At 44.5% G+C, this 72,089-nt stretch overlaps 1 protein-coding gene across 1 annotated transcript; it reads left to right on the forward strand.

Moving 5' to 3' along the window:
• The first annotated feature begins 1,331 nt into the window (after positions 1–1,331).
• On the forward strand, positions 1,332–57,841 carry LOC144783927 (vomeronasal type-2 receptor 26-like). The gene is made up of 4 exons (XM_078662661.1): positions 1,332–1,484; positions 20,776–21,003; positions 50,045–50,168; positions 56,898–57,841. Exons 1-4 carry the CDS (start codon positions 1,332–1,334, stop codon positions 57,839–57,841), a joined length of 1,449 nt encoding a protein of 482 aa, XP_078518787.1.
• The last annotated feature ends 14,248 nt before the right edge of the window (positions 57,842–72,089 follow it).

The raw sequence follows: 72,089 nt of genomic DNA on the forward strand, positions 1-72,089 counted from the left end.
TGATTCACTACGGTAATCCGGCCGGACTACTCCTGTTATCGATTTCTCAAGAGAGCGCTGGAGCCCCAGCGACCCCCTTAACCCGTCCGGGCTAAAAGTCTCAGCAGACAAGGAAGGGACAACAACAAGGGTAAGGACCAAACAACTACAGGAACCAAACAGCAGGGAGAAAACGGGGACAGGATAGGAAAGGGCAAGAATATCCAAAGAGCCAGGAAAGGTGCTTAAATATGCTCACGAGCCTGTGAACATCAGCTACAGTACACCGAATCCATAACTGTCCCAAGCCCAAGACCAGAAACCACACGAAATAGATATTAGGGAAAGTGGGAAGGGAGAAGGCAGCTTATAACTCCCCCCAGCAGGTCACATGAGCACACGGACATGGTCACAAAAAGAGGACTACACTGATTCCTAACAGTATCCCCCCCCCCAACAACCCTCCCCACCGGGCGAGGCCTAGAAGGATGTTGGCGATGAAACAAACAAACCAACCGGGGAGCATGGACCCCCCCAGCAGGTTCCCATGTTCGATCTTCCTGGGCATAACCCTTCCAGTCAACCAGATAAAATAGGCGACCCCTCCTCTGTCTAGAATTCAAGATAGCCCGAACCTCAAATTCCTCCTGACCATCCACAACCAAAGGGGGAGGAGGGGGCAACACCTGAGTAGAGGGCACACAGGGCTTCAACAAAGACGTGTGAAACACAGGGTGAACCCGATATTCATTGGGCAGGTCAAGTTTCATAGCCACAGGATTAATAACCTCCACAATCGAGAAAGGACCCACATATCTAGGCTGTAATTTGCGGGACCCACCTAGTCTGAGGTTCCTAGTGGCCAACTAAACCTGCTCATCCACATGATAGGAAGGAGCAGGTGCCCTGTGTTTATCAGCCTGTTCTTTCATACTAGCCTTAGCCGCTAGCAACTGCACCCGGGCATCGTCCCAGATATCACTCAGCCGCTTACACACATCGTCTATGGCTGGCACTCGCCCCGTAGGTTGGATAACCAATGCCCTAGGATGGTAACCCAACGAGCAAAAGAAGGGAGTCATACCCAAAGCGGAATGCAAGCTATTGTTATACGCAAACTCCGCTATGGGCAGAGCCGTTACCCAATCACACGCCAGGGAAGTCACTAAACACCTGATATATTGCTCCATGGTCTGGTTAGTGCGTTCAGTCTGCCCATCAGATTGCGGATGATAAGCAGAAGACAATCTAGTCTCCACCTTAAGCACCGAGCACAACTCTGTCCAAAAGTGGGACACAAACTGTGCCCCCGGTCTGTCACCACCGCAGACGGCAGCCCATGAATCCGCACAATGGAGGACATGAACACCAAAGCCATTTCTCTGGCAGTAGGGATCTTGGATAGCGGGATGAAATGCGCCATTTTTGTAAAAAAATCAACTACCACAAAAATGGCAGTGAAACCGGAAACAGATGGAAGCTCAGTCACAAAATCCATACTGATGGTATGCCAAGGAGCAGGAGGGACCTCTAAAGGCTGCAACAGACCTGACGGCTTACAGTGAGTGGGCTTACTGGTGGCACAAACCGGGCAAGCTGCCACATAACCCTGAATGTCCTGTACTAACGTTTCCCACCAAAACCACCGTAAACACATCTCCTTCGTCTTTAGCATTCCAGGATGTGCAGCCAAAGCTGACGAATGACACCACTCCAAAACCATTTCTCTCAATGTAGGGGGAACAAACAACCTACCCTCATGATACAACAATCCATCCTGGACCAAAACATGGGGTAATGACAACCATGGGGCTAGATCCACCTGACGTAATCGATCTCTCACAAAGGAAGGGAAATCCTCCATAATTACTACCCCTATGATCCTATTACCAGCAATCATGGGTCTATCCTCCTTTCCTTGTCTCAAATTCCTAGGATCTACATGGATACGAGAGAGTGCATCTGACTTAATCTGCTGTGCTGCGGGCCTATACGTGATGACAAAATCAAATTCACAAAAAAAAAGAACCCAACACATCTGACGAGGTGTCAAAGCACGTGCTGAACGAAAAAACTCCAAGTTTTTGTGGTCCTTGTAAATCGTGATGGTATGCCGTGCTCCCCACAAATAATGCCTCCATTCCTCAAAAGATAACTTAACTGCCAACAACTCTCTTTCGGCCACTGTGTAATTTCGCTCCGCCGGCAGCAAGGTCTTAGAAAAAAAGGCAATGGGATGCATACAACCGGTCTCTACGTCCCTTTGGGACAACACCCCTCCTACAGCACACAACGAGGCATCCGTCTCTACAAAAAACGGCAGGGCAGGATCAGGATGTACCAATACAGGCGCCGAAGTAAATTTCCCCAACAACCGCTGAAAAGCGTCCTGAGCCTCAGAGGACCAAACAAAAGGAATCCCCTTCCTCAACAACTGGGTCAGGAGGGCCACAAAATCAGAAAAATGGGAAATAAAGCGCCGATAAAAATTGGCGAACCCCAAAAGAACCTGTATGTGTTTGACCGATGTTGGAATAGGCCAGGTGACAATGGCCTCGATCTTTCTAGGATCCATCTGAACTCCTCCTGCCGAGATGATAAACCCCAAGAACTCCACCTTAGGGGTGCTGAACTGACACTTCGTTAGCTTAGCAAACAGATGATGATCTTGCAATTTCTGTAGCACTTGTGTCACATGCTCTTGATGTTCAGCCCCGGTCTCTGAGAAGATTAAAATGTCATCTAGATATACGATGACACTCCTATCTAGATGCTCCCGGAGTACCTCGTTAATGAAGAACTGGAAGGCCGCCGGCGCATTGCATAATCCAAACGGCATTACACAATATTCGAACAGGCCATGTTTGGTCTTAAACGCCGTCTTCCACTCATCCCCGGGGCGGACACGTACAAGATGGTAGGCACCCCGCAAGTCCAGCTTAGTAAACACTGTTGCCTTGCGGAGTTGGTCTAACAACACGGGGATGAGCGGAAGCGGGTATTTGTTCTTCACTGTGGCTTTGTTCAATGCTCTATAGTCCACACATGCTCGCAATGTGCCCTCCTTTTTCGGAATGAAAAAGATTGCCGATGATACTGGCGAACAGGAGGGACGGATGAACCCTAACCTCAACATCTCATCAAGGTATTCCTTGAGATGTAACTCCTCGGGTTCCGAAAGAGCATACACCTGACTACATGGGAGTGGAGCACCTGGTATCAAATCAATCTTACAGTCAAAAGACCTGTGAGGGGGAAGAGCTTGCGCCTGGTCCACATCAAACACATCCTTGAATGCCATGTACTGTAACGGTACAAAACCCGCCTCAGTTACAGCACAAGACAATGGAAACGCCCGCTCACTTGCCTCTTGATAACAATGCTTCAAGCAATGGGGTGAATCCAGAGTCACTAATCTTTGTACCCAATCAATTTTGGGATTATGCTCCTGCAGCCATGGTACACCCAACACTAAACCAAAAGATGGGGCATTTATTAGATCAAAACACACCATCTCAGAGTGTCCATTTTCACACACCAGACACAATGGCACAGTCCGCCGTGTGATGGACCCTGACGTCAATTCCGTACCATCTATTGCCCTCACAGGCTCTGGCTGGTCCTTCACACAACAGGGAATCATCAATTTCTCTGCAAGCGTGATGTCAAGGAAATTCCCTGTAGCCCCGGAATCCAATAACACCGACACTGATACTCTATTACCACCGATAAGCAATAAATGGGCGGTAATGATAAAATGCCTCGGCACCCTGTCTATGGCTCCTAGTACCTCATACGTTCTCTGCATTCCCTCAAGATACATACATGCTATCTTCTTACTGTAAGAGGCACCAGAGGGCTTTACTGGACAATCCCCGGCAAAGTGTCCACCCTGGCCACAATACAAACACAGGTTCAGTTCTCTATATCGCTTCTTTTCATCAAAGGACAACGGACCTCTGACCCCACCAATTTCCATGGGTTCAGGCACAGTCCTAATGTCTACAGTAGTCTTACCATCCGGTTTCACATACCCTCTGGGACACCTGGAACCGGCTCTTTTCCCCACGTCTCTCAGATAGTCTATGATTTAATTTGACCACAAGGTCTATAAATGCAGCACAATCATCCGGGGGATCCACCACCTGCGACACCACATCCTTAAGATCCTCAGAAAGACCCTGATAGAACAAAGAGGTCCTCTTATTCACAGGCCAATGGGTTTCGGACACTAGACGATTAAATGTAGAAATATACGTCAGCAAATCCTGTCTGCCCTGCCATAACTTTAATAATTCCGCGTCACTAGCCTGCATAAATGCATGTTTTGCAAACAGTCCATGCATTAATTCCTTAAACGCAGGATAATTGTTCAATACCTGATTATCGCTCTCTACCAAAGTTATGGACCATTGGGCAGCAGTACCAGCCAAATACGAAATCGTAAAAGCTACCTTGGCCGAGTCATTGGGGAAAGCAGTAGGCTTACACATAAAATGTAATTGGCACTGATTCATAAAAGTACCAAACTTTTCCCTATCCCCTGTAAATCTCTCTGGAGGAGCTAAGGGCACAGGAACAGGTGTATTCATGGTAACCGCTAAAGGAACCCCACTACCAGAGCTCTGACCCGTCCCTCCTCCATATTGGAATGTTGCGGGCTGCAGAACAGGACCTTGAGCCCTATGCTGTCCTTTTTCTCTACTAATCATAGACCCAAATTCCTGTTTCAACTCTACATTTTCCTGCCTTAAATCATGGATTTGCTCTTGTAGGGCAGCTAAAGCGCCCATCACATCCTGTAAGGTAGGAACAACAGCAGTCCCACCTGCAGGCCCTGTTGGAACGTCCATTATCACTCAGGCAATGTAATATTTACGTGGGCTTGATATTCTGTTGGTTTCTGCCGACTATGCCCATACACTGCAGGAGCGATGAATGACCCGATCCACTACCCTTGCCCATAAGCGACTCACTGAAGGTGAAACAATGAGTCAGCAGAGGAGCAATGGACAGGGGGCGGGGAAAGAGAATAGACAAATAAGGGACCCCGGGAATTCTTCTATGGACTTCTGCAATGACCAGAGTGTTCTTGCCTCCACGTGACTGCACCTACAAAACAGGTAATGTATTACAGTCTAACACTTATATCACTACAAAACATAGTACCTCTCACTGTGACCATGCCCAGTAACACCCAGAAACCTCCTTACCCGCAGTAGCTGTGTCAGGAGTCTTGTGGAGGTATCCAAAGCTGAAGGGGTATCGATTGCAGATCATACAAATAGAGGGGTGGGTTAAACTAGGGAGGCTCTCTGTAACACGCAGAGCCAGTCAGTAAAGGAGGAAAAAAGTTGTTTTAACGACTAAAAAAACCTCCTTAAAATTCATAAAATACCCATACAAAGAACGGGGAAAAGAACAGGCAAAGACGCTGTACACTGCCGTCTTCCAACGCTGCTTCTGCTTGATCCGGAAGCGCCCGAACTCCACTCCACCCAACACAACGATGAGGATGGGGTAGTAAAGACGCGGAAGTGCGTCTATCGTAAATCCCACTGTTCTTTGATGATTCACTACGGTAATCCGGCCGGACTACTCCTGTTATCGATTTCTCAAGAGAGCGCTGGAGCCCCAGCGACCCCATTAACCCATCCGGGCTAAAAGTCTCAGCAGACAAGGAAGGGACAACAACAAGGGTAAGGACCAAACAACTACAGGAACCAAACAGCAGGGAAAAAACGGGGACAGTATAGGAAATGGCAAGAATATCCAAAGAGCCAGGAAAGGTGCTTAAATGTGCTCACGAGCCCGTGAACATCAGCTACAGTACACCGAATCCATAACTGTCCCAAGCCCAAGACCAGAAACCACACGAAATAGATATCAAGCAAAGTGGGAAGGGAGAAGGCAGCTTATAACTCCCCCCAGCAGGTCACATGAGCACACGGACATGGTCACAAAAAGAGGACTACACTGATTCCTAACACACCACCCGCTCATCTCAATTCATAGTATTCCTGCACAATCAAGCCCAGCCGTTGCTTGACACCTCTGTGCTCTAGATACAAGATTGTAGTCACTGAAATAGGGGTGCACCAGGTCATGAAGTCTAGTAGTCAACAGTAGTGGAAAAACAGTACATTATTACAAAAACATAAATTAACAACACAAAAACAATGAGTGACATTCCCAACGGGGAACATCATCAGGGCAACTTGTGGATTGAAATAACTGTAAATCGTCCTGGAAATCCCAATACCCCGTATTCAGAAACCTGTTGGCTAAATGAAGACAATGGTGAAGCGTTAGTATGGCCACAAAAGTAGTATTGTACAATGTATTGCACTTGGACAAACCGGAATGCTTACAGGGATGATCAATTCTGCACAAAATGACTGTAAGAGAAGTTCGTGTGGTCGTAACCTTCGTAGAAAAGAAAAGGAACGTTACAACCACAAAACTTCTGTTACCGTCTCATTATCCAGGATTTATCATACCCGCAAGCATCACGATTCGTTTCATCTGATACACCTGCATGTTCATTTCACCCACACTGCGCAGTAACAGTTGGGGACCAAGCAAGTTAACCACGCCATAGCAAGCTTCCTGCACGTTTTGGGGGCAACTGACTGCACACATGTACTACTTGTGCCCCCTGCCAACACTGCACACAATCCCCGCAATAGAAATCACACACATTCCAATGATGTGCTGGCAAAACTGGACCACCGTGGCCTGTACACTAATGTCATCGCAAACTTCTCAGGCAGTGTGCATGATTCCTACATCTTTTGCAAGCATCCCTGCCCTGGTCACCAGACCAGTCCACCTCCCAGCGATGACTGCCCGACCCTGCGCACCGAGACCTCAATGCTCACCTGCCGCCAACAGCGTGTCTCCAAGAGGGCCCACCGAGTGCCGGAGCAACCTCCTTAGCCATCGCTGGATTCCGCAGCACAGGCCCGCAGCAAATCCTGCTGCACCGCGCTGAGGAGTCAGGTCTGTACAGCCAGCTGCCTTTGGCGTACACACGGTCCAGCCAAGCTCACAATTAAAACCGGGATGGTGTATCGAGGCCTACGCCATTGCAGGTTGCAGACCACCTCAGCTCTGGTGGCACTAACTCAATGCCGCTCAAGTCATCGGCATGTGGTGGGAGGCCCATGTCGGCCAAAATGCCTCGGCTGCCACCAACTCTGTGCGCCTCAACTCATCGCCACGTGGCATAAGGCCAGTGTCAGGCAAAGTGCTTCTGCTGCAACCAACTCTGTGCACCTCAAGTCATCACCGCGTTGCGGGAGGCGCGTGTCGGCCAAAGTTCCTTGGCTGCCACCAAATCTGTACACCTCAAGTCATGGGCCCTTTATGATTGAATATCGTGGTGCGGACGTCATCATGTCACCTCCGGCAGTGGGGAATGAGATGTGGTAGGTCCCTAGGTCCTCATGCATACATAATAACCACACAGACACACCCAGAAAGAGAATGCACGTGCACCCGCCCCTTTTATTGGCAGGTTCACATGTCCTGTGACGCCTGTGCTGCATGGGTGTGGTGTGGGTATAAACCAGCCGTGAGGGAGTGGCTGTGGCATGCTGACAACTAGACCTGTGATCAGCAGCTCACTATAGGGAAGACCTGGGACATGTAGCATTGTCGTTCCCTCCCTGTAAGCGTAAGCAGAGTGGGCTGGCTGAAACACGCATCCTTCACGACTTTACCAACTATCCCAGCGCTCACGGTACACAACTCCACATTTATTTATTTATTTATTTATTTGCAAACTTATACCGCACTGGGAATCGACTCCCGAAGGAGTATCTCCGCGCCTCTGGCGTCATCTGTGAGCAAAGAGGACCCAATCATAAAAACATTCCTCCCTAGATAGATAGCCTAGTGCTGAAAGAGAAAAGTTTTTAGTTTTTTCCTGAAAGGAAGATGATCTCTGCATTGTCTGATTTCTATGGGGAGATTATTCCACAACTTTGGGCCAGCCACTGGCAAGGCCCTTCCCCCTTGTCTTGTCTTCTTAATCCTTGGGACACATAGCAATTCTCGATCTCCTGATCTAAGAGATCGGGAGGGGACATATAAATTAAACTTTTTAGTCAGGTAGTCGGGTCCTTTCCCTGTGAGGCACTTATGAATGACACAACATGTTTTAAACACCACCCTCTGTTTCACTGAAAGCCAGTGAAGTTTGGTTAACAGGGGTTTAGATGGAGTACGAGCAGGAGCATTAAGAACAAGGCGTGCAGCAGTGTTTTGCACAACCTGTAGTCTTGAAATAATCCCCTCGTTGGCAGCTAGCAGCAATCCATTGCAATAATCTAGTCTGCTCAACACGAGCGCCTGTACCAAAGTTCTTCTGGTGGTATCAGGGAGCAGGGGGAATACTTTCCGGAGAAGCCCAATGACATGGAAACAGGAGCCGACCACTTGGTTTCCATGTTGTTTCAAGGAGAGCTCCTGATCCAATTTTACTCCAAGATCTTTCACAACCTGTTTGGGCTCAGGGACTGGGCCCAGATCTTGAGGCCACCAGTCAGGAGTCCACAGGCGTTTAGCTTCTCCAAAGAGCATCACCTCCGTTTTGGAAACGTTGCACTGCAGAAAGTTTGATGCCATCCAGTGGGCCACCTCTTTCATCCCCCGGGCAAAGGAGTTTCGCACTTCAGATGTCAACGTTTTAAACGGAAAGAGGAGTTGAGTATCGTCCGCGTACGATACCGGGATGAAACCGTGGGATCTCATGATGTTAGCCAGGGGGGCCACGTAGATGTTAAATAATGTGGGGCTCAAACAAGAGCCCTGCGGCACCCCCTTTGAGATCTCCACCTCCTCCGACCGGTACGGACCCAAGATGACACTTTGGGTACGCTTTGTGAGAAAACTCCTTAGCCAGGCCAGCGCCTTGCCTTCCAGCCCGATGTCACTTAATCTGGAGGTCATGATGTCATGTGACACAGTGTCAAACGCCGCTGACAGATCGAAAAGCACCAGGATAACGGAAAAACCTCCATCCTGTAGCATATGAAGATCGTCAGCGACGGACAGCAAGGCGGTCTCGGTGCTGTGTCTCGGCCTGAACCCAGACTGGGAGGGGTCTAGCCCCCCAGCACTTTCGATATAATTCGACAAGTGCAGATTAACAAACTTCTCCGTAAGCTTCCCTAATAATGGAAGGAGTGAAATTGGTCTCAAGTTTGTCCATTCAGTCCAGGGGATGGTGTTGTTTTTCCTCAGTGGTCTCACCAGTGCACGCTTCCAATCCGGGGGAACTACCCCTGTGCTCAGGGACAGGTTAACTACGTGTCGAATTCCTGCACCCAGGTAATTAGCCAATAATGGCATGATGCGTGCCGGGATGATATCTGAGGGGCACCCACTCTTTATTTGAGTAGTTAAGGCAATTACCTCCTCCGTTGATATGGGAGGAAATTCTGCGAGCTTACTGACGCAGTTCATTTGTGCTCCAGTGGGTAACTGAACCATGTTGTCAGCTGTGGCCATGTTATTACTATTATCCTTAGAGGCTAAAATTTTATCATATATACCCTCAATCTTTCTGGTGAAAAACTGAGAGATATTGTCACAGAGTTCCTGGGATGCTATCTCCACGGTCTCACAAGCAGCGGGCTTAGTAAAGGTTTGTAGAACTTGATATAGAACTTTTACCTTTTTACCTGCCGCTGATAATTGGGCTGCTATATGATGTTTTCGTGCAGCCCTAATGGCTTTATGATAGCTTTTTAGAGAACTCCTGTGGTTCTCCTTATCCTCAGCCTTGCGTGTAACCCTCCATAGTTTTTCTAACATTCTCGTAGTTAGTTTTAACTGTCTCAGGTCATCCGTGAACCAAACTTCTTGTTTGGGAGCAGCTCGAGGTTTAAATGTTCTCAAAGGTACAACACCGTTTATAGCCACTGTCACTGCTTCCTCAAACTTACACAGTGCAGTGGTAACATTGCCCCCACATGGGGAGAGGTGTGGCGCCGCGGCCAGGGCGACTGACGCTGGAATCTGGGGATCATGTTTCGATCCCCGGGGCCGGCGGCAGATTATCCCAGCACCGTGTGACTCTGGGCAATAGCTTGCTTAATCTTCCCGACGGCCCCCAGCGCCTAGAGACCCTAACGGGTGATTGTGCGCTATACAAATGTGGATTATTATTATTATTATCACAACTGGGTTCAATGTATTTCCCCCTAAAACGCTCTGGTGTTAGTTTGTGCCAGGGTCTCCTGATGTCTGCCATCACCCTCTGTGTGGCCTTCAGTTTATAATTGGTGCGGGTGTAAAATCCAATGATGGAATGGTCTGTCCATTCCACTTGGGTGGGAGGCATACATTTTATGGTAGTTGAATTGGACAACACTAAGTCCAGTGTGTGGCCTGCCGAGTGTGTAGGCCCCTGATTTATCTTTTTGAGCCCCAATGTGCCCAGGTCGGTTAATAGAGTCTTGACCTCAGCACAGTTAGCAATTTCACTGTGGACGTTAAAATCCCCTACCAGAAGGAAATCCGAATTCTCCTGCACATGGGGTGCCAAAGCTTCAACAAGTTGAATAGAAAAATTCTCACTCGGACCTGGGGGGCGGTAGACTAAAGCTCCCTTCCTAGTTTCCCTTGAGCTGGGATTCATTCTAAAGATCAGGAGCTCCATCTGGGGAGTACACACTGTCTCAGTAATGATGACATCCATCTCCTGTTTGAACACAATGGCTATCCCCCCACCTGTTTTAATTGGGCGGTCCAGCCTCACCATTTTATACCCTAGCGGTACCCCCAGTGTTATGGCCGGGATAGTATGTGGCTTCAGCCATGTCTCAGTAAGGAAACATAAATGTGGTCTCTCAGATGTTATGAGATCCCATACCTGGGTTGCATGTTTAACTAGGGAGCGGATACTGCATAATAAGCTCTTACAGTCTAGAGTTGAGCCCTTAGGAGGAGTATCATTCAGCCCTGCATGGTGTATATTAGGGACTGGTAACCGAAACCGTGACTGACTTGGTCCGGTTTCAGCGCAGATGGAAAATTGCTCATGACACCCCCAACAAGAGAAAGGCCCCTCTAGATTGGTTCCCACCCTGTGGGTGCATAGTATAGGAGCGTACCTATCAATATCCAGTAATGTCTGTCTGGTATATGTATGCCTGCTGCTAGAGGGTATCTCATGACGAAAGATGCAGTCCGCCATAGCCCCCTGCCCCTGGTCTCGTCCTGTCGCGGACGGGCGCAGACGGGCTAGTCTTCGGCTCGTCTTATGCGCAGGAGTAGGCGCCACACTGCGCGTCAACACTGCGCGTTGTAGCTGACAAGTTGCTTTATATCCCTCGAGTAGGGGAGAGCTAGAGCGCTAACCGCTCGCCCCCCTGAATGTGCCTGCCTCTGCCCCGCCTTCCGCACCCGTGATTGGGTAGAGGGTCGGACCGGGCGTGCAGGCACAGGTCGAGCTACCGTAGGAGCTGGTCCCTCAAATGCGTGTGAGTATGCGGTATTTTGAACAGCGTGCCACTAATAAGTTCAGTTTCAATCCAATTTAAAAATAAATGCAACTTTTAAACATAAAATTTCCATAAGCTCACGGAGCCGATTTAGATAGTAAAACACTGAAAGAGCAACTATGCTCAGAGTATGGCGCCAAGCGGAGTCGGGAAGAAGCTGCCACCGTCCCCCTTACCCTTATGGTGGTTAGGAGATTTCTTCATTTACAGATTGATTACTGTTTCACGTTGACCCATCCATCTGTACATCTATGTGAAATTAAAACTGTAGGCATATCCCTTCCGGAATCGATTAGCAAGAAATGGTAAAAGGCTGGGTACTGGGTTTTGGGTCACTCCTTTTGAGAGGGCACATTAAAAAATGTTCACAGATATTTGAGGACAGGAACAAAGGTACACCAGAGCTGTCATTCTCCTTCCTCCAAATCTATGAGCATCTTTGGACATATGTACTGGTAGCGGATACCGTCAATGAAGGGAGATTTATTTGACCCGGTGAAGCGCCGTGTTCTAGTGCTTACACGGGGCCTGTGGGGGGGGGCACGCATCGAACCACCACGCACCTCGCCTACCTCTGCCCGTGATGTTCTTCTGCTCCTGCATACAGTCCAGTGTGAGGCGCAGAATTCAATCTGGGGGTTAAGGATTCGTGAACTGCCAGGTGCTAGCGGCGGTGGGGGTGTCGCTTGTGCCCCCCCAGCTCGACTGAAGTGGTTGGCCTGCGCTTTCCTGCCATCTCTTGCGAGCCATAGTAGATTGGGACCCTACAGGGAGAGCTGCCGGTGCTGCGTGGAGCAGCGGGAATGAGTGCCTCACAGATTGAGTGAAGCAGTGGGGGTCCATCTTGCAGTGAAGTAGGCTCCAATCACTAGCCTGTCTCTACAACGGCGCCGTGTCTGGAACCTGATATAATCAGAGACTGCCTCCCTGCAATGTTGTTCTGCTCAAGGGGTTCTCTGATCTGATTATGAGCCCCTATGCTAAGCCATACCCCGCTGCTCTGCTTAAACCCTCCCAAATAAGTACTAGATAAAGGATTCCTATCCCATCACCCAGCTCACCGCACCTGACCCCAAATGGCGGATGAAAGCAAGATTTAGGACAGTGATTCTCATGCTCCTCTTATCCTGAGCCCACTTTTGCTGCTCCAGCATCACCTTCGGCCCTAAGAAGCAGTGTTTGAGCCCGGTAATTGCTGAGCGCCACGGGTGGGCAGAAAGGATCTCACTCTCTTCAGCGCAGCAAGTACTCTGCTGATACATCATTTAGGCCTTTTCACCTGCGCAGCAAGTAGTGCCTGCTGTATCGCTTAGGCCCTCCACAGCTGCGCAGCAAGTAGTGCCAGCTGCACCGTTTAGGCCTTCTACAGCTGCGCAGCAAGTAGTGCCAGCTGCATCGTTTAGGTCTTTTTACAGCTGCGCAGCAAGTAGTGCCAGCTGCACCGTTTAGGCCTTTTTACAGCTGCGCAGCAAGTAGTGCCAGCTGCACCGTTTAGGCCTTCTACAGCTGTGCAGCAAGCAGTGCCAGCTGCACCGCTTATGACACCTTTATCCGTGGGGACATTTCTGATTGAGTCAGGACTCTCGCTGCATTGGTAGCAACCTTGTCATTATGGTTTCTGATTAGGGTCCAATAGTGGTCGGCTGAGATTATGGGCGTACAATGCGGTTGGTGCCGAATGTACCTATGTGTCAGGCTGATGCTAAGTTCAGTGACCACCAATAGTCACTGGGTGTTCGTTTGTGATCTGCTTTACTTTGACTAATTGTGTTCGTTTGTGATCTGCTTTACTTTGACTAATTGTTCATTGTGATGGATTTGACAGTGATCCAGTTGGTACTACCATATGTAATAATTTCCCTTGTAAATATTATCTTGTGCCAGTTGGTTTCATATACACCTAGATGAAGGGCCCAACAAATACCCACCTCCCTGCCCGGACAACACATTAGTTTAGTTTTCCACTCCCGACGCCTGGAATATGTGCCCTCTGTTAGTCCTTATACTTCTCATCACCACCGCTCTCCTAGGAACACCCGTCTCATACCCCCCGTACTCTTTCTCACGTCCCCAACATGGCCACCTCTCACGTAAAGGATGGAATTAACTGCTACAAAATCATCTTTCCTCCTGGCCAAACCAAAGGTTCAGTTAAACAATTGAAGCATAAGACTATTGAACGTTTCCCTGATTCCCTTTTTGTTGACCAATTTTACAATTATCGTTCTGGGAGGCGCAAAAATGATTTCATTTTCTTCACTCACGACACCCACTCTTGATCCTCCAGCTTATCCAATTCCCTTAACGTCACCTCCTCCTCCTCTATCCCTCATTGGAAACAACTAAAGATTTCCCCCTCTGCGTATTTCAACGGCTCCCTCACCATCTCAATCTATAACAACGGTACTGTCTTGATCCAAGGCAAAGACACCTGTCTCTCTCTCTTTGACCACCTCTTCCCCTCCCTACTCCCCTCCCCTGCGACCAGGCTTTCTCCTGACTCCCCATCTAACTCCACCCTTTACTCCCTTTCTCCTCCCTTGACCCCCCTGCACTCCAACAGACTGCACCCTCGGGAGGCTCAGGTCAGCCCTCTTCCCTCCCCCTCCCTTGTGCCCTCCTCTCCCTTTCCTCCCACTTCACAGTTTACTCCCCCTTTCGTCACGTCAGCCTTACCACCAGGCAATACGCTCCTCGTCCAATCTGCACTGTCCCGGTACCCCAATCTCTTCTCGTCCCCCCTATTTCTATCTGCTACTCCCTTTTTTAGTCCACCCCTCCACCAACCTCCTCCCCCACCTAACTTTCCTTATGCTCCCCCCTTTCATCCCTTTCCCCCTCTTCTCTACCCCCTCCTTCCCTCACCTCTTTCCCCGATTTCTTCACAATCCCATTGCATCTCTCTCCTTTCCCCCTCTCCGCTAGCAATGCTGTGCTGCCCCCTTTACCCCCCTGGTAACACATTCCATCTCCCCCCATCAGGCCCAACAGAACCTCTCCCTGTCCTCAACTTCCCCTTCTCCCAACCCCCCCACTCTACCAGATACCGGTTCCCTCACAACCACCTCTCCTAGCCAACAGGACCTCTCCAACCACCGCCCCTCTTTTCCTCCCAAACCTCCTACACTCCTATGTCACCTCTCAGTCCTCCCCTCTCCTTCCCCACCGTCTTGTTCCGCACCCATCTCCCCCTAAACATGTCCTAAATTCCTTTCCTTCGTGCAACGCCAACAAAGACAACTCTCCCCTCACCTCTGATACACCAACCCCCGCTCTCAACCTCCCCCTTTCCCCACCTATGAACCCTTTACCACAACTCTCCTCCTGTCCTCCCACCTCTCCCTGCCTCCCACCACCTATATCACCCCCTCCTTTTGCCGTCGAGACACCCAACCTTCCGTGCTCTGCCCTACTCTCTCTTGAAAATAAGCTATGCTCTCTTATCACCTCCATCTCCCAGCTGGTAGCTTCAATTTCACTTTTAAGCTCTAAGATTTCAACTTCCCCATTCACCTCAACTCCTCTGGATAACTCTCACCTCCCCACGAAATGCACCTCGCCCCCTCACCCCATTATAGTCAAGCACAACCTGCCATCTGCAAACAGCGCTCATTCACACAAGCCCTTGAACGCCACCCTTCTTCAACCAGCTTCTCCGAGTAACCCAACGACCTACTCTATTCCAACCATCACCTCTGTCAGAACCAAGCATCCACCTAAACCCTTCCGTGCACCCCCATATAGGTATAATATCCCTATGACCCTTCTTAGCCCAAGTGCCCCCGTCACCAAAATAGTCTCGACAGAACTGCGATGTCTGCTCCACAACTGCAGATCCGCAATTAAACAAACTCGAAATCTCTGATACCATCACCCTTCACAATATTGACCTGTTGTTCCTAACAGAGACCTGGTTCAACGATACCTCTCACACTATGTTTGATCTCCTGCTACCCACAGGATATTCTATTTTCAGGAATGACAGACCTATTAAAGTTGGGGGAGGTGTTGCAGTCATCTTTAGAAACTCCCTTCAACTCAAGGCCTTTCCCATTAGCACCTTCCACACTTTTGAGTGTCTATCTCTTGAGCTTCAAGTACACCACCGCTCACCCCTCAGATTCCATGTCATATACCGCCCTCCTGGCAGCAGCCCTTCGTTTATGGAGGAACTCACTGACTTCATCAGCGACCAATACGCACAAAGTGACAATCAGACCTTCGTGGGGGACTTTAATCTCCACTGGGGCTCCCTGCAAGACTCTTCCGCGAACTTGCTGGCCACCTTCCTCTCTACAAACGATCTTATCCAGCACTGCACAGAATCAACACACTCTAAGGGCTCCATCCTGGACCTTGTTATTTCTAAAGCAGGCATGCTGTCTATCGCTACCCCTATTCACGTAGACTGGTCTGACCACCTCCTCATTCCATTCTCTCTTCACCTAGCGCACTCTATAACTCTTGGCCAACCTAAGAGGGCTCCCTCCTGGTTCCGTGACGCTATAAACATTGACACTGTTTCCCTCTGTGAATCAGCTTTGCTGTCACTTCCAAGGTTAGACCTGAACCTAGATGTTGATGATCTCACCTCACAATGCCTCTCAGTCCTTGCAGTCGAAATCAATAGCGTCGCTCCTCTCCAAAGCAAAAAGAAAAGGCCCATTCCCTCAGCACCCTGGTTCAACAAATCCCTATATGAAGAAAGGAAGCACCTAAGACTTCTGGAGAAACAATGGAGGCAACCACCCTCCACCGATAATTTGGCTACCTTTCGTTAAGCAAGATCCAAGTACCACAAGCACTTCTTCCTTGGGAAAGCGTCACACTTCAGAACCCTCCTTGACTCAGCCAAAAATAGACCCAAAAAGCTATTTGACCTCATCAAGAATACTAACTACTCTCCCCCAACCTCCAAATTGGAGGATTCTTCTAAGAAAGCTGCTGATTTCGCTGTATTCTTTGACGGAAAAGTGAAATCACTTGGGGTTCAGGTTGCTCATTCTACCCCTCCAGAGGAGCGCAAATCTCTAGCCATTTGGCAGAACTTCGACCCCATCTCTGAAGAGGTCCTCCTCAAGTGCATCCTCGAAACAAAGCCCTCCAACCACTCGCTCGACCCCATCCCTAGTGCCATTGCCATTGACTTCTATACCCATTCTCGTCCCTATTGGACCACTCTGGTCAACCTCTCCCTCTGTCAAGGCTCCCTTCCTGTTCCCTTCAAAACTGGGCAGGTCACCCCCCTGCTTAAAAAACCCACTGCTGCTGCCAATGACTTCAACAACTTCCGCCCCATCACTAACCTACCCTTTCTTGCGAAGATCACAGAAAGATGTGTTGCGAAACAACTCTCTCGTCATATCAAGGACAATGATCTTCTTGACAATCTTCAGTCCGACTTCATCCAAAACTGCAGCACTGAAACTGCCCTGCTGCAAGTGATCGATGACGCGCTGCAAATACTAGACTCGGGGGGATCTTGTCTTCTAATTCTCCTTGACCTTTCGGCAGCCTTTGACACTGTCAATCACAACACTCTCTTCAACACTCTTCAACAGAGAATGGGCATGGAGGGCACTGTACTTAAATGGTTTGCTTCTTTCCTCTCTGATAGATCCCAAATGATCAAAAAAGCGGACTGTCTTTCATCTCCTCTGGCGGTGGGTCGAGGTGTTCCCCAAGGCTCTATTCTTGCACCCACATTGTTCAATCTCTATTTGGAACCTCTGGGAAATCTCCTAAGTAAATCTGGGGTCAACGATCATCTCTACGCAGACGACACTCAAATCTACCTCAAGGTTGCCTCCACTCACGATCTTTCCGTCCTAAGCCCTACCCTCGACTCCATTCAAAATTGGATGTCAACACATCAACTGATTCTGAATCCCTCCAAAACTGAATTCCTCCTCCTCTCCTCCTCTCTTTCTCCTCCCCCGGTTCAATCATGGATGGACCAGATGAATCTGCTGAACAACAAACCCATCATTGTCGACAGCGCAAAATCCCTCGGTGTCATACTCGACACAAAACTCAATCTACTCTCCCACATTAATTCAATTGCAAAGTCTGCCCGATACCAACTGCGCCTTCTATGGGGGATTCGTTGCTTCTTCCCGGAGCATGACCATAAAACCCTGGTCCAATCGCTGGTCCTCTCCAGACTGGACTACTGCAATTCTCTTCTGACTGGCCTCACCAAATCCCACCTATCCCCCCTTAAGTCTGTTCTCCACTCAGCAGCTCGTTTCATTTATGGGGCCAAAAGAAGTGACCACATTACTCCCATGTTATCCACCCTCCGCTGGCTTCCCATCGAGGCTAGAGCTATCTACAAGACTGCCTGCATCACCCACAAAGCCTTGCACTCCTCCTCTCTGTGCTACCTGGCGAATAAACTGAAACTCTCTGGAGGCTCTAGACCATCAAGAAATGCGGAAAATCTACTGCTGGAACCTCCCACTTTCAAGAAGGAAAGATCGATGGACCAATCCTTTTCAGGCAGTGCAGTGAGAGTCTGGAACTCACCTCTGCCTCAGCTCCGGACCACCACCTCCTCCCAGGCCTTCAAAACTGACCTCAAAGTTCTCCTCCTTCAAAGACACTTCCAAATGTAATCCATGCCCTCTCTTTTACCTATAGGAAGCCCTTTTAATTATTGAAAAATCTACTTTGCATGACTTTGGAAGTGTCCTCCCAGTGTGTTCTTGTGGTTTGAGAGTTTGCCATTTTTTGCAGTATTATCCTACCTGTGTTTGGGACTCATGTGTAACATGCACCCGTCACTTTCTCTTGTAACACACTGTTTTCTACCTCTTAAACTTGTTTGTTTTGATACCTGCACAAGTGCCACCAGTGCCTACGTAACGTTTGATCTTGTGCTTGAGTGTCCTCCATATATTACTGTATTTTACCTCTGTTTATTTTGTACGCTTTTGTAACCTGCACATGTCACTTTTTCCTCATGTAATGCACCGTTTGCTACCTCTTGTATTTTGTTGGCTCACGATTGTCACTTTTGTAATGCACAGTTTGTTACCTCTTGTATTTTGTTGGCTCACGATTGTCACTTTTGTAATGCACCGTTTGCTACCTCTTGTATTTTGTTGGCTCACGATTGTCATTTTTGCGTCATTTAATGTAACGTTTGCTTTTGTATTTTGCTCACTTGTAATGTTCTCATGTATCAGTTCTGTTCCTATTGTGAAGCGCTCTGACACCTTCGGGTAAAGTCCGCGCTATATAAAAACGCATAAATAAATGAATATACTAGCAGAGCACATTTCAGAATGAAACTTGTAGACGTAAGCAATTGGTATCAACTGCTACCTTCATACGTCTAGCCTTTTCCTTATTGTCATCACCTCTCGAAGGAAGGATGGATTATCTAAGTAGGCAGTGGTACAATCTCATGGCTTATAATGCCGTATGTGGATCCAATTAAAAACGCATGGCTTTCTTTTCAAAATGGGCTCTATATTATACCCTGAACCAGATCAGATAAATGCACTTATCTGCATTGGCTAACTGCTTTAGATGCAGGCATGTCTGTGAGGATTGGTTCCATAAAATATATCTCTGTCCAAAATTATTTTCTTTTTGGAGCAAGGTTATGGAGGGGCTAAGTCACAAACTTCAAGTATTAGGCAAACCCAATCTACAAATGGGACTATTTGGGATTCCCCAGGTTGAGTGCTCATTTAACATTACATTAACAACTTTTATATATCGGGTCACTAGCAGCAAATCATTGATCTTGCAGAGATGGAAATCAGTGCATGTACCAGGATTCGGGCTCTCGGTGGACAAAATGAAAGGCGTTAAGAAATATGAGAAACTTTACCCTCAAAGGATTGGCACAACCAAAAAAGCTGCAGAAATGTGGGCTCTGTTTTAGGGGGGGTTTGAATCTAATGGTGAGCACTAACAAGGTAGTGGTAGAGTAACGGTTTTAGATGTTTAGATTGTTTGTTTTTTGTTCGATCTATCATGCGTTTTTGTTGATGAACCAATATTGCTTGTACAAATGTATTTCTCTCATCTTAATTATTTAAAAGATTATAAAAAAAATTAAAATGAGATTTCTTGCCTGGTCAAAGATGGACCACATTTCATATAGATCTCTGTGTGTTATTGGATCTCACTCTACATGCATGAGTAACACCACCTGCCAACAAATCTTTTGCCATGGAAACATCATTGGTGGATAGGATGTTTCACAGAACCCTGCAGACAGGGACATTTCAGTTGCCACATTGAGTGGGAATTTCCCCTTCATGTCTATCTCCTTTGCACATTATGCAAATCCTCCTTTACTCCATTCATAAAACATGGCAAGGATCATTCATAAACCTATCATTGATTCTACAACCATTCTGAAAATCTATTCTCCTTCTTACCCTCCTTGATGTTCCAGTCAACAGCTACTGCATGATCATCTGTTTCACGGCTCTAGCCTTTGAGGATGCTTGTATTTTGCACTTGCTCCTGGGCTGTGGAAAGCTCTGCCCTGGACCCTCACCCTGCACCCCCTTGTTGCACCTTCAGAAAAAAAAACTGAAGACACATCATTTGTGCTCTGTTTAACATAGCTCTTCTGTCTGCAGCAGGTTCTCTCTTTCAGCATCACCAGACATTGGCGTGGTAGTCCACTTCACACACCCTTATAAAAGTACCAATAATATCAGACTTACTTATGCCAGACCCTTCAGTAGTTTAAGTGATCTTAAACTTGATGGAATTGGTTACACATTGTCACAATGAAAACACACATAATCGTTAATGAACTTTCCATAATTCATATATATACCAGTTACCGAATTATTACATCACGGTCTTCAGAAATTACAGAAAATGCACCTCCTCCCTCCATCACTAGACATGTAGAGCATGTCCTTTGTGGTTTGACCAGTCCTACCTAATTTGTCCCCTACGCTTCAATGATAATGAAATCAGCTTGTCACCTGTTTATGGAATGTATCTGGCACATTCTACTTATGTTATTTGCTGTGTTTGAAGCTTTTTCTATACAACACCAATTTTCCTCCCTGTAAAAATCTAAAATAGAATCTACCTAATTTATTACATCACATCATGGAAGCCACATACAATATGGCTGAATAACTGTGGTTATAATTTACATGGGAGTGTCCCTGACCTTATTTAGATGGCTGCTACATATTGATCCATATTCCTTAGCCAAAATTAGTTATGGTTACCTGCTACTATTGGGGGTTCTTTCTACTATTGGGGTATCCTATCCATAAATATATTGTGTCTGCAGATGTTGCACTATGTGAAGTCTGTCCGGAGAAGGAACTTTGATGGAAAAGACCCCTACTTTGATGCAAACGGAGACTCTCCGCCTTTCTTTGACTTGTTGTACTGGCACATGACATCCAGTAACACCAGCAGCTTGGAGAGAGTGGGCACTTACGATGCTAAAGCAGAAAGAAGCCATCAACTTATCATCAACCAAAGCATGATCTACTGGGGAGGTAAATTTACTCAGGTAAGACATTTGCTTAAGGTCTTTAGAGCAAGCCTCCAGAATTAGCTTGCAGTCTAAATGATGTCTAGATAAAATAAAGGGCCTGTTTTAGAGTTTTGTGTACTGGCAGACAATCCTCCATCAAAGGGTAATGCATCCATCCACCATGCAGACAGTATACTGTTTGCCATATCTAGAGTTTACTATTATTCTTTGTCAGTTTTCTCTGTAAGGGAAATTGCCATCTTTGGTTATTACTCAGTTAATATTGGTAAAGCCATATTTAGACTTGTAAACTGTCACATCAGCGCTGACAGTTTGTTTGACCAGCATGATGGAGGATGTTAAGGTATGAAGTGTGTGTATTTGTTATATTCTTCCGTCAAAATGGCGGACATGTTGATCACACTTCACTATGCGAACACCAATATGACATACCCCAATGTAATAAAACATACACACCTGTGTTAAATCAACTAAAACAAACAATATAAAAGGAAACCTTCGAACTAGAGTGTCCTTTCTTCTACACTCACATAACAGATTAATAACATTTATTTTATTTTTTACTTGTAGTTACTGATTAAGGTTTTATTTCTGGTCACAATGCCAGGTAGATGAGCGCCTGGTTTTTCTGAAAGAACTGACAAAAAAATGGAAGTTAAAATAGTGAGTGTGAGCCACAATCATTTGGATATTTCTTCACACTTAGCATTACAGCATGACAGTGCTAGAATAGACTGAAATAACAAAAATGTAAAATAATACATATCTAACACCTACACGTTTACCTTTCTATAAAAACCTTTGAGGAATTTGTAAATGTGTCATCTCCATTCACATAATGCTTGGTATGGAGGAGCAGCGGTTAAATCAGAAGACGACAGAACCTTCTATGTGGTACCTGTGAAGAGTAGAAGGATAGGCACGGCGCACTGCGTTTTCTAGAATACTGGGTGAGTACGATGTGGTGTTGTTTTACGGAGGTTAAAGGTGCTCCTACAGGTGACGCAACTGTCCTAATGCGTCCTAATGGTTGAAGAGTTGAGTGCGCTACATAGATGAACATTTGAAACTGTTTATTTAACATTGAGGAACTTATTGTGTTTTCCGCACAAAGACCCTTATAAGTGTGCCCAACATCAGGGATGTACCTGTGAAGAGAACATAAATGAGTAGACCTGTTTTCCTTCTGACCTTACACTAGAAAGTAACCTCAAGAGTCATTACACTGTCCTCCCTTTCTATGTAATAGGGTTTGAAAATCTACAGCACTCCATTCCTCAAACAGCCCAGCTCATGCTTATACCTCAAGATGTGAACAATTGCAGATTTCTCCTACTAACACGTGTTATCACAATTGTGACTATGCAATGCTTTTAAGAAGTGTCTCAACAGGATGGCATACTACCATCATGAAGCTAATTTTGACCTTACTTAAATATATTCCTTCATTGCATCTGCAACCATTATATATGTAGAGAAGGAATCCTTTTTGCCCTGATCACACCTATTTTTTGACTGATGCTGGTTGTTACTGACTGAAAGTTCCCTGGGCTCTGCTAACTAGGCCCAGGGCCAGTACTCTTTCCTCTAAAGGTATATGGTAACTATCATAATTCTTATTGGCAAAGACAACCTACCTGTAAGTCCCTAGTTTATGGTACGGCATGTCGGTTTTCAGACTCCAGTGGATTTAATGCACTTAACACCTTCGAGTCTCATGACAAGCTCAGCTCGTCATGAGTCATGGTGCTCGTGTGCTCATGACGAGCCTTAGAACACTCGCATGGTGGGCAAATTCCCCTGCTGTGCGAGTGTCCTAAAGGAACGGGTATGGTCATGACGGGCTCACCTCGTCATGAGCACACGACCACCGTGGCTCATGACGAGCTGAGCTCTGATGAGATGAGCACTGATGTGATGTATTTTTAAAGCCAGGCCTGTCTTGCAGGCTGGTTTTAGAATAAAACTATTGCCAAATAAAACTTTTGAATTAAAGGTATTTCTAAAGTCACAAACCACATTTTTTTAACTTATAAGGGAACCCCAAGGTCCGGGGAAGGTGCTGCAGGGCTAGGTGCATTGTTAAAAAAAGCAGGGACAATATAAGATATGCTTTCTATGCTCTGGTTAGGAAAAACAGCCAAAGTTGTTTTCCCTATTGTAATGCTGCTGGCCCCATATGCTAACACAGGAAGGCTTTAATACACTTCATAAAGTCTAACTTTTGATTGGAATAAGCTAGACATAACATTAAAAGTGTCAGAATGATGGTTACAATAAATCCAACAACCAGCTTATTATCCTTAAGTTACCTACAGCTGCCCTGTAGCGGCCTCTTCAGATTGGTCAGCCTTTTACTACTTGAGCCAAGCTTCTATCTACATAGGCGTGAGGAGGGCTGGGGCGGCAACAATACATTCATTTGGTGGGGGGAGATTTGCTTTCTGGAGAAGCCAGGGAGATGGAGAGTGTTGGGGAGATGAGCTGGAATTCAAAGACAGGAGAACAGATGTCAAAGGTACCAGGCCAACCCTCACTTCCTTGATCTCCAGCCAAATGGGAGCCCCCCTAATTAGATTATGAGAGGGCCCGGAAGGATAGTGTCGTCAGATGTTAGCCACACAAATACACATCAAGGGGAGAATTTCTCCATTTAGATTTTTGAAAGAACAGTGCATTCTGGGTAAAACATATGCCACTCTTTGAAGGAATGGATCATAGCAGAGGGAAGTAGTTTTAACCCTGTTGGTTCAGGTCTTCCCCCCATCCTGCCAGCCAAGAAGCTTCTCAGATCACTGCCTTGAACATCAGAAGAAGATGACTGCTCTGCTGGACCCTTAGACTGCCCCAAAGAAGGCTTACCTTCCAAAGGACTGTACCTGCTACACTCACAAGGGTCCATAAAGAACAGTTTATGCCTGATTCAAAGGAAGAAAGTGGACTCCCTGATCAGCAACAGGTACAACAGAGCTGGAAGAAGTCACCCACCAAGCCAAAGAGAGGACCACCACAGCTGACCAGTTACAACTAGATTTTTCCTGGACTGTGCAGGTGCATTGGAGGAAATAGAGACTTAGCCCCCAAGAGACAATCTAGAGTCCCTGAACCCTTGTCTGAAAATAATAACCCTTGGTTTCCCCAAAGAAACTCAGAACCAACAAGACCTCAAAGTTTGGATACTTTCTGAAAAGTTTTACAGAAGAGCTCCAGGAGGAGACCAGGTCAACGTTGAAAGTCAAGCCTCCGCCGTCGACTTGTGGATCAGCCTGACTGCGGTAGTTTGTCCTGCTGAAAGCTCTTCAACTCCTCGCTATCGATGTTGAGAACAAAGACTTCGAGACTCTCCAAGGCATAATGCTGCAGCAGTTCATATGTTGTTGAATCAAACTCCACAACCACGTAGTGCATTTCCAACTCCTTGACCAATGCCAGACTGGCTTTCTCCAAGGTCACAGCACAGAACCAGCATTCACACACAAAGTAGATGGTGTATTAAAAATACTGGATCAGGATAAATCATGCCTTCTTATCCACCGTGACCTATAATCGCCTTCATTGACAGCGTGAACACCACGTACATGTGCTTTTGTTTCCTTTCCTTGTAGGCACTAGGGTGCCTGGGAGTTGCCTGGCTCTTGACTGCAGCTGCCATCTTGGAAAGGCGGACTTTTGATTGTTTTATGCATTTCATGTTCACACAGTTATTTAACTTGATTTTAATTTTACAATAGCTACATCTCATAAGGGAGCTTGCAAGCGTAGCCAGGGTAGCTAGACCCCTGTTTAATTTTTATTTGCCCTCACCTTTCGCTTGCTCTTTCTGCTGCCCTTGCATGTAACCATGGCTGTGGCCACGCCCCCTCATATCCCTTGTTATGTATCATTTTAGATTCCGAATGGATTTTCCAGATTCATGCACTTAGATAGGTACAATTCGCGTTTCTTTATATAGGCATAGAAATCAAGCCCTTATTTAGGCAAAGCCCATGCTACCCTAATACAGGCATGGCTACTTCCATCTGTTCACCAAACGTCACAACGGTTTCTTGGAAAACCAGCTTAATCTGTTAGGGACTTCCCCTTGCTAGAATATCGATTTCTCCAAGAACTCAGTTAGTTTTACAATGAACAACTATTCCCCAGGAGTTCATTCATGACGTTCATATGCCTGACTTTACGTCAACTATGGCATTCCTAAACACCTTCAAGGTATAAATATACCTTAACTTGCTATGGCAAAGCACGGTGGTTCGGAGCAGTTTGACGACCTACTTGCCCGACGCAGCTCGCTACAGCAAGTGCCGAAGAAAGCCGACTCTCCAGCTGACGCACTGATGAGGAAGCTGCCCTCCTCTGCTGAGAAATCCAGCTCCAGTGTTTCTGACTCCCCTTGCGAGGTTATGGGAAATCGAGTCCCGAGACAGAGATACCAGACCTCCTTCATTGTAAGGTATAGAGCTGATTAGAACCTAGAGAAACCTTTGGTAGATTCTTGGCAAAACATAACCTTGCAAAAGACAATACTTACTTCTTCCCTCGTACTAGACTTAGGTTAGGTACATTGGGGTAGGCGTATTTTAGAAGCAACAGTTGAGTATTTTAGCCTGTGTATTTATGTATGTATTTAAATATGGCTTAGAAACCATACAATGCTCTTACAGCATTATTTTATAATACTATTCTCACTGTACGCATTATACTTTGCATTCTGTCTAACGATTGTAGCAGTTCACTTCTCTTGCATGAGAAAGAAGACTGTTCAATGAACCTTTTTATTGAAAACGCCAGTCTCACTATTTCTCTGAAAACTCTGAAGAAACGAAGCATGCACAATTAATTGACTGAGTGAAATACTTATCTATTGTTTCCACGACTCTGAACATACGTTTTATTCTTGGGGAAACAAAGTTATCATGTTTATGCGGTTGTCAGAAACTAATCCCTTCTTGTGAATTCGAGAAAGTTTTAGTGACCTCTGAGCTAGCTGGCACTGACAATTAAGTTTAGTATATTCGATAGAGACCTAGTTGACGTAAGTCCTATGTCAAATCTATAGGATATATTATTCCAATGCGCAGAGCCTAATGGGAATATAGGAACTACACAACATGGCGCCCAACATTGGGTAAGGCACTAATTTAACGCTGGATAATAAAGTAACTCAGTTGTGCTTTTTTCAGAGACCCCTTTTTTCCGTAATACTCCAATAGACGTCTGGACTGGGTAAAATGATAAAATATCCGCCATAGCTGAGTAGGACGAAAATTCTTGGTATTAGCTTTTTTGTTTACTCAACGTTGAAGGATACAGTATTCCAAAAATATTGTGTACCATATCTTTGTTTCCTTGAAACTTGCTCTGCAAAAGTTTCATTAAACAATGACCGAAAACGAGGACAACAACTCGACTGAGGGTAGAGGCGACAACGCCATACAAGCTTTAAACTTTACAGGCTTTAATGAAGCCGATGAAGATGCTATAAGCATTCCAGAAAATTTAAGAAAAGCCATTACTATAAAACTTAAACGAAATGGCCTATCATCAAGAGGTGGTAGGGTAGTTTTTGTGATAGAGACACATAAATATCACAAGACAGAGGTATTCTATTCATGGATAATCTTCCCTGAAGCAAATCCAGCAACTAAAGTGTTTCACATCTACAAAGAAGATGAACCACCTATGGAATACATTACTTTCGAGGATATTGAAATTCCAAAACATACCAAGAGCATGCGCTCTGGTTTAAAGGCGCCCTACAACACATAAATCACATTACCAGGGTCGGTCCAATAGGTAGACCAGGAGCAACATGGCTAGCTTTAGCCAGCTAAAGACCTGACCCTGATATTGAAGCAATGTCGGATGAACACTTACTTAGTAATATACAAAATCTAATAGAATTACACAGTTAAAGGTCTTTATTAAAAAAACACTCCTACTCTTCCAAAAAAGAAGTGGGAGAACACTAAACAAACTCCTAAAGAGAATCGTTCCCAATCCAGAGTCAGGTCTCCTCAAAAGGAGCCCTCTGAAAGGAGGTATAACCTTAGGAATAGGGATAATTTCAGAAAACCTGATAGATATCAAGATACTGATACAAGTTCCTCTCGTACCTTTCAGACTTCGTCTCAGAAATCCGAAAGAAGAGGATGGTCAGAACACAAGGAAGAATGCGTGAAGTCCAAAGATGATCAACACGTTCCAAAAAGCAAGAAAACTCAATTCACCAAAAAGAAGGTAGCAGGTCTAAAAATCAGACATGCGAGGATCTTGAGGACACAACTCAAGAACGGGGAGTGGGCTCAGATAATGTTGGACAGCGCAGCAGAAGTCTCCATAGCTCGCAAGAACTTGAAGGATCATCTGGAGACAGTGGACTTGAATGAACTCATTCAAGTTGAAACTGCAGATAACAGGGTAAGTTGTCCACATAAGTTATATGAAGTAACACTCTGGATGGAGGGAGATATAAAAAGAAAAGTGGGAGCACTCTTTTGAGAGCGACTCTCTCAAGTTTATGACATTCTTGTCGCTGAACAAGACTGGCCACCAGAATTTGTCAGGGGGTGCCCACATGGCAAAGACATCATTATGCCAGCCTTCTCCAACCACATCCCAATTCATTTAAAATATACCTATGCCAGGAAATGGGCAGTAGCCCAGGCTCCAGCATTATACACGAATCATGTAGGATGGGATGAGGATTCTCCTCACCATAAAATCCAATTGAAAACTCAATCAACCGCACAAAGGCAGTATCCAGTTAAACAGGAAGCTAAAAAACAGGTCAGGGAAATCTTAAATCAACTTGAATACTAAGAGGTGATTGAAACATGCACCTCGTTCATGAACAATCCTTTGTTTCCTGTCTCCAAAACAGACAATACATATCGTCTAGTTTTGGATTACAGACATTTAAACTCTTGTTGCAAAACATTTGAATGTACAAAATGCACACAGTGCAGCATTAATGAATAACATTGTGCGTAAAATATACCACATGAGATATCTCTAACGGTTTCTTCTGTCAAAACATTGCATCACTTCTGTCGTCTCCCTCAGGGATTCAAGAAAAGTCCTGGGTTATTTTCAGCGATAGTAACAGAGTTACTACAAAGGTATGATGACGAAGCTCTGTCATATGTAGATGACATCTATCTAACAGATGATGACTTGGACAGGCACTTGAATCGAGTGAACACCATTATATTGAGCTTCGCCTCTGAAGGGTATAAATTCAATTTTAAAAAATCGAGAATTTCCCATCTCAACGTCCTTTTTCTGGGATATGAGTTATCAAGTAAATGCAAAAACCTGGCAGCTAACTTTTTAGAAAAGTGTGCGCTGCTCCAACCTCCAAAAACACTGAAAAATGTACAGTTGTTAATAGGTTTCCTGAATTTCAGAAGAACATACATTCTAAATTATGCAGAAAGGGTTAAACCTCTCTACGAATTAATCAAACCTGATTTCAAAACAGTTAATTGGACACAAAAACAGACAGAAATTTTGCGTTCAGTCCAAACAGACATGATAGCAACTAAACATTTACAAACACGCGTAAATGTACGCAACCTAGTGATCTGAATCATTCCAGGACGATACGGATTCATGTACAAAGGGCCAGATGTAGGTAATTTTAAATTACCACCTCTTAAATACCGATTCATACCGAATCGATATTTAAGAGGTGGTAAAATAGAGGGGGGGAGATGTAGGTATTTCAGGTTCGGTAAATACCGAATCGTTAAGATTCGGTATTTACCGAATCTGTAAATACCGAATCGGTATTGACCATTGATTCCTACAGGCCTTGAAGCCCATAGGAATCATTGGGCAATACCGATTCTGTAATTACAGAATCGGTATATACCGAATTTTGCAAGGGTGCAGGGGGTGTCACTTTGACACCCTCTGGCACCCCTAAAATAGGCATGTGCGCCATGTGGCACACAGACATACCCTAAGGGCATGTCTGTCTGTCACATGGCTAGATGTGAATGCACACATGTGCATGCACACCTGAATTCGGTATTTTAACACCCAATTGGATTGGGTGTTAAAATACCGAATCTGAAAGGCCTGCGGCACTCAAAGATGTGCCACCTACATATGCTTTTACAGACTCGGTATTTTTACCGAGTCTGTATTTACAGATTCGGTAATTTTACCGAATCTGTAAATACAGATTCGGTAAAATACCGATTCTGTAAAGCATGCTCCTACATCTCAAAATCCAATTACCGGTCGGTAACGGCCAAATTCGGCCGTTACCGACCGTTAATTGGCCACCTACATCTGGCCCTTAACCTTTAACAAAGGAAAAAAGTACCAATAGCTTACAAATCACACTTGCACACACAAGCAGAAATGAAGTTCAATTCAACAGAAAAAATTCTGACAGCGGTTCAAACTGCAGTTGCAAAAGAGAGAGCCCTCACACAGGGTAAGAGCATAATGGTTGTTACACCTGTACCTGCCTTAGAGGCAGTGACGAAAGCGAGCATTCCGAATGCTAAGGCTTTACATCCAAGATGGATACAATGGGTTAAATCTCTTGCAGTGTCAGACATTGAATACGTTTTTGACCCATATCTGAAGACACAATTATTTCTACAATATGAACAAGAATGTCCTCTGCCCACTGAAATTCTGCCTCTAGAGAAGTATGAATGTATAATGTATACTGACGGATCAGCACAGCCCGCTACGGGGGGGAAACAAGCTTATAGTGCTGCATGTGCAATCGTTAAAGGTCGCTGGTGAGATGACAAATTCCGACCTATGGTGACTAAAACACAGGGGCATATTATCAAGGGGGTTTATCTCCGCTTTTTTGGCTTTAAAAGCCAAGAAAGCGGAGATAAATTCCCTATTACCTAGCTGTCGCTAACACCAGTTAGCGACAGCTAGTAGGAGATAGCGACCATCTTGGGCCCCACTTTGCATGTCAGTGATATTTATCACTAATGACATGCAAAGTGGGCGTGCCAAGATGTTAGCGACTGGAAATAGTCGCTAACATCGCTATCTCCTATTACCAACTTTTGGAGATATTTGCGCTAAGCGCGAATATCTCCAAAAGCTAACACCTGCCCTGAGAAGTTCTTAGCCATGTAATCCAATGGGAGGTGGATAACATGGCTAAGAGCATTAGCTCGGTAATGCATGAATATCGCTGACTTTTCAGCGATATTCATGCATTGCGGCCATTTTTTATCGCATTTGCGATAAACCTTGGTAATACCAAGGTTTATCTGCGATAAAAATCGCCGCAGCTCAGCGGTAACATTTTGTCTCTAATCAAGCAATAGCGATAATTATCGCTATTGCTTGGTAATATGCCCCACAATCTCTAGGAGATTGTACAGCTCAGTGAGCTGAACCACACGCATTCAAGATGGCGCTTGAAAATACTGATCGCGAATTCCCCACACTTATAGTTTGCGATTCGTATTACTGTGTTCAATCTTACAATGAATACTTGCAGAACTGGATTCAAAACGGTTTCAAAGATGCAAAAGTTGGCACAATCAAGAATAGGTTGCTTGGGGAACAAATAGTTCAGTTACAACAAGAACTACAAAACACTCACATGATACATATACTGAGTCACCAACGTGATGGCGTTCACGTTTCAGGGAATTCATTGGCTGGTTAAGCCGCCAAGGCAGCTGTGCAAATGGCTTCCGTAGCTGCAATCACTCATTCAAAAGCAAAAATATACGGCAAAATAAGGCAAGCTGTCATGCTTTGAGCAAAGACATTAGTAAAACATTACCAAAAGGCTTTCCACTCAAATACTCATACATAACTGATTTGAATAATGTTCCATTTGCTCGAATCCCTGGAGTGGGGATAGAGTAATTCCAAACATGGAACATAGATTAGGACTAATCTTAGCAGCACATGAAGGGCTTGCCTCTGCACACGTAGGTGTTATTGCCACAGTGTCATTATTAAAACAGAGATACGGATGGCCGCGCATGAGGAAACAAACCAGAAACTATGTTTTGGAATGTGAAATATGCCAAAAGATGAAAGTCTCTACTGTGAAACGTCCTGCGCAGACGGCCCTGTTAATTTCAGATAAACCATTAGCTTGCTTTTACCTGGACCACTACGGTCCCTTACAAAGGTATGGTAACTACAAATATATCATGGTCGCAGTGGATTCGTGCTCAAGATTCATTTGGATGTGGCCTCAGTGCTCGGCTGACGCTCGAACTGTTATAAAAGATTTGCGAGTCTTTATCGCCACATACGCAGTCGGCATGCTACATTCTGACCAGGGTCCTGCATTTAGCTCTCGAGCTTACAAGGAGGCCATGGCCAATCTGGGCGTTGCATTGCGGTACTCTAGTCCATTCTATCCTGAGGGAAATTCTGTAGTGGAGAGAAAAAACCGGGACATAAAGCAATCTATAACAGCTAGGGTATTAGGCTTGGGTGACGAGTGGGTAAAACATCTAATGTGTCCAACGTAGTCTTAACAATCTGCCAAGAAGTTCTCTAGGGGGTATCACTCCATATGAAGTCCTTTTTGGGACCAGAATGATATTATCGGACCTCGATTGTCAGACTTCAGTGGTAGAACAAAAAACCTTTGATATCAAAGATCGTTTGGCTGTTTTGAAGGACTTAAATGAAATAAGGCAAAGACAAAGGAACGTGCTCCTGAAGCCAACAACCACTGAAGAGAAATAGACCGTCCCAGCAAGGCCTGTCTGGATTGCAAAGATTGGGGATCTAGTCAGAGAAAAGATCGCGGACAAGAACGAATTTGGGCCTTCATACAGACAACCGGTAGCTGTCATAGCCATCCACAGATCAAGAACAGTATTACTGCCGCCCCTTGCTGGAAAGAAGGAGAACAGGTTTGTGTCAATCGACCTGGTAAAACCACATCATGTGTCCGATCATAAGCAGTAGGCCAAGTGGACTCCAACGATGTAGCAGACGCCCGAATCAGGCTACTATCCAAGAGGTTCAAACTGAGAGACTCATCGCCTTTGAAGAATCTGCAGTGCAAAATGAAGGACTATGCAACAAAGCTATGGAACTTGTACCTCTTGAAACCCAAATAACAGTTCGCCAAGAAACACCTGTCTACAATGAAATAACATCTGACTATACAAATGTAACAAGTGATCAAGTGGTTCCAGCGATTTCAAAAAATCCTGATGCAATCCCAACAATTGACAGAACTGCCTCTAGCTATTTCATTAACTTTGATACGTTTTCCGTGGATCCCAGTGAACCTGAAACAACGCCAGTAAAAAGAACTTTGAAAGAATAAGCAACAGAACTTTTTCCATCACCTGGAAAAGACGTATCTGGTTTCACCATGGATTGAACTTTGGATTGTGTTGGGTGTGCTTTTTCTTCTACTTTGTGTGACTCTGGTAATATTATTGGGAATGCTGATAAATGGAAGATATCTTAAAAAGGACACAGCAAGTAAGAACATCAACTTACTCCTCAAGCCACACAAATCATCTCTTCGTGAACAAAGAGACTTGTCATCAGTGAACATCACAGCCGTTCCTATACCAGATGGTATAGCTTGGGACAGAACTGATTATGACTTTTTGGGCCCGTCTGAGCTGTTGAAGATTCTACACCAGTTCAAGATTTCCTTGAATGACTTTGTTTCATCTAGTGCCTTTTCTGATGATTGGGACTTCGAGACAGTTAATAATATGATGTCAGACTTAGAAATGTCTGCTGTATTTACAAATCATGAATACTTAGAAGGTTCATCAGATTATGAACAAATGTATTGTTATAATCACGATGGTAAAAATTTCTTGCACAAATCTGCAAACCCTAGAAATTTATTAATGTATAACCAATGGGAACATTGTCCTACACCACCAAAGGGTAGCTCAAAAACATTTCATGGCAAATTTCCATACGTTTCAGGTTTTAATACTTCCAATTCAGAATCATTTTACTTTAAAAATGTTAATAAGACAGGAATGAAAAGTATGTTGACAAATACCAAGCAAATTTATTCTGCAGCCTTTTATACTCAGCTGTCTACATTAGGTTTCGACTTTTGGAAAGACAACATTGAGACGAAAACTGTCTGGGGCACAAAAGATTGGCATGTGCAGGGGATAGAAACTTTATTTAGAGCCTGCATCATCCCAGAGCAAATAATGTTTTTGAATGACACTGTCCAACAGACGTCTTGTCTTGGGTTAGCCAAGATAAAAGTTTTGAACAACCCGTCCATACCTACACCTACACCTTATAGTGATAACACTTAAGAGGGGGAGGTCGACGTGCATACTATTTTGCATCACAACAGAACAGATTAGAAAAAAATGGTTAATCTGGCCCACAGACACAACACCTGTCAAGATAGATTCCTGAATAAAATACAGGGGTTTAAATTCACTAGACCAGATCCAAGATATGTTCAGAGACAGCATCCAGGAATAGTAACAACATACAGTGTAGGGAAGCTATGCCTCTAATGGCTACATTGATCTACACTTAAGGATGTAAAACAACACTTATCTTTATTTAAAGATGGCGCTGATCCTAGAGAATTCTTGCTAGGACCAAGAACACCGCGTCATAACTGTTTTTTATACGCCGGTATCTATGCTATGTGAAGCATGGAAGATTACGCAAGCAGGAACTGCAGAACAAATACGAGAAACTGATTGTAATAACTTAGAGAAATCTCTCTCTGTAGTTGACAATGGGTTAACGACTCTGTCGTCCAGGATATATTCTTTGGACAGCATAGTATCCTCTGCCATAGACATCATGGAACAGGACTTGGTCATGTTGCAACATGGTCAGTTGCAATTACGTTCTATAATGCTATTAGGCTGGACGTTACAAAACCTACATTCAGGCTATGTGCCTTGGCGTCTAATGAACACCACGTCACTTTTTTCAGAATTTATTCTCACTGATAAACAGATCAAACTGGCATAGAGGGGAGCAGACTATATGGTGCTGAGCATTGAAAAACTGGAAAGATTGCCATTTAGTGTCGCTGAAAGACCAGCCACAGAATGGATTATACACGGAACAATCACTGTGCTTGTTTTCCATTTTCAGTATTGCTTAAAACATATACCAGCAGGCATATATGAAAGGTTGAGTAAAGAATACATCAAGACATCCTGGGAATTATCATACACACACAGATGTTGGAATGGGGGGAAAGAAGTGTTTCTTAATGGTAAAAATTGTGACAACGCACTAAGCGGTTCTCTCCTTTGTCAGGGTATTAATTTACACGGGCCTGCGATGGTTCCTCTAACAACTTATCCTGCCACCTGCAAGGTTCACTAGCTGCGGTGATTGATCCAATTTTTGGACAACTTTCTAATGGAAGTTACCTCATGTTGAATGATCACAGCTGCTGTGGCATGTTGCCAGGTTTACCCTATCTAGTAACTGTGTCAGCCAGGGTCGCTTGCTGTATGCAAGTATTGTTTCCTAAAACCAAAACAGACTGGGAGTCGCCACTTTGGCCTTTACTGAACATCTCATCCATACAAATTGATACTTTAAGCAGAATGAAAGCCATTCTTGTACAAAAAACTGTGCCACTGACCTCGGCCAAAGAGACGTATGATCTGCAAGCCGCAAGGTCTTCTGCAGAGATACATGCCCTTTTAACTACAAATTGTCCTATATATTTCTCGGAAAATGTTAAGTTGTATCTTAAACATGTTTGATGCGAGCAGTGACGGCTCATGCACTGTGTTGTCCCCATGGCTACCAATTCTGATGACGGCATTTGTTGAGATCTCACAGATGCAAAATGCTACTGTTGAGGTACGAGAAACGACAGGCACACAGGTTCCATCTAATATGAACATTGCTAATGCGACCAATGCTGATGGTGATGCTTCACATCTATGTGCGGTTGATCTTCTTAACAAGGTAATCCAACTTTCACCTACAATGGTAGATTACTTGTTGACAGACTTAGAAGATGTTTTGTTCTCTCCAAGCCCTGACACTGACTTTTGAAATTTGCACACAGTGTTCTGAGAGACTTTGAATTCGACCTTCATTTTTTCAAAACAACGTTCAACTTTGGAACTCTTTTTCCTATGATTCATTTTTGTTTTCCAAATTGGTATTTTTTGTTTTTGGCACAAAGTAATCTGCTTAAAGTAGAACTATTCATAGAGAACTAGAATTCTTTGAAAAACTTCCAGAGACAATATTTGACCGTATCAATACCAACAGTTATATTTACTATGACATGGAATGGTTTCGGCACTTTTTTCTTCTGTATTTACGAGCCATTTCATGAATGTATTTTTGTGATTCATTCAGACAGCATTTTCAAATGTCAAACTATATGCTTTGAATGACACATTGCTTTAAATGCGTACAGCACAAATGCTCTTTTCGTGTACAACCGGTACCAATGCATTTTTATGTATTTTGGGTGGTTTTTTTTTAACGCATCATGTTTAGATATATTTAACATGTTTAGAACTTAGTAGAAGTCGTACATAAGAAAGTGGAGTGGGTGTTGTGTATCATTTTAGATTCCGAATGGATTTTCCCGATTCATGCCCTTATATAGGTACAATTTGCGTTTCCCTTTTTATAAGCATAGAAATCAAGCCCTTATTTAGGCATAGCCCATGCTCCCCAAATACAGACATGGCTACTTCCATCCGTTCACCAAACGTCACAACGATTTCTTGGAAAACCAGCTTAAGCCGCTAGGTACTTCCCCTTGCTTGAATATTGATTTCTCCAAGAACTCAGTTAGTTTTACAATGAACAACTATTCCCCAGGGGTTCATTCATGACGTTCATTTGCCCGACTTTACGTCAACGATTGCATTCCTGAATACCTTCATGGTATAAATATACCCTTAACTTGCTATGGCAAAGCACGGTGGTTCGGAACAGTTTGACGACCTACTTGCCCGACGCAGCTCGCTACAGCAAGTGCTGAAAGAAGCCGACTCTCCAGCTGACACACTAATCAGGAAGCTGCCCTCCTCTGCTGAGAAATCCAGCTCCAGTGTTTCTGACTCCCCTTGCGGGGTGTTGGGAAATCGAGTCCCGAGACAGAGATAACAGACCTCCTTCATTCTAAGGTATGGAGCTGATTAGAACCTAGAGAAACCTTTGGTAGATTCTTGGCAAAACTAAACCTATGCAAAAGACAATACTTACTTCTTCCCTCGTATTAGACTTAGGTTATGTACTTTTGGGTAGGCGTATTTTAGAAGCACCAGTTGAGTATTTTAGCCTGTGTGTTTATGTATGTATTTTTATATGGCTTGGAAACCATACAATGCTCTTACATTATTATTTTATAATATTATTCTCGCTGTACGCATTATACTTTGCATTCTAACGATTGTAGCAGTTCACTTCTCTTGCATGAGAAAGAAGACTGTTCAATAAACATTTCTATTGAAAACGCCTGTCTCACTATTTCTCTGCAAACTCTGTAGAAACGAAGCATGCATGATTGACTGATTAAAAAACGTATCTATTGTTTCCACGACTCTGAAGATACGTTTTATTCTTGGAGAAACAAAGTTGTCATGTTTATGCGGTTGTCAGAAACTATTCCCTTCTTGTGAATTCGAGAAAGTTTCTAGTGACCTCTGAGCTAGCTGGCACTCACAATTAAGTTTAGTATATTCGATAGAGACCCAGTTTACCTAAGTCCTACGTCAAATCTGTAGGATATATTATTCCAATGCGCAGAGCCTATTGGGAATATAGGAACTACACTACACCCTAACCCACCCTCAGATGCTGGGCAATAATCCAGGACCAAGAGCGCCATGCAGCCTTCATTGACAGTGTGGACACCACATACCTGTGTTTTATTTATCTTTCCTTGTAGTCACTAGTCTGCCCAGTAGTTGCCTGGCTCCTGACTGCAGCCACCATCTTGGAAAGGCAGACTTTTGATTGTTTTACAGTCATTTTAACTTGATTTTTATTTCACAGTAGTTACGTCTCACAAGGGAACTTGTGAGCGTAGCCAGGGTAGCTGTACCCCTGTTTAATTTTGATTGGCCCTCAACTTTAGCTTGCTCTTTCTTCTGCCCTCGCAAAAGCACCTGTGGCCACGCCCCCTCATGCCCCTAACCCACCCTAGATTCCAGGCTATAAAGCCAGACCACAAGCACGTCCATGCAGAAGGCACGCTGGTGGTGTGCCAAAGGCCTGCCAAAGGCAAGCCCGTCTGCGTCCATCCATGCTTGGACTGTGCTCATCACCAGCTACTCTACCAGGCTGTAGACAGATATTTTAGAACCGACGTCCAAACTTCACTACCCCAGTGAAGCTAAGCTTAGACTCATACTCATTTTTCACCACCTCCCATTGCATAATAAGAGGCCCCACATCTCTACCTCGACATCACAGGGGGCAAGAAAATCTCTGATCCCCTATATGCTTATAAATGCAAGTACTTAGGTAAAAAATGCTATTGCATATCACAAATTCAAAGAATCCCATCAAATAAAACGTTGTCACAGAAACGTGGGCCAATGCCTCATCTGACCTGGACTTGCTTCTGGCCATACCAGGAGGATTTTAAAATCCACAGAGTAGATAGATTAGGGACAAAAGGTGGGGGGATTGCCCAAATCATTAGAACCAATCTCAAATCTTGTGTCATACCCCTCCTTGACCATTTAGATTGTGAAGCTCTGGCCTTCAAGATCAAAATTGTTTTAACAGCATGCTGCCCTACCACACACTCAGGACGAAATCCTCATTTATTGATAACATTGGCCATCTTCCACAATACAAGGCCGTTTTTCCAAATTTCTCCATTTTAGGAGTAGTAAGTAAGTAAAATTTATATTGCACAATTATTTAAAATCATTGCAATATGCACATACTAAAATGGACATTCAAATGAAAAGTGTATTCAGGTCCGTTAAAAGAGACAGTAGAATTGATGGGTAGGGTAAAGGGAAGGAAAAGCAGAAAAAGCCAAGGGAATGTTACTTAGGGGGGTTAAAGTTCAGGCTTGATCAGATGATAGAGTCAAGCAGTTCATTTCTGTGATGAATTTTACAAAGCGAGTCGCCAACTGTGGCGAGTCCCCCTTCATACATGCCTCGAGCGCTTCTTGACATGTCCTGATGCCTAAAAGAAGCCAAATTGGTCTCAGCCAGAATATTCTTTGCGCCCGAAGGCAATGGCAGATGCAAAAAATGTGGGTTAAGCTTTCCTCTCCCTGGTTACAACAATGGCACTGAGAAGAGGCTTCTTTCTTTTATCCTTGGCCAAACTTATATGCCTTCAACGGAATTAGGCTAAAACGAAATCTCATCAGTTGGTGTTTGACATACAGCTTCATTGCTGATGCGAGATAAGATGGAAGAGTTTTCAGGGCATATAGTTTGGCAGCCCAAGTGCCATGAAAAAGCTGAAGAACCTGTTGCGTGTCCGATTGATTTGATAGGATTTTAGCTTACTTGGTTAAAAGCTTCGATTTTGTTTCGTTTGACAGAGAAGAGGACCATATATCCCCCACTTCGAGGGATTTGAGGCAGAATGTCAGGTATTTATTTCATGATGTAGTTGGGTTGTTAAGCAGGGGCCATATGCAGCTCTCCAGCGTATGGGGGTTAGCTTGTTTCGCTTTCAGACAGTATGAGACATATCTTGCACCCATAATCCAACGCATAGAGGATAAAGAAAATTCTTTCCGGATTTGGGCATGGGAAGTCGAATTTGGCAATCGAAAGACCCGGCGATAGCATGATGATTGTGCTCTATCTAGCCAGTTGTTCATTTTATCTTTAAAGATTATTGCACCAAAGGAGATTGTAGGAAGGAATTTTGCGTTGACCAATTTTATCAATGGGACAAAGTCCTGGGAATGCAGAGCACTCTTCGTTCTCATGAAGGCCCCCTCTAAACTACGAGCCACTGCCTGCATCTCGGTTGTATGCACCGAGCATCTCCCTTTATGATCAATCCAGACGCCCAGATATTTATATGCAGTGACAGTCTCCAGTGGTTTCCCTTCTATAAACCATATGATCTTTTTTGTATTCGCGGGTGAAATTGCCATCGCTTTGGTTTTACCAACGTTTATCTCTAACATATTGTTGTTACAATACTGGGCGAGGGAATTGAACAATTTTTGGAGGCCCACCTGGGTTTGATCTAGAAGAATGGTATTGTCTGCATATTGTAGAAGATTTCATCTTTCCCATGGAGAACGTCTCCAACCATGATACAGAAACACTCCTTGATCAAATGGCCAGCACAGGACTAACCCAAATAGTAAAGGGCCCAACACATATCGCAGTGCACTATCTGGACGGGATCTTTTTGGATAATCTCAATCCAGAATGCACCAGATCTCTTCCCCTAATATGATCTGGCCACAATGCAATTCTGTTTGAAACCTCTTTAACACAAAAGCTGCCTGTTAAACACCCAGAGAAGTCAATCACCAGTCGCCCAATGAATAAGATAGAGGCCAAACAACTAAAAACCCTACTCACTCAATCCTTTCTGGAGACACCCCCTGATCTAGACCTAGCAGCAGTGAACTACCATTGAGATGGTCCCTACTGGGTATCTCCAAGGTGAAACCAGGCATCCCCAGCGTATGTGGGGGGCCGTTGTGGAGATGAGGCAAGCTAATGCTCAGAGTTGCCGAGTGTGATCCCTGGTTAGAGTAGGCACCGAGGCGAGAATTATCAAGTCTGCTGACCCTAGTCCACGACCCTGCCGCGTCGGGAATTGAACCCTGGTCCCGGGCCGTCCTCTGCTTCTGGGTCTGCCGCCTCTAACCAGTGAGCCACACCACACCACCATTGCAACTAGCTCCTACTATCAGTCGTCGGCAACCCAGGCTCTCAACTTCAGAACCCTGGTTTAACAACACACTTAAAGCTCAGAAACAAGTATGCCAAAGATTAGAAAGAAAATGGAGACTAGATGATAATATACGTACGAAATCAGAATACAAGCTGTCCATCCTAGTTTATAAGAACCTTATCCTGAAGAAAGAGGCTTCCAACTATACAGAAAAAATCGAAACGGTTAATGGCTGTTCATCAGTATTATTTGCTACGGTCAATAGTCTTACTAAACTTCCATAACCACAAGACATTAGAACTAGATAGGAATTCTGTAACTCATTAGTTGTATCATTTCAGCATGAGGTGAAATCTGTCTATGACAGCTTCAGGACAAACGATTGGCCTAGACTCTGATCCAACTGAATAAATTACTTCTTTCATTGCCTTCTCACTCTGGCCCAGCAATGCAGATGCTCATGTCATTGACCGCCCTCAACGTAGAACTGTCACTAAAAATTATTTTCTTAATCAAATCAAGATCTCCCTCTGACCCATGTCCACCGAGAATTATACATCTGTCCCCAGAGATCATAGCCACTTCCCTAATGCCTATATTCAACCAAATACTCACGTCAGGGTGCTTTCCTACTGATTGGAAAAAGATATAGAAAAAGTCACATATGGACGCTAATGACGCCCTTAACTATAGGACAATGTTGAGGCTTCCTTTCCCATCAAAGGTAATAGAGAAAGTGATCAATACAGAACTATCCATCTTTATTATCAATAATGCTATTCTTGATTCTTCTCAATATGGATTTCGCGCCCATCATAGCACAGATCTAGCACCTGAAGAGCTAAGACAAACCTTGGATGGTGGGTGGAGCGCTGCCCTGATCCATTTAGACCTATCAGCGGCTTTTGATACGGTCAACCATGAGCTTCTGATTGACCGTCTAGCCTCACTTTGGATCAGGTATAGAGCACTCTCCCTGCTGGACTACTTTCTTTCAGAACGCTCCCAAGCGGTGGCATTTGGAGGCTATAAATCTTTGTAAATCTGTGAATGCGTCAGAATCCATGGGTGTTGCATGAAAAACCACAGCAACATCCATTGAAAGGGCCTTTCACGCAGAGTAATGGTAAAATGGAAATGGAGCCATATTTACACGGTCATGAAAAGGCATGCTTTGCGTTGCCTTGTAAATATGGTGTAGCATTGTGTGCCACCTGAGGGTAAAAAAAAGTGATGCTGCAGCAGTGGTAGGGGTTTCTAAATGAGCCCACTAGTCTTTAAAGTGACCCTTACTCCTATACCTACTATCAATCCTGCTTCCTCCCATATTCCTAAACACTCTCCTGCACCTAAATCTACCCTTCAATCAATCAAACATTTATAGAGCGCGCTACTCACCCTTGAGGGTCTCAAGGAACTGAAGGGGGGGTGCTGCTACTGCTCGAAAAGCCAGGTTTTGAGGTGTTTCCTGAAGGTGAGATGGTCCTGGGTCATTCGTAGGTGTGCGGGGAGGGAGTTCCATGTTTTGGCTGCCAGGTAGGAGAACGATCTTCCTCCGGCGGTGGTTCTGCAAATTCGTGGGATGGTGGCAAGGCGGGTGGGAGTGTAGAATGAGAGGCGGTTGTTGAGGTATTTGGGGCCCATGTCGTGGAGCGCTTTGTGTGCGTAGGTGAGGAGCCTGAATGTGATCCTCTTGTTGACGGGGAGCCAGTGCAGGATTCTCAGGTGGGCGGATATGTGGCTGTGGCGAGGGATGTCGAGGATTAGTCGTGCAGAGGCGTTTTGTATGCCTTGTAGTCATTTCTGAAGTTTGGCAGTGGTCCCTGCGTATAGGGTGCTTCCGTAGTCCAGTCAGTTTCGGTGGGGATTAACCTGAAGATCTTTCGGAGCATGCGCAGGGTGTTGAAACATGATGATGAGACGGTGTTGACTTGTTTGGTCATCATGAGGGAGGAGTCCAGGATGAATCCCAGGTTGGGTGTGTGGTCCGATGGTGTCGGCGCGGAGCCCAGTGCTGAGGGCCACCAGGAGTCGTCCCGGGCGGATGAAGATTGTCTTTGGATGAGGACCTCCATCTTCTCTGAGTTCAGCTTCAGGTGGCTGAGCTTCATCCATTCTGCTACCTCTTTCATTCCTTCCTGTAGGTTGGTTTTGGCGGTGGCTGAGTCTTTGGTGAGGCCGAGTATCAATTGGGTGTCGTCGGCGTAGGATATGATGTTGATGTTGTGTTTGCATGCGATGGTGGCAAGGGGGCTCATGTAGATATTGAAAAGGGTAGGGCTGAGCGAGGAGCCCTGTGGTACGCCGCAGATGATCTTGATGGCTGCTGAGCGAGAGGGAGGGAGACTGACTCTCTGGGATCTGTCGGAGAGGAACGAGGTGATCCAGTCCAGGGCCTTTCCTTGGATCCCCGTGTTGAAGAGGCGGGTTATTAGGGTGCGATGGCATACAGTATCGAAGGCTGCTGAGAGGTCCAGGAGGATGAGGGCGGTTGTTTCTCCGTTGTCCATCAGGGTCGTGATGTCGTCGGTGGCCGCGATGAGGGCAGTCTCGGTGCTGTGGTTGGCTCGAAATCCGGACTGGGATGGGTCCAGCGAGTTGTCTGTCTCGAGGAAAGCAGTCAGCTGTTTATTGATGGTATTCTCAATTACTTTGGCCGGGAAGGGGAGAAGAGAGATGGCGCGGAAGTTCTTGAGGTCTTTGGTGTCCGCTGTGGGTTTTTTCAGCTCTCGGGAAGGCGGCTGACGCGAACGAGCTGTTCATGACGTTCCGGAGATGGGGTGCGATGATGGTGTCGGCTTTGTTGAAGATATGATGGGGGCAGGGGTCCGGGGGGGTGCTGGAGTGGATGGAGTTAATGACGTTGGTGGTGTCTTCAGTGCTGATGGGGGTCCAGGCGCTGAGGGTGGTGGTGGGGGTAGCTGGTTCGGTGACTGGAGGCGGAGTCTGGGGTCCGAGGCTGTCGTGTATATTTGCCATCTTTCGGTGGAAGAACGTGGCGAGGGAGTTGCAGAGTTCTTGTGATGGTGTGATGTCGTTGTTGCTGGCGCTGGGGTTGGAGAGCTCTTTGACGATGTTGAAGAGTTCCTTGCTGTTGTGGGTGTTGTTATCAAGTCGCTCTTTGAATGATGTACTTTTGGTGGTGCGGATCAGCTGGTGGTGTTCGCGGGTGGCTATCTTGAGGGCTGTCATGTTTTCTGTTGTTCTGTGGCTCCACCCATGTAATGCACTACCCTTAGCTCTAAATCCACCCCACCACACCTGCAACAGATACATTCAAATTCTCTAAGAAGCAGACATCACACATACAGCCAAAAGCACTGAAACATACACCCAAACACGCATCCAAAATACCTACAACCAATACCAAAAAGTAATACATACTCAAAACAAACACACAACAAACAACTCAGTATTGAGCCCAACTCTATTTAACATCTTCATGACCCCTCTGGCGGCTCTGGCGGAGTCTTTCGGGGCTCAGATCGTCTCTTACGCCGATGACACCCAGCTCCTCTTCACCTGCGAGAGGGGTGCGGATTTCGATGGAGGTAGGATCCAGGGTTGCCTTGAGGCTGTATTTCAGTGGTTCCAACATCACAGCCTCAAGTGCAACTCGGATAAATCCGAGGTCCTCTTTTTCGGGTGCAGTTCGGATCCAGACTGGAAAGTGTGGTGGCCTGAGAACATGTTTCCACCAGCAAGTTTGTCCCAGGTGGCGAAAAACCTTGGGATTAAGATTGACAACGGCCTCACACTGCGCTCACAGATAATTGGCCTCACGGGCACCTGTTTTGGCTTGCTCCGGATGTTGCGTAAGTTTCTCCCTTTGTTATCGGAGGAACACAGGAAGATCACAGTGCAGGCGATAATTGGCTCGAGAATTGACTATGCTAACGCTCTCTATCTCGGCCTGCCAGAATATCTGCTTCAACGGTTACAGGTGGTCCAGAATTCAGCAGCTCGGGCCATCTTTGGACTATCTCGCCGTGCTAGAGCCTCGGGTCTCCTGGAGGCACTGCACTGGCTTCCTGTCCGGAAGCGGATAACTTTTAAGATCCTGACTCTGGCGCACAAAGCCCTGCACGCCTTCGGTGCGAAATACCTCCAAAAAAGACTGACCTTCTACCACCCAGCCAGGTCGCTGAGGTCAGAATCCTTGTTTCTTGCTGCAGTGCCTCGTGTGAAGAGGGCACGCATTGGAGGCCGCTCTTTCAGACTACTGGCGCCCCAGTTGTGGAATAAGCTGCCAGTGGCCCTGCGCAGCATTTCAAACTTGTTGGCCTTTAGGAAAGGGCTCAAAACCTGGCTTTTTACTTCTTAGTTTTTTCTGGGCTCCGTTGGTTTTCTTTCTGCTTTTTATCTGTTTTCCTCTTGTTATGTTGTGAGATCGGTGTGCAAAACAAAGCGCCGGGACACTCTATGAGTAGCCGTGCGCTATATAAAACACCAGTATAGCATAACATATACATTCAGAAACACAACCACAAACATATACAGAAACTCACATAGTACTTACACATACAGCCCATATATTTGAAACCACACACAACCACACACAAACAACACACACATCATAACCTTAACACACTCTCACTACATATACCTTCCCACTTCAAACACCCACCCAACAATCCTCACCCTTCATTTCTAACCACACCCAAGATAAGGTTTCTCTTACCTCCCATAAACAAATTATGTGCCTACCTTAAACCTCAATAAACAAGGTGCCTGGGTAACATCATCTCTAGAGAGAAGGCTATGGCAGGAAGAGGCAATCAAAAAGGCTATTGATCTTCATAGTCAGGAGAAAATAACATTTTGTATATACCAAGGGGCAGATTCATCTTACTTTCACACAGTGCAGCAAGACAACTTGCTATGCTGTGCTGCATGAAAGGGAGAGAGCAGGAATGTGCCATATTTACCAGTATATAGTGCATTCGCTGCTGTGTGCCAACCTATGTTTTAGGCAGAATTGTTTTTGTGGAGGAACAGGCACCTTAATGTACAAAAACAATCCTTAGAGGCATGTTCCTCCTTCTAGGTCTGTTGCAGAATGCAGCACACTAAGAAATAGGAAACAATGATGAGACATAAAGATATTTTTCTTCAATGGGGTTGCCTACAATTCTGATATATTCCCAGGTGTACTAGTGTTAGTAAATCTTGGAAAGCATCAAAATGCATGGGTTTATACATGGGAGCACCCAGGACCCACCCACGTAATGCCCTACCATTCAGTGTAACACATGGCATTGACTTGCACTGCTTTGTGTTGCTCCAGATTTCCCAAGCTACTAAGAGCCATCCACGGTGGCCTTGCATGGCTTGGTAAATCTAAATCTAAGTTTGAATCACCTTGTGTCACCTTGTGTGGTACAAGACTGATGCAAAACTAAGATAAATATGGTCCCTTATTTATTGATACACAGTGCTGAAAGGTTTCCGGATGCAATATTTAAATTGTAACATTTATTTAATAATTATTGAATTTGGAATAAATAAGTAATTCTCTTGAAAGAAATGTGGCTTTTTCTTTAACATTCTTTTAAAAAAATTAACCATTTCAGCTTGATTGTGATATTCATATGTAAAGTACATATACTGCACGTACTGAGGTAACACTAATCGTACATGTTAAGCAAGCAGTCTTTGAAAGCATGAAGAAAACTAGGCACAATATATAATGGCTTTAATTTAAAAAGGTACACTTGCAAAAGTGACTCTATTAGAACATTGTCACACCCTTATGGCCAATAAGATCTATATTCCATTAAGATCTACAAAAACAGAATATCGTTTGTGAAGCAGACACAGTGGCTCGCACCCTCCTGGGTCACTGTCATGGGTTCAGGATAGGCCTGGTAAGCAAATCTGTCATTTTCATACTCATGTTTCTTAAAGTTGCCTTCTCTTTTACACAAAATGACATACATGTGCATGCATGACAATGCAGGATTCATTCTCTGAATTGTATACATTTCTACTTTGTGGGTATATTATCATAACACTTTGCATATTCAGTCCAAGAGATAAAGTTCACTGCGTAGAATGTCATCATTGTAATTGTCCTTAAGGCGATGATGCTATCCAACTATACTAAACAATTGCAGCTTGACAGGGGTTGTGACATGGTCACATGGGTGCGGTTATTATATCTACAGAACAACTTCCTTGTTGGGGGAGAGGCCCACTCAGCTGACACTGGAAGGTCACTGCACGCTGGAATTCCATCTTAGCTGATTCCCATTTACAGATACAACGGATGCCCAGCTCTACACAAAGATAGACAGGCTGATAGACAGGCTGATAACACGTACCCACAGGAAATGGGGAGTTAGTCCACACTGGCAGGGATTGTGCAGATTAACCACCCTAGGCAGAACTTGGTTAGTGAGCGCTAGGCTGGAGTACACTATACACAGTACTTATATGCCTGCATATATTCACTATCTTAGCACAGTGGTGGACATGTTCACCTTTTTCACTGTTCATGTGAAGCTAATTACACTAATCTATTTCATTCTATTGTTTATCGAAGCACATGTAATTTATACAAGAATCACAATGATTCAATAAATATTGAAAACCCTTGCTGAGTATTTATTGTGTACTTCTTTGGGTACACTTGAGAGTCCAAACGAAAAGGTTCTAGATCTGTAACCACAATTTCCTTGGGGGATCGGGGTTGCCATATTTTAAGGTTGAACATACTTTTGTTACCCTGTAAGGTCATGGGTGTTAATGGTGCACTGTGGGCTAGCAGGGACATAGGACAACATATCCTGAGGGTGTGCACGGGATCAGTCAGGCACAATCCTGACGTTTACTTTGTCCAATTAATGAACTGTTTCACCAAAGGAGGTACAAGCCGTGCAACACCACTCCACTGTGTTTGACATGGTCTCCCACCCCATCATAACCCAATACCTGCATGACATTGGGATCGATGGACACACACTCCAACTGATGTGCTGCCTCCTGACTGGCACCACACACCTTGGATGCATGTCTTCTGTAGAGATCCACAAGGGTCCTCCCTGAGCCCAACCTTCCACAATGCTTACATGGTCCCACTAGTCACCATTATCCGTTCTCAGAACATAAATATTCTCTCCTATGCTGACAGCCTGCCATTCATTTTCTTACTCATGGGCAAGATACCCATTACCCAGATCAAATGTCTGAAGCTTAACACTTAAGAAGCTAAAATTGTCGTCTTCAAGAGCAACAGTTCACTATGGGACTGTACCTGGTGGCTAACAAAAGCTACAATTGGCAACGCCTAGAAATTCAGTATCCTCCTTGACGGCAAACTTAACAGAAACACCCAGAGCATCACAGCAGCCACAATCATGTTCAACCTCTAACACTGCACTCAGATGCACACCTGAAGAAGCTCCTCTGGCACCCATTAACAAATTAGCACAAAAGAAACCCCCCACCCACAATTTCAACATACTACAGAACATTGGCCCAGCATACCTCAACAATCCCATCTGCTTTCACCAAACTCCTACATGCACACATACCACACATGCAGAAACCCAGATTTGGCAGTTGAGTGATCTCCTACCTCGTCCGAAAGTGTGGAACAACTGCCTGCTAAATATAGGAGCCCCCTCCTCACTTCTTGGATTGAGCAAGAAGCAGAAGTCTTGGGTTTTCAAGTAGACGCTAGGCCCTATGTGTGCCTAGACTCACACCTCCTCAGCCCCATAATACCCTCCCATATTGTGCTTTACAAATCTGAAAAACATAACATAGCATAACATAACGTAAAGTCACATAGCATAACATAAGATAACATAACATCTCCTTTTTTGAGAGGAAAATGTACATTCTTTTGTAAAGTAAATCTGTCATGATCACGTACAAGATAAATGTTTACCTGAAGGGTTGGTACAACAGTTGTCTTATTGGTGAGGAAGAATATATGTATTGGAAGATTGTACAACCTAAATTTTCATGCTTATATACATTGCTCAAGGTACATAAGAACTTGCCATTTCCACCAGGAAAACCAATTGTTTCTAGCATTGGAGGTCCGAATGAAAGATTATCTCGATATGTTGATTTATTTCTCCAACCTATAGTTTGAAACCTCCCCTCATACATCAAAGATACCAAACCTATTCTCAGTCCCCTAGCAGGTGTGATTTGAGAAGAGGGAATGATCCTAGCTACACTAGGGCCTAGATGTAGGTAATTTTATTTTACCACTTCTTAAATACCGAATTTTACCGATTCGGTATTTAAGAAGTGGTAAAATAGAGGGGGGGGATGTGGGCATTACAGATTCGGTAAATACCGAATCGTTAAGATTCGGTATTTACCGATTCTGTAAATACCGATTCGGTAATGCCCATTGATTCCTATGGGCATTGAAGCCCATAGGAATCAATGGGCATTACCAAATCGGTATTTACAGAATCGGTAAATACCGATTCCAGCAAGGGTGCAGGGGGTGTCACTTTGACACACTCTAGCACCCCAAATACAGGCATGTGTGCCATGGGGCACACAGACATGCCCTAAGGGCATGTCTTTCTGTCACATGGCATAGGTGTGCATGCACACATGTGCAAGAACACCAGGATTCGGTATTTTACCACCGAATTAGATTGGGTGGTAAAATACCGAATCTGAAAGGCCTTTTGGACTCAGAAGAGTCCCAACTACATCTAGAAGTTACCGAATCGGTAAAAATACCGATTCGGTATTTTACCGATTCGGTAAATTTACTGAATTGGTAAAATTGGCCCCCTACATCCCAAAACCCATTTACCGGTTGGTAACGGCCGAAATCGTCCGTTACCGGCCGGTAAATGGCCACCTACATCTGGCCCTAGATGTGGTATTGCTTAACATGAGCATCAGGTCCAATCTGGGATTACAAGCGATTAAACAATATTAAACACTGTGGGCCTGATTCACAGAACTAATTTAAGACATAATCCTAAACTTACTACTTTTGGTATTCACAGAAGTTAGGATTTTGTCCTAAGTTTGTCTTAAGACAATCTTAAGACAGACTTAAGACAGACTTAAGTTAGGATTTTGTCTTAAGTCTGTCTTAAGACAAACTTAAGACAAAATCCTAACTTCTGTGAATACCAAAAGTAGTAATTTTAGGATTTTGTCTTAAGTTAGTTCTGTGAATCAGGCCCTAGACCCGCCACCCAATAGCAACATATGGAGATGTTTATTACAATGCTTGATTTGATCTTAACAACAATATTTTCATTTTAGAGAAACAGTGGTACAGACAAGTACAGGGTGTGGCCATCGGCTCCAGATTTTCACAATCCTACGCCAACCTCTTCTGGGGTGGTTGGAGTATGAGTGGATCTGGTGACCGAAAGGAACTGAATGGTGCGACTCGATTATTTATTGGGGTAGTTTCATAGCTGATTGCATCATGATCTGGTCTGGACCTATGGATAGGCTTATACATTTCTGTGAATACCTTAAGTTAAGAAATTAAAGACAAAGAACAAGAACATTATTGTGCCTATATCACTTACATGAACACGTTGTGATTATTATGTGTACTTAGGATACCGTTTATATTGCGACTTTCCACACTGCCAGCTGTGTCATGGAGGTTCTATCTCTATGTGACTGTGCTGCCAGTGTGGAAAGAAAGAAGGCCCTAAAGGGCGACCTCTTGCCCCTGTGCATATAGGTGCCTGCAGGGGGCACATGGTATGCCACCCTGTTTGTATGTTAAGCTAGTTCCAGGACGGCATGGAGTTTACAGTCCATACCATACTGGAACGCAATGTGGCTGGTCCACAGCGCTACCTGTCTAAGGCTCACCTATGTGCCTTTGAAAGACATCACTGTGGACCAGCCACCACAGGCCCACCTGCCGGATTTGAACTTGTAATCCAATGGGCAGTGTGCGGGCGGCTTTGGCAGTGCTGGAGCCGGGCGAAATGCTCCACGACTGCCAAAGTGGTAATCAGGCCCTTAGAGCACATCATTTCCAATGTTATTTATGCTAGGTTACTAAAACCACATTTAAAATAACCTGTGAGTAATTGAAAGGGGAAACATGTGTATTTTGTATAGTGTTATGGTGCATGAGATGAAGAAGTATAAAGAAGTATGATAGAGTGCTCACTAGTATTGGCTGGACCACTAATATAATGCGGAAGTGTCTTTTTATTATCTTTCTTTCCCATTCTTTGCCTCATACACTCTCACAAACACACACACACACTTCTCACAGGTGCCAAAATCTGTCTGCAGTGAAAGCTGTCCAGCTGGATACAGGATTTCAGCTATAGCAGGACGTCCTATCTGCTGTTTTAACTGTGTACCTTGCCCTGAAGGAAGTATCACCAATGACTCAGGTGAATTCATACACAAACTCACAACAACACTTTAAGGTATTAATAAATAAGTTGGACTCACAACAACACTTTAAGGTATTAATAAATAAGTTGATGGACTGAAATAACACAATGCAAACAAAGTTAGAGGTCACAGCTGCTCATAATGCGTTGCTGACTGGCCTCTCACTCTCTGCTCTGAAATCCTAGAAAACAGGTGTGCAAGTGGGGCCTGTTGATTACCTGTAGGTTAAAATTCAATAACATGAGCCCCAACCAAAAATCGCTCAACTGGCTTCATTTTCAAGCATGTGTTTTCTCCAAATCATGCTGCATGAGCATTTGGAAACACTACTGAAAAACATATATTGTGATACAGAAATATTGTGGCAGGAATATTTTGATATAAAACATGTTGTGGACAGATATTTCAAAGGTAAGCGTATTGATTTTAGTGGGTTTTTAATATTGTTGTAAAATAGATTGTTTGCTAATCTATTATGGTATAAAATGTTATTTTTAGCAATATTTGTATTAAATAGTTGTGGTAGTTTTGATAATTATTACATGCATTTAATGTTAAAATAGTATGATGTTATGTATATTTATTTTACAATGGTAAGTTATTTGTTATTGTATTTAATTTTCAAAAGTATTTAACTGACAAATTGTTAAATAAAAATACATGCTTAATCATTTATTTAGGAGCATGATGTGGGGTTTATAATTTAGTTGACCAGGTTTTTATAACAGAGGCCTGGGCCAATGAAACCTCGGTTCCAGACATAGTTGATGCCATTCTGACAAATTACTTAATCCGAAGAGTGGACATGGTAATTAGGCCGGGAGAGGGATTGGCTATTGTGTTTAAAACTTAAATTAAATGTCTGATGGAATGTGGGTTTTATTTAAAGACTTATGAAGCCCTGCATTTTAGGCTTATTGTTGTGTTGTAGGTAAGGAGTTCCAGTAGACTTTGCTAGGTTACGGATGATACGTTTATTGATCTTACATTTTCAGATAGAATTTCCAGTAAAGAGGTAATCAACCCCACCAGGAACAGCCTCTCTGCTGCTCAGCCCAGGATCTAACTGACAGTCCCACTCACAGCAATCCACACACTCCAATGACATCACCATCCACACTAACATTCTACTCTCACTGGCTGAACAGTAGAGGCAGAGAAACAAGGAAGATGGAAGTTAAAAACCTTAGATATAACACTTAAAATTATCAGCTACCTGTTCCTTTGGAGGTTCGCTAGTATATAGACCTTCAGGACACAGACTCCCTTTGTTAAATGAGCTAAGATACCTCATTGAACGTTTTATGACTAATAGGTGCTTGGCCATCCTGGGCAATTTTAATTTTCATCTTGAAGAGAACAATAAGCAAGACTCTCCAGCACTTATCGAAACTTTGTCCAGTGTGGGAACGACTCAACTGGTGTTAGCCCCCACACATGAGGCTGTTCACATCCTAGATGGTATATTTTCTAGAGTGCCCTATCAATCAGTCACTCCCCTCAGCTGGCCTGACCATGGCGCAGCCGCTTTTTCTTTTACATCCTCCACCACAGATAGAAGTTTCCAGTCCCCTAAGAGTTAGTCTTGGGTAAGAAATTAGAAAGGGGTTTTGGTTGAACCCTTGTCCAGCACTTAGGATGTCATACCCATTGAGATTTTGGAGGATGTAGACAAGGGTGCTGATGCTTTTGCTGAGTGACTGGAGATGGGGGCCTACAGGCTAGCACCCCACCCCAAGTCAAGCAAGCGAGGATTTCTCAATCAGCCACTTCGTATAGACTCAGAATGCTCAAGCAGGTGTGTCTCTGACAAGGGCAAATCTGGAGGAGACATCAGGAAGAGGAAGACAAAGTCATCTATAGGAATCGATTTAGGGAATAAACACATTTCAAGTTAGTAAGTGAATGCACATTTGCTGATAAATCTACATGGCCTGACCAACATAATACTTAAACAAAATACATGTATATGAAAATTATTTCCAAATCGGAATTTAAACAATATACACAACTATTCCGAACCTACCCTTGATCACATTTACCCACTACCACACACTTTACAATCATGCAATGCAAACATGTATGCCAAGTAGATATCTCCTCAACCCAATAATGAATATTTTAAGTCTTCAAAGTGGCAAATAATACCAAGAGTAGGGCACACACTCATATGCCTATTAGCATACTCATAAGCATTACAGACTGTGCCAGCTGTGCAATGTAGGTGGCCCAGACTGGTACACCTGGCATCTCTACAAACGGCTTGATTATTGCATTCATGTCAGCTAATTCTGTCTCAGCCCACTTTTTCAGATACTGAATACAAGTACCCACCAGAGTGGCCATCTGTGGTTTCCAAGCCCTCGCTCTATACCATTGTTACATTTATAGAGGTTGATCCATAAATCTGCACTCAAGGTTTGCTGATTTTCTACCAACAGACATAGTGGGGGTGCATTAATAAACCAGCCTCAATTAATTTGGCTACCCCAATCAAGACCTCTCCCCATGCCTACACAATCTTAGAGACCCCACATCATGTGTTAATAATGCCCTCCTGTGTATTGCACCTGGGGCACTGGGAAGAGGCAGCCACAAACATATGCCCAATACGCTTTGGAGTAAGGTATGCCTGATGAAAGTCATTAATCTATCTAGAGACACCCTGCTTATATAATTCCTTGAATGCTAGCCATTGGTTTTCAGCCAAATCTAGGTGTATGCAATTAGTCCAATTAACCTGCTCAGAGACGCTGTTATATACCCACTGTGAATACACTCCAAGAATTGCCTTTGTCTATCCTGTATTTCTGTTCCATTCCTTGAAAGGTATTAGGTTTACCCTGTTCATACAGATGTCTCAGGCTGAGCAATCCCACCTCAGCCCATGGTCTCCTTCCAGACGTGGTGGCCGCTTTCTTGAATTCCAGCAACATCCAAAGAAATAGTTCCGAGGTATATGAATGTGGCCTACCCTTTGGTTGTACATACTTGCAACATCTTAGCAACCTTAAACAGTCTGTCGAGTCAAGATAATCACCAGGTCAGCATACAGACATTCTAATGTTGGCTCTTGACCCAGAGCACTTGTAAATTCCACCTTTTCTGGACCATTCCCGTACCCTTTTCAGGTCTCACGCCTGCGATTGCAGGGCGAAGCCCTGCTGTCGCACAGCGAGTCTATAATGATTGTTTCAGTCGTTTCAGCTTTCAAGGACTACCAAGAGGAGACAAGAGACTGGCACGCGCACGCAGCCTGCCGGAATCGGATCAGGTCGCGTGCGTGAACACGCGCTCCGATTCCGGCAGGCTGTTCACAACACATGCACACGCAGGCAGGCACACACAACACACACACAGACAGACGCACGCACACACACAACACACACACAGACAGACAGACCCACGCACACATACACACACACAGACGCACACACGCACACACATCCCCCCCCCACTCACCGGGCTCTTTCAGCGTGTTCCGTGTCCCTGTCTCTCTCGTCAGTCAGTGGGTCAGTCTCGAGCTCCTTCCGCAGCGCTGGTCTTCACCCGGGCCCAACACTTCTCCCCACCCCCGGAGAAAAAAATTACACACCCACACCGCGTTTTTTTATGTTTAGGCGCGGAATAATGGGGGAGGGGGGGGCATTTCACCTCCAAATGAGGAGAAAATGACACTAATGAGGAAGCGATTCCTTTTAAAGCAAACTTCTATTGAGTCATGTAACGATAACGGATCCTGCATGTTCACTTAATTACGACGCAGCGGCGCAGCGTCTTGGGGTGACGCTACTTGTTAAAGGCAGACGAAAGAGAAGCAAAGGTTAGCTGCCTTTTCGTGCATTTTTCATACAATTATTCCCAAAAATGCTTGTAACTCACCGGATGCAGGAGTGAGTCTCTTGCGCTATGCCAAATACTTTTAACATAGCATAACAAGAACAGGGTGCATGTGGTGGCTGCTTGAAAGGAATTGCACAAGAGGCCTTATAATAATATTAAAAACATCATTTTAAAACAAAAAACACTGATAGTTTACTTGAGCTAACTAGAACTTGCACACCAGCCATGCACAGCTTATGACCTCACATATTACCTCACTCAGCAGGGAATTATATGAGGGGCAACAGAGGGACTGTCATGTACAAGTTCTCAATTCTTTTGGTATATACACATGTGTTATCAATCTCTTTTGCACAGATTTACACAGAATATTTAAGCTCATTCGGTTTTACAACTGATTCCCACCCAGAAACTCCATGGTGCTGTGCAGAAAAAAACAGAAAGGCATTTCTGTTTTTATGTTTCATCTGATTCCCTACTACATTTCCCTCTTTTATCACCTGGCTATCCTGAACGTAAAACTTGACCACTGAGACTTAGAAGTTGCGCTGGAAATGCGCCCTTCCAAATCATAATGGAGTTATCACAACTAACACAGTGGCCTGAACTCTGTTGTAAACAGAAGAAAACATTAAGAAATAATGTCACAAGGCTTTATTTAAGGTACCTAGTTGTAGGTTTGAAGGCTTACCCTCCTACTTATTTTGTGATTGGGTCAAAAAGGCATGACCTGTACTTTTGACTTAAAATGGAGAGGTGCTTCTGCCTGGAGGTTCTGCTGCACTTCCTGGTAGGTAAACAAAACATTGCACAATTTGTGCTGGTGGTTGCAGGTGGTGGGCACTGGTTCTCATTTTATGAGACTGGAACTTATTTTTTTATCATCAGTCTTTGACCTGGAACAAGAAAGGGAAAGGCAGAAAAAGGACAAAGAAGTTTTAAGATTAAAATAGGCAAGATTGTGGGAAAGGGAGAAGCCTGAGGTGCATCATCAGAGCTGTGTGAATAATAACTGCCTCAGCCCCGTGCGTGAGGTGCATCATCAAAGCTGTGTGAATAATAACAGCTGTGAGCAACAGCATACTCTTGCACACACCCTCACTGCTCACCAATTCAAAGTTTGCTAAAAATGTTATGCAACGCATTGTCATATACAATGCCAATAACTCAAACTTTAATGCTGCGAGACCTATTGCATTGTAAATGCTTGTTATATTTTGTGATATTCTTCCTAATGAAAAGTGGTTCTTTGACATTTATTGACTTGTAGGTTATATTCCTGATACTACTGCACTACACCACTTCACAAAATTATGCACTATTCACAGTAAAAATGTGCAGTGCACAGGAACAACGGATTGCAAGCAGCTGTTATTCACAGTGCTCATTTTTAAAAGGAATCCTTGCCCCAAAAATTGATGCAAGGATACATTTCTCTTTAAAATACAGTGCACAATGATGTATTTGCATTCCACATAATTCTGCAAAATGTTGCATATTTTTGTGTAATTTCACATTATTATGCAAAATAAAATTACTCCTATTTCACACACCCCTGTATTTTTCCCTTTATGCTTGGATTTTAGTCTTGTAATCATTGAGGAATGAATCACTTCTATCAACAATCCAGATTCCCAAGGATATTGCATTGGGGACTCTCAACCACACAAGTGTGTGGTGTATGTTTTTTTTCTGGCTCATTTGGTAATGTGGATAGTGTCATCATCGGGTTGTAAGCACTTGAGGGTTTGGTTCACCAAGTGATTAACCAACCTCCAACAGGATGGAGACGTTCTGGGTGGTCGCAGTCGTGAAAGCGACTAGTGAATTGCTCACAGGAGTCAGGTGGCCTTAATCAGGACTGTGTGTGAGTGGGTGGTCTTTATTTTGCACACCCATGCAGTGGTTATGGTGAGTAGATTCATTTACCCTTCTTTGTCAGTGAGCATGCTGGCTCGTGGCTGACGTGGTCATATGTGCAGCCTTTGTCCATGACTTTAGTTGGAGGCTTAAATCCTCCTTGGGATGCGGGAGAAGTTGATGGCTCTCAATTGTAGGCCGTCTCAGCAGACACTGCTGCAGTTCTCCTGATCCTGAATGTCAAAAAGGTGCTGTGGACCAGTAAGTAGTGAGTGACTGTACCCACCTGCAGGGGGATGAATGTGGGGTCCATGTAACTCCCTTCCTCCCCGTGGGCTGCCTTCAGGACTTAAAGTACACCACCTCTTTGTGGTGTACCTTGAGTATGCCTCTTAAAGGCATGTTTGCCCCTGCATCCACATTGGTAAATTTAGCGTGGTCACAGAGATAAAGTGGTTCCCTCATTTGCATGATGTCATGCCCCAATGCAAATGTGGTAAGGCCGCCTCATGATAGCATTGGTGCAACATGTGCACCAGCGCTATCTTTATTACAGAAGGGGACGATCAGTACCATTGTGCCCTGGGAGCACTCAAAGTGGGCCCACATGCCATTTGCTCCCTCTGGGCTCAACGTATAATAGGGACCCAGGTGGAGAGACTTCCTTCCCTAATCCTCATTGTTTTTTGGCTTAGAACACATTTACTCAACACTTTTAAGAGCACATTTATCAATGTCCCAGAGAGTAAATGGACCATGCAAGTGTTTGGGAATACCCACAAATTTCCCATCTCTCTCATATTAGAAAGGCAATTGAGTGGCCAGGCTGTAAACCACTCCAGAAATGTTATGGCACAGGCTTATATACAGACACAATTCCAGGGACAAATTTTATATAATGTCATCAAAACTGAAAATGTATTTTATTGCAGGTAAAATGTACATTCCTTGATTTAGATTTTGTTTTCAAAATTGCCATCACTCTCGCAAAAACACTCAACATATCATTTATCTACCTTTAGATTTGCTTGACTGCATGAAGTGCCCAGCTGACCACTGGTCAAGCAGCAAAAGAGATCACTGCATCCCAAGGTTAATGGAGTTCCTTTCCTTCACTGAACCACTTGGACTCACCTTGGTTTCAATCTCTGTGTTCTTCTTCCTCAAAAATGCCTCGTTCCTTTGGATTTTTATACGGTATCGGCACACCCCTGTGGTGAGAGCCAACAACCTCCAGCTTAGCTACATTCTTCTTGTTGCTCTAATGCTGTGCTTCCTCTGTGCCTTGGTTTTCATGGGACAGCCTGGGAAGGCGACATGCATGTTCCGACAGATTATTTTTGCCATTTTGTTCTCTCTCTCTGTTTCCTGTGTATTGGCTAAAACAGCCACTTTGATCATTGCTTTCAGAGCCACAAAACCCAATAGCAACTTAAGGAGGTGGATTGGCTCCAGGACTTCCAACTCCATTGTCTTGGTCCCTTCCTTTGTGCAGTTTGTCATTGGAGCCATCTGGCTTTGCACAGCACCCTCTTATCCTGACCTTAACACCACCACAATGAATGGAAAGATGATAGCAGAATGCAAAGAAGGGTCCATTCTGATGTTCTACTCTATGTTGGCTTTCTTAGGTCTATTGGCGTGTGTGAGTTTTGCAGTTGCATTTTTATCCCGGAATTTGCCTGACAGCTTCAATGAGGCTAAGTTCATCACCTTCAGCATGCTGGTGTTTCTTAGTGTCTGGCTCTCCTTTATCCCAGCCTATCTCAGCACAAATGGAAAATATCTGGTAGCTGTTGAAATCTTTGCAATTTTATCCTCTGCTGCTGGCCTTCTCTATTGCATCTTTGTCCCTAAAATGTACATCATCTTCCTGAGACCAGAGATGAACACAAGAGAATACTTAATGAACAAATCAGCAATTTCCAGTAAAACAAAAATAGGCAGCAATGTGGAAGTTGTGTAACCTTGTCTTCTTGCCCTATTACAAGTTAAGTTGCCTTGTGGAAATCTAGAGTGAGATTTTCTTTCATAGACTTCATTTTATAAAGAAAATATATGGACTAATAATTATGTTGATACATTATATAACTGCTGCGTTAGACAGATTAATTACAAATAAAGATGTAAGAAAACATACTGATGAAAATTCAAAAGAAATCATGGTAACGCTTATTTACCTTTTTCAGAAAACCTATTACTTGAACAAAGAACACACTCTTGGGTCAGCATCTGTACTACATTTTTTCTTATTTCTGAAATATTATGGGGCATATTTACAAGCCCCTTGCGCCACTTTTGCCTCATTTTTAACATGGGAAAAATGACACAAAAGTGGCGCAAGAGGCATGTAAATAAGCCCCTATGTATTTCCTTCCATTAGTGCTACCGACTCAGACAAAAAAGAGAACACTTTACCAATGAAAAGACCAACCAGATGAGGTCTGAGGGATATTTTGTTCAAATAAGACAGAAGGACTGAGCTGGAAGTGGGACTATAGGGGAAAAGGAAGTGGGAAACATTATAACGTGGGTTCTTTGTACTTTATTTCCAGTAAATGGAATGATGCAGATGTATTACTTGTCAAGGACTCCCACCCTTCACAACTAAGAGCGCAATTCTGTACACAAATGATGTTCAAAATGAGGCAAAGAGAGGAGGCTTGTTTTACTTCAAACCGGTGGCAATTAAAGGGGCAAGTTCGTCCTGGTGTTCAACATAGTTGACAATAGTAGATGGAAAATCTTTAGATAAGCTTATTGAGAAGTTAAAACTGTGGCCAGTCTCACTGAGCAATCTAGAAAAATTATATTGAGGCTGATGATGTATATGTCCAAGCAAAATCTTAATTACTTATGCGAAATTACCATACTATACTATAACATGTTATACAATACCACATGCAGTTATAAATCCTTGTATTAAACTGTGTCTCCACCCCTGGGAAGCCTTCCAAAATGGCACCACAGGTGTGCTACTGCAGCCTGGGTGAGGTGGCGTATGCACCCCTTACTAAGATAAAGGATACTTATAACTACCTTTAATCACTGACACATATAAACCTATAAGTCACTCCTATGGCAGGCCTTATCAATCCTGAAGGCAGAGTGTTTGGTTTTGTGTGAGAGGGTGCCCATGCATGAGCAGGACCCCTCTGCAGCTTTCGGAATCTAATCTCTGAGGCTGTTCTGTGATGCAGCCAGACCATATACTCTTAAGTGCATCATAACCAAGCTGTAAATACTAACTTTGGAATGGCTGCATGGAAACATGTCGTTTCAAGGTGAGAAGGGGGAGTAAAGTGGTCCCAACCCCTTACTGGCCCTAATATTGAGTACAGTACGCATGAGGTATTTGTCCTTGACATTGGGTGACCCCCATCCAATGGGCGAAAAGAAGGTTCCATAGGTGTGTCAGGACAAATTAAGAATACAGTCGTCCAATCACAGAAAAAATTCCAAGACTCAGTTTATCATATGCAGTGTTTTATACACAGTTGTCAAGACTCCTTTTTAGGAGACTAGCCAGAAGTGACAGCCAACACGTGTTTCGCCCCATTACATGGCCATCCGGCCTGGGGCTTCTTCAGGGCTGTGTATTAACATATAAAAAGAATGTGCAGTTTATACAGTGTGGGACAAAAAAGGAAAAGACATAAGCAATTTACATAAAGTTAAACCACATGTCACAGAGAGCGGGCATTGGCCATTGAGGGTTGAGGTGGTATCGTGCAGTTCATAAAAAGGACAGGCGTATATATTATAATAGAACACAGGGTTTCAACGAAGCCAATAGAGACATAAATCATAATTCACATATTAAAATATTGACCATGCGTGGGGAAGAGACACACAGCAACCGGATTGGTACTATGATTTGGTCATAATACGCAATAGAGCATGGAGTGAGTACCAGATTAGATGACATTTGTAAAAATGTAGAGACAAGGAGCACTTAGTAAAGCAACATATATCATCAACATATGGGAATGAAAGCATAATTACATGTTATGGTCTAAGGTCGGGTCCATGGTTCAATATAGAAAGGGAAGAAAAAAAGGAGGGGGGAAAGGGAGAAAAGGTAAGAGGGGGTACAGTATATCAAAGTGTGGTGGTTTGGTCAAATGGACTCAGGTATTATTTCTATGCGGTCAAATAGTCAAACCCTGCAAGTCCAGTGAACTAAGTATTATGAAGGTGGGTGGCAGGGTTTGTCTATATCGAGACTATTTTCTCGAGTGTGTCTACAGGGAGTTTTGACTATGCCTGGGTTCTATAGAGTTAATATAAACGCATAGTGAAGCAAAGGGGCATCTAATCAAAAACTATGTGGGGGAGTGGGAAACTCTGTGGTAGCGTGTTAGGGACATCATGCTTACCGTTATGTTTAGGTATGGACTACAATTTGTCTGAGCGTTTCGGTTTCCTTACGTGTAATCTATGATTGAAGGGGAAAAAATGAATCCATGACGAGGATCGGCCTTTAAGGCAGGTTGTAAACCTCTTGAGGATTTTAGCATCGCTTACCTCTTGGATATGGGTGTAAATGCCTTAGAGAAATCGGTCTCAGCAGTCAGCATCAGCATCCACGCTGGGGTGCTGGCCCGTCTGATCTACTCACAGTGGTGAGCACTTCCGGTTCAGATGGCAAAGTACGCATCTAGATCCGGTCGCCAGAATCTCTGTGGGCACCATCTTGGAATGGGGAGTCCCACAGAGTTGTGTAATTATCTGGTATCCCGTATATGAACGGTGAAGACTATCCGAAATCGGAGTCGAGGCCTGAAAACGTTTCTCATTAGGGGAGACTGTGGGTATTGATCAATTATGCATTGGCGAGGTATCAGGAATTTCTTGCGCAGTGCTGACAGACAGCACAGGTTGGATTTAGTCATTTAAGGCAATATCTCATTGGAGTGCCTCCTAAAGGAAATCAGTGGGCGCCATTTTGGAAAGGGGATTCTCACTGTAATTAACACGTGTCGAGAGAATATCTTCCTGGGATGACTGAGGGGTCCCCTTAATTCTAGAAATATCTGTCCGAAATAGAATAGGGTAAAAGATTAGTGTATAAGTGGCTAGGCAGTGCAAGAGGCAGATAAAATATATCTATGTAAAAGGAGTGAACAAATTCGAAATCTGACAGAACTTTTCAGTGGGTAAAGGTTGGTTAGAATCAGATAATAATGGGCAATGTAACATATATGTCACCGTGCGTGGTAAAGAGTCAAGCCTGGTGCTTTGTATCAAGTTTAACAGCGTCTTATTGAAATGACTCGTTAATACTAGCTCATGGTCTGTTATGCCATACAGTTGATTGCTTCACGAAGCATTAAGTGTTAGGCGAGGACCGAGTAAAAGTTCGTGAGGGTCACTCCTCGCCTAACCAGACATGCATTTCCACGTCCTGGTTCAGGCCCAGTTTCACCGTGTTAAAGGAGAGGATGAGTTCACTTTCCCTTCTCCTCAGTTTGAGTTCACGGTGGCCCCCTCGTTTAGTCGGTTGTATCAGTTCTAAGCCAAAGAAGGAGAACTATTTTTTTGTGTGGATGTTCCAGATGGAAATGTTCTCTCAGGGGATGGCCTGTATTGTATTTATGAATGTTCCTGTAATGTTCTTCAATGTTGGTTCGTAATGGTCGGATGGTGCTTCCAATGTAAGGTCTTTTGCAGGGGCAGAACATAACGTAAATTACAAATTTGCTGTCACAGTCTATCCACTCTGTGATAGTGAAGTGTTTCCCTTGTGGCATTGGTACTTTAATGGTTTTGTTTGTACTAAGTTTGCATATATTGCAGTTATGGCAGATATGAAATACTGCTGGTCTGTCCAGAAATGTGGATATTTGTTTCATTTCGGTGAATTCGGAACGGCATATCTTTTCAAATTAGGGGCTCCTCAGAAAGTCATTTCGGGATAGTCTTTTAAATGCTCACTAAGGTTTGGGGTATGTTGTAGAAGATGCCAATGACATTTCAGAATTTTCCTTATGTGCTGGTGTCCATTATGGTAATAAGTAATGAAACGGATTCCTGTATTCCCCTCCTTGGTCTTTTGGGGTTTTAGAGTGTTTTTCCGTTCCATTTTGGAGACTGTCACCAGGGTGTTTTCCAAAGTACTGCGGTTGTATCCTCGCTGTTCTAGTCGGGATATCACCGCCTTTCATGGAAACATGGAAACATGTCGTGTTTGGTGTCAAACACTTTAGAATCCCACCCCCCGCCAGTCCTGGCGGCGGGGGTAGAATTCCACCCTTCTAGAGGGAGAAGACATGTACACACTTACCTAACCGGTAATAGTTTAAAAGAGCCCTAGCATCACAAATTGGATGCTGCAGCCACAGACACGAGTCTGACCTCCTGCTGCTGGACGAAACTCGGGCAGGGGAGGCCATTACAATAGGTTTCCTGTCACAGGAGGTGTAACCACCTCCCTGACAGGCTTTAATGTACTGGGGCTGGGTGGGTGCATTCTTTTCAGACAGGGCTGGGGGCACACTTGGTGTCCCTGTGCATACCCCAGTTCAAACCGGTTGCAGGGGCCCTCAGCCCCTGCTCTGGTGCAAAACTGGACAAAGGGAAAGGGGTGTAACCACCCCCCTCCCTGGATCCTCCCATAGGTGGATCCCCAGAGTATGTCCAACCCCCTAACTTAGTATAAGTATGGGACCCCAGGCCTTAGGACTTTAGATTACACCTGGATGAAACTCTGCAACATATATCCTGGAACTTCGACATTCTACACGGCTAGAAGATGGAAAAATCTCCCTTGGGGTCAAGGAATGACTCCCCCGTTCAAACAGGCACCACAAAGCATTTTGCCGGTCTGCATTTCTGAGGCTCCTGCCGGACCCCAAAGTATTTGAGACTCAGGACATAGACTTCCAGACTTCTCAGAGGCCAACATGAGATCCCAGTAAAACTGAGACCCGCAGCCCTCACGAGAGACGTGGGACCAGAACTCCTGGACACGGTTCTCATGTGCAAGTGTATCAACTTCCCGAGGTTTCCTGAAGTTGTACATTGGACTACCTGTTGCCCCAGCCCGAGCACCATCTGCACCAAAGATTGTGGGCCTGCACTCCACGAGTGTTCCGTGAGCCCGCTTCTAGCATTTCTGCTTGAGGCCCCTTCGCGATCCCTGGTCCGTCGACTGGTAGGTCCCCACGAAGGTAACTATTCTTTCCTTTGGGCTTCCCTGGTTGCTCCAGACGTGCCCTGACTCCCTAACAAGAGGTGAGTCCCTCAGACTTTGCTGGTCTACACCAAAGCCAATCTTTGCTTTGTGCCTGTGTCGCTGTTGCCAAGGCTTGTTGGGTCCAATCCGGAAACCAACACCGCAGCACTCGACATCCTGTGTGGGACAGCTTGAATCCAGCCCATGGTTGTCCTCGATGCCTTCTGGTCCTCGTGGCTGGAGAGTCAAGCTTCACCTTCTTCACCTGAAATCACCCGACATCGGTGGGCATCTTCTCATCACCTCCCTGGTCACTTGCATGTGGCCCAGATTCTGTCCCCTCTGCTTTCAGGTTCTTCACATCTCCGATTCACCCTTGGATCCACCCGGACACTTCGTACTTGGTCGCCTGCAGATCTTTCAGCAGTTCGCCATAGAAAACGACGACGAAACCCGACATGAAAAGCCACCTATTCACCCGGCTGCCCTGGGTGAAGTAACTCGAGTACTCCACAGCTCCCGGGGGTGTTGACTCTAGAACCTCCTAGTTCTAAAGGGGTATGCTCCAAGTCCTCTTCTAAGAGTCCTTAATCTTTAAGATTCCAACCGTGACTTTCCAGATAGAAGTTAATGGTGATTTGCGGCTGTTTTTAGACACTGCACGTGTCCCCCGTGGGTCCCCTGTGTCACTACCTTGGGAGGTTCCTGGTGGCCCCAGTGGTTCTAAAAGTTCTAGGCCTTGTATCTATGTCAGTCGTGTGTCTTATAACACTTTCTTAATATATGGGTTGGTACGCCCCTGGGCTCAACGTATAGTGTGCAAATTTACTGTGTGCTAAACAAGTTTACTGCATGTACTTTTGCCTCTAGCCTCATAAAGAGACTAGAGGGATGTGTTTAGAATAAATACATATATTTTATATATATACCTGGTGTGGTTCTCCTTTCATTTGGTCATACATGAGATTATAGAATGGTAAAACAAGCTGCTTTACATTCCTTCAAGACTTAGCCTGAAGGCTGCTCTCCATAGCTACCACTAGGATAGCTTTCTATATAGGTTGTCTTTAAACCTACCATCAATAATGGTCGTTTGGACTGGTGCAAGGTGCCCACTAGAATAGTGTACAGCATATGCCAGACCAACGTCTCACATTGGTGTGCAGCGTGTGGGTTTCCAGCTTGCCATTGTTTTACCAGATAATCTCAAGTGATTGATCATTTGAAAATCACTAAAGGTACTAGAGGTACATGTAATACAAGCTTAAATACAGAAAGTTCCAATGAGCTTACAGGTGTGTGTTAAGGGCTTAAGCACACCCTTTCTGCAACTCAAGAGAGTTTAGTAGGTAACAACTCGAGTAGGTAGTGCATACACCACACCTCATTAATTACGTCTTCAAGGCCAGAAATCAGTGGATCCCTGCCAGATGTCAGTAGGTTACAGACATCCAAGTATGACACATTCCCTTTTTTCGAATTAAGGGCTCTGATTACTATGAGGAAATTGAAGACAGGCAAGAATGCCACCACCCAACACCTCAGAGAGATGTTAGTGCTTGATGATCATAGGAAGGCTACAGAGTCTGAAAGGGTAGGCAATGAGGTGGAACCAACAGAGGGGGAAGAGGCCAGTGGTACCAACCCACAGGGCTCAGACTCTAATGTTGACCAGGCAGGTGACAATGACCTAGACCTGGACAATTCAGCTCCAACTGAAGATGAAGAAGACCAAAGGGGCCCTGTATTTGTCTCACCAGGAAGAGTTGGGAATGTGTCTAGAAGGCCAAGATCACCTTCAGTGGAATCTGACTATTCTGACACATCTGTATGGACCTCTGTCTCTTTTCATAGGAGGGTGAACTCCCAGGAGAAGAGAGAGCATCATACGTTATGTGAAGAAGCTCAACTGAGAATAAGGAGACAGAAAGTAGCCTTAGAAAGGGAGTCCCTAGAGCTTGAAAAAGCTAGAAAAAGGACTCTCCTTTGCAGACAAAGGGAGGGACAAGCTCCTCACTGTCAGAGAAGAGGATGCTGATGATTACAAAGTCCTGAAGAGTTCTCTAATAGATGGGTTTGGCTTAACCACTGAGGAGTATAGAATACAGTTCAGAGATACCCAAAAGACACAGACCCAGGACTGGGTTGACTTTGATGATTGTCCTACTAAGGCTCTGGAGGGCTAGTTACTGTGATGTAAAGTGTGGGATTATACAGGATTATACAACTTGATTACGAGGGAGCAGATCCTTAATAACTGTCGGAATCAGCTGTTGGATCAGCACCTGGTAGACTCTAATCTGACCTCTCCCCAAGAATTGGGAAATAAGGCAGACAAATGGGTCAGAACCAGGGTGAAGCAGAAGGTACAGAACCAAGGTGGTGACCAGAAAAGCAAGATCCTAATAAGGGTGGGGAAAAGGGTAAAGACCAGAAGTCTTCACAAAGCCCCCAAAAATCTTCTAATGGCGGTGATTCCCAATTTTCCAAAAAGAAAGGCCCAAAGAAACCATGGTGTAAAGTCTGTAAGCAGAACAGCCATTGGACTAGTGATTGCACTAGAAAAGGTTCAACTCCAGCCACCATTGCCCCTAAAGCAACTGTTCCCCCTAGTTCAGCTCCAAGTGGTGGTACTCAGCAGAAGGGTGTAGTAGGGTTAACCCTGTGTACTGAGATGGGCTCTGGCCTAGTCAGAGTGCCAACTCAGGCCGTTCTGATCTGTGATGGAGGCATGGATTTGTCCTCCTGTGTGAGTCCCAGTAACTCGGGCAAATACAGACAGCAGCCTTTGATAAATGGAAAAGAGGCTATGGCCTACAGTGACACTGGGGCAAGTGTCACAATGGTAACACAAGACCTTGTGGACCCTGGACAGATCATACTTGGTGAACTTTACCAAGTGACCAATGCTAGCTATGTCAGGACCAGCCATGCCCTGGAAGTTTCCTGGGGAGGGGTAACTGGCCTCAAGAAAGTTGTGGTAAGTGCAGACCTCCCTGTAGAATGTTTGCTTGGAAATTATTTAGAGACGTCAACCTGGTGTGAAGTGAAGTTAAGGACCCTTGCAGAAATGTTAGGGATCTCTGCACTTGTATTTGCTGGAACTAGGTCACAGGCCAAAATGTCTAAAACTGAACAAGCCCTGGATTCTGGAATAATGGACCAGGTCCCTTCCAAGAAAAGGAGCAGTGGGGTTAAGGCAGTGCCTTCCCCCCCTGACTCAGAGTGATGATCGGTCTCTTGAGGGAGATTATTATGCTCCTGAAGAAGGAACTGTCCCAGAGGAGCTTGTATATATCTTCCATGAGACTATATCGATGCACCAATTAAAAACAATATTAAGACACCATTCCTGTATTTTAGGCTTAATTAAATTCAACCATTCCAATTGGCAAATAAATAAAAAACAGGACCCTGCCGAAAAATGCACTCAGATCGGAAAATGTGTTTCCCGGCGTAGTATACCTATTTATTATTCCACTTATTAATGATAGTTCTGGTCTGCACTGTTGAATCTACCCTACATGCAAAAAGGGGGTTCATTCTTGTTCTCTACTAAGCCTATCCCCAGGTCTCTATTGTTTACCACTGTCCATAAGGCATCAGTCCCCATCCAGATCCAACTTTAAAGGAAGTAATGAAGTTCATTGTCGCTATTCAAACCCTCAGCTCCTGTCCTACATCTGTGTATCCATTTAGCATATTGTTGTCTCAGTACACGTTCCGAGTCACCTCCCCTGACTTGAGGCAAAACATTTTGTAAACCATGAAACCTAAAACTTGATATCTGTGCATAAATATTCTTGATGTGTTGCTATAATGGTGAATTCTCATTTTTGTTAATGACTGCTCTCTTGTGTTCCTGTATACTCAATTTCAGAATCCGCTTAGTGCTTTAGATATACACCTTAGAGCATTCACATTGGAGTGCGCATATTACTCCAGTGCTATTGCAGTTTATGAATTCCTTAATACTATATTTTTGCTTTGTATTGAAACTAAATACTTTACTGCGATTGATGCCTATATCGCAGACATTACAGCTTCAACATGTAAAAAACCCTTTAGGTTAACTGGGGAGCCAATTTGTCCCCTGTGTTCTCACTGGTTCCAAATAGTTCCTAGTGATCGTGTTACCCATGGTAGAACCTTTCCTATATAATACCTTTGGTTTGTCTGAGTTAATGCCTAAGAGTCCCGGTACTCCTTATAACAAGTTCCAGTGTCTATTTAGAATTTAAAAAATCTTATTATGGTGTGCACTATATGTGCTGATAAATGGGACTTGTTCAGGAGTCTGTTTTTTTCTCTCTCTGAACCAAAGTGGCCTCTCTCTTAACCTGTAGGATTCGTGATCTGGCCAACTTCGTTTAGAGTATCCTCTACTGCCCAATCTGCATTCTAATGTATCTAATTCTGACTTAAAATCCATTTCTCTACTACAATTTCGCTAGATTCTAATCATTTCCCCATACGGAAGAGAAGAGGCCTCAGTTAGGTTTCTTTTCCCAGAGGCCGGAATTCACCTCACTAATGAATACACTGTTCTTATTAGTGCATACCTTTCCCTTTAGATAGAAGCCGTAAACCACTTGTCTAGTGGCTGGCATAGGCAGAATGACCTTGAATAGTAGATAGTGTTTGCCCAGCCTCAGAATCGAAGCTTAATTTTCTTTGTAGTCACTGTTTTACTGAATCTGCTTGGAAAATTACATTGTGTGCGTGCCTTCATTGGTTCTTAAATGTACATAATGTAACTTTATGCTTGCTGATGTCAGTCCCTTTGCAACACTCCTAAGCAACTGGGCAGACGGGGCTCCACTCTGAGTGTACCTAAATAAACAGATATTGGTTTGTATTCTCTACTGTCTGAGCGACTTTTCATTTGGTATGGAAGGCTGAGAGTGGTCGCGAGTGACCCGGGTGACCCTAATCGGATCACTTCCTTCACCCCTCCCGCCAAAACATGCAGGGGAATAGTACCCAGGATTGTTTTCTTTTCTGGTGCTACTGGTGCAAGTGACTTTTGAGAGCAGAAGGTGGTAGGCTCAATGTGCATCTCAGCGGGGCAGTCATGTATGCTGTTCCTTGGTGTCTCGACTTTGGTCTTGTGCCATTGCGATGTTGCTGATGTGGGCGATACAACTGCACTAATGGGGATGTGGTATATAAATAAATAATACCGGATCTAGGTTTGACTAGGCATAGCAATAACAGATAGCTCAATAAATAAGAGTCAAGATTCGAGGTAGTAGGAGTTTGCAGGTTTAATACAGCATAAGGACAGGAACAGGACAACCTGCACGGGAACAGGATGGCAGCGCTTGACAGGGGGGCCCCGACAGCTGCCGGGCAGGATCTGGGATGAGCGCGCTCTGGGGAAAGGACTGGCGTAACATTTAATAACAATACACAAGCATATATAGTAAAACAGTTGCATTACAGTACATATGATAGGCGGAGCAGTGGGTGTGGTCAATAGCAGTCGCGAAAGATAAGGGTGAAAATGGGTGTAACAGGGGCGTATACATAGACATGTGATGCAAACGTAACAGAATATGTCATAAATGGGGCGGAAACATGGAGGGGGCTACCTAAGGAGCCGGGACCTCTAACCTAATGGTGCGCGCAAACTGACAATGACGTGTTACTAGGAGAAGCTGGGGGCTATGAACTCTGTGCTAGGAGCAGAGACTGAAGTCTGGAGAGTCAGGGCGACATGTACCTAAACCCTATCTAGTATCTGATGTTTAGAGAACATGTTGATATAAACTAAGAGTCAGGAGGGGAGAGGCTAACAGACTCTAAGACTGGAGCATGCATTATTCTACATGTAGTGCGTGATGAAGAATATTAAAGGACCATTTAATACAATATTTCTCTTACATGGAGACGTAAAGGCTAGACAATGACGGAAACTATTGATGCAGTTCAGTAGCTTAGGAATGCAGAGAAGGAGGGCTGGACTGATAACTAGAATCATAACATACTCTTGGCAGACTCAGAGGCAGAGCCAGGCTGAGCCGGGCACTGTGAGGCAGGAAGTAAGTGAAGGGTCAGGAACACAGGTGGGGGCTGTATCGCTCCTCAGCGAGGCTCAGGAGACAGGAGCTGAGAATCCGGTTTCTGGGCCCTTTTGAGGCCCAGAGACGGGGACTTTACAATGAAATAACGTGCACACTGAGAAACGTGGCAACGTGACTTTACATAGGCCTGATATTCGTAGTATTCACGAGGACTGGAAACTGGCATACTAGAGATGGACACAACTGTAATTGCGTCTTTAATCAAACATGGGGATACATATGCATATTTAATCATGCACACATAACATAAGATGGAGGACACGTAGGGACACAGAACATGACAAAATTTACTTTTCCACATTCCCTCCTTGTCACTACGTTTCCATCAGGAAACATCAATATTCATGATACCATCTATCATTTCATACAGTATCATTTGCTCGTCTCGAATTTTCTTGGAACGGGATTTAGAACGGGACTTGGGACTAGGAATACAAGAGGTAGCACAAATGCCGCAAATCGCAGGGCCACATTGTATACAGAGGCAGCAGCTGAATATGATCGCTACTGCAATACCTAAAAAGGACAATACTTTCCATCCCCAGGCGGAAATTATATTCCAGAACCAACCGGACCATGTCCAGGTGCCTGGATCTTGGTGTAACAGATGGGCAATTTTATGGAGTCTGGTTATAGCTGAATAAACAGACGGTGCGTTATTAGGAATGAAAATGCAGCAACTAGATCCGATGACTCTACAGGCCCCGCCCCTATCGGCCAGTATGACGTCAAGGACGAGACGATTTTGGAGCACGACAAATCTCATAGCAGATTGCTCTTCAGTTAAATTACCTAGGGCAGAGGCAGTCTCATTCACTACGGCTTCGAGGGTTCTGGTTAACCTACGGATTAGCTTACTGTTCTGGATAGGTCCTATAAAGAAGAAGAAACCTCTATTGAAATCTGTATATTGTTCTAGAGCAGTTTCAGTATAATCGACAATCGGGGACTCCCTTCTATGTCTAACGTGTACTAGATGTGTGTTTCTATGATAATCAGATGGGGCTAGGAAAACTGGTGGCAGTAGGAAGGCAATGTAACATGTTCCCTCCCAATCGAGGGGCAGACGAACATATGCGGTTTGACCACAAATAAAATAAGAATGACGTGAAGCTTTGAAAATAGATTTCCCACTGTCACTATACTTGACAATAGTAGTACAATCACTATGTCCTACATGTACGGAACCATTATTTCGGACACATAATTCACCTTTGACTGGTAGTACTGAAATAGCAGGTAAGTCTGGAGTAGTATCAGACTGAACATTTAGGACCATAAAACTCGAAGAATAATTACCTAAATTGTAAACTTCGTTTTCGAGATCTAACCCTGTTCTGTGGGGAAGACCTTGCTTGTCTGGGAAACATGTACTGTTAAGAAAAAACATATCTGTTGAGGATGACGTTAACGTGGACCATGCTCCACACGAACCATTATGTGAAAATGGATAAGGAAAGAGTGGCAGAACTCCCTTCGGTGTCTGGAAAGGGGGGAGTCGACCACACACCCAACAATTAGTGGCATTGCTGGTCTGGTGTGAATAATGTAACATGCGGATAAAAGAATTGTTACGCATAGCGAGGCGGTAAGAGAGTTCATGAGGAGGCAGATCACTAAACGTGTGCTCTACTGTAACATTGGCAGACTTATTTACATGAGAAACTGGAAAATACAGATAAAACGCATAACTGGTGCAGGAAATCATAATACTGAGAAATAATGTGAAACTTAGAAAAACGATACATCGGATTGAGTTTTGACTAACTCTCTCACTATGGGGGTCTATTTTATACATGTCAGAAACCGGTCTAACCGTTTCACCTAGGGGAGGACTTAGACAATCAAACTGGCTGACTTATTTTACTAGACCTTAACTTTTTCTTATACTCCTGTTGCGGAGTTGTCTCTAACAGGGAGGGTGCAGTATCATTGTCTTTTGCGGGACAGTCCTTAAGAATAGTACTTTGGCAGTCCTTTAAATGCTCGGAAATGTTCTTTGAAATGGGCTTCAATCCATAAAATTTTTTGATGTGTGAAAGATGCACCCAGCCTTTTCGTCCCTCCAACTTCACGGCTGTACGGGTGGCCAAGAGGACCTGTCGGGGCTCCTTCCAGCGAGGCTCCAGCGGACTTGAACGATCAAAGTTTCGCACTAAGACCATGGATCCGGGAACGATTTCATGCGATGCCACCTCGGTATTGTCTGGAAATGCGGCGGCAACCTGTGAACGACAAGAGTTGAGGGCAGACATCAAGGAAGCTAGGTAATCTGTCAGCATATTACTTGAAACATCGGTAATACTTCGGGGTCTAGGTGTACCCCACATGTTAGGGGGGCGGCCGAATACGACTTCATACGGGGACAGACCTGATCTGGAATGTGCGACCATGCGCATGTAGAACAGAGCAACTGGCAGAGCTACTAGCCAGTCCACACCTTTCTCTTGACAAACTTTTGCAATTCGGATTTTCAGGGTCTGGTTATGTCTCTCTACGAGACCGGCTGCTTCTGGATGGCGTACACAATGGAACTTCCACTGGTACCCTAACAATAGGGAAACGTGTTTCATCAACTCGGATGAGAATGGCTGGCCGTTGTCAGAATATACGACTCTAGGGAGTCCGTAACGGGGGAAGAATTCACGAACCAACTGCTTGGCAGTGGTCGCGGCTGTGTAATCTGGGACTGGATATGCTTCTGTCCACCTGGACAAAGCGCATACAACTACAAGGACATACTTGAAACCTCGACATCGCTCCATCTGAATATAATCCATTTGGAGGACTTCAAAAGGGTGGTCAGGGGGCTGGAATCCACCTTGTTCCACCGGGACACTTTTACCTGGATTAAACTGGCAACATATCATACAGGTACGGACTTTCTGCTTGGCTGCAGCTCGTAAATGCTTGTTGAACCAAATGTTCTGGATACTGTCTAACATAGCTTT

The sequence above is a fragment of the Lissotriton helveticus genome, chromosome 10 (genome assembly GCF_964261635.1).
Source record: "Lissotriton helveticus chromosome 10, aLisHel1.1, whole genome shotgun sequence".
NCBI lineage: Eukaryota > Metazoa > Chordata > Amphibia > Caudata > Salamandridae > Lissotriton > Lissotriton helveticus.

Coding starts and splice junctions, on each gene's coding strand:
- LOC144783927 (XM_078662661.1), top strand. CDS start 1,332: ATGGAGGACATGAACACCAAAGCCATTTCTCTGGCAGTAGGGATCTTG. Junction 1,485..20,775: donor TCACAAAATCCATACTGATG/GTATGCCAAGGA, acceptor TTGTGTCTGCAG/ATGTTGCACTATGTGAAGTC. Junction 50,169..56,897: donor AAGTATCACCAATGACTCAG/GTGAATTCATAC, acceptor ATCTACCTTTAG/ATTTGCTTGACTGCATGAAG.